Source organism: Trichoplusia ni, chromosome 20 (genome assembly GCF_003590095.1).
Source record: "Trichoplusia ni isolate ovarian cell line Hi5 chromosome 20, tn1, whole genome shotgun sequence".
NCBI classification, from domain to species: Eukaryota; Metazoa; Arthropoda; class Insecta; order Lepidoptera; family Noctuidae; genus Trichoplusia; species Trichoplusia ni.
In genome coordinates, this window is record NC_039497.1 from 294,217 (window position 1) to 366,305 (window position 72,089).

General features: G+C 35.2%; 5 protein-coding genes and 1 non-coding gene across 6 annotated transcripts; 2 read left to right on the forward strand and 4 right to left on the reverse strand.

Moving 5' to 3' along the window:
- Nucleotides 1-6,659: 6,659 nt before the first annotated feature.
- Trnap-agg lies at nt 6,660-6,731 on the reverse strand. Its single transcript has one exon. It is a non-coding gene; the product is annotated as a tRNA-Pro (tRNA).
- A 12,837-nt stretch (nt 6,732-19,568) lies between these two features.
- Nucleotides 19,569-22,170, forward strand: LOC113503797 (probable aldehyde oxidase 4). The gene is made up of 7 exons (XM_026885895.1): nt 19,569-19,673; nt 20,073-20,227; nt 20,567-20,727; nt 20,850-21,217; nt 21,311-21,531; nt 21,799-21,901; nt 21,984-22,170. The coding sequence occupies exons 1-7, from the start codon at nt 19,631-19,633 to the stop codon at nt 22,148-22,150; spliced, it is 1,218 nt and encodes a 405-aa protein (XP_026741696.1). The 5' UTR covers nt 19,569-19,630; the 3' UTR covers nt 22,151-22,170.
- Nucleotides 22,171-22,195: 25 nt separating this feature from the next.
- LOC113503796 (xanthine dehydrogenase-like) lies at nt 22,196-26,151 on the forward strand. The gene is made up of 10 exons (XM_026885894.1): nt 22,196-22,499; nt 22,658-22,819; nt 22,942-23,070; nt 23,146-23,630; nt 23,707-23,890; nt 23,969-24,164; nt 24,246-25,012; nt 25,205-25,394; nt 25,505-25,618; nt 25,867-26,151. The coding sequence occupies exons 1-10, from the start codon at nt 22,209-22,211 to the stop codon at nt 25,935-25,937; spliced, it is 2,589 nt and encodes an 862-aa protein (XP_026741695.1). The 5' UTR covers nt 22,196-22,208; the 3' UTR covers nt 25,938-26,151.
- A 4,377-nt stretch (nt 26,152-30,528) lies between these two features.
- Nucleotides 30,529-35,308, reverse strand: LOC113503921 (xanthine dehydrogenase/oxidase-like). Its single transcript, XM_026886065.1, has 10 exons — nt 35,072-35,308; nt 34,745-34,906; nt 34,532-34,660; nt 33,962-34,446; nt 33,494-33,677; nt 32,915-33,110; nt 32,038-32,804; nt 31,643-31,832; nt 31,349-31,462; nt 30,529-30,599 (listed from the first exon to the last, which is right to left on the reverse strand). Exons 1-10 carry the CDS (start codon nt 35,306-35,308, stop codon nt 30,529-30,531), a joined length of 2,535 nt encoding a protein of 844 aa, XP_026741866.1.
- An 873-nt stretch (nt 35,309-36,181) lies between these two features.
- On the reverse strand, nt 36,182-45,627 carry LOC113503871 (xanthine dehydrogenase 2-like). The gene is made up of 3 exons (XM_026886005.1): nt 44,965-45,627; nt 44,642-44,880; nt 36,182-36,536 (listed from the first exon to the last, which is right to left on the reverse strand). Exons 1-3 carry the CDS (start codon nt 45,120-45,122, stop codon nt 36,349-36,351), a joined length of 585 nt encoding a protein of 194 aa, XP_026741806.1. The 5' UTR covers nt 45,123-45,627; the 3' UTR covers nt 36,182-36,348.
- Nucleotides 40,161-41,079, reverse strand: LOC113503870 (aldehyde oxidase 1-like). Its single transcript, XM_026886004.1, has 2 exons — nt 40,552-41,079; nt 40,161-40,443 (listed from the first exon to the last, which is right to left on the reverse strand). The coding sequence occupies exons 1-2, from the start codon at nt 41,053-41,055 to the stop codon at nt 40,207-40,209; spliced, it is 741 nt and encodes a 246-aa protein (XP_026741805.1). The 5' UTR covers nt 41,056-41,079; the 3' UTR covers nt 40,161-40,206.
- Nucleotides 45,628-72,089: the final 26,462 nt, after the last annotated feature.

The window sequence follows — 72,089 nt, forward strand, 5'->3', positions numbered from 1 at the left end:
TTCATTGAAAGTTAGTGGAATAATAGCTTTAAGACTGTAAAGTTAAAGGGAATTTAATGTTCAAAAAAGACATATTCTCCATCAGTCCTTGGTCCGAAGAAATTTGGGAAGTTAAGGCGTGTGTTGTCGTGTTCTTGGATACGATACACCATTGTTAATAAGTTTCTTATCTATGTCCGATTGTACAAAAAGAAAAGAAGATCAAAGTAATAAAACACAATCGTCTCAGTCAAAACTGTAAACGGATTGAAATCCTGTCTGTAAGATTCCAGGCGCCTCCTCACATACCCAAGTCGCGTATACAAAGAAAACAATGCGGATCTTAGCCGACCCGACCCGCAACCGGATACACGACAATCCGGTTATGCATGTTCGGTAATCCTTACCCGGGTACTAAATTCGTAAGAAGGGATCAAAAGGGTATTTATGTTTTTATCCTTTTTGTCCTTTAGGTTAAATTTAATGAAATATTAATCGTATCCTTGTTAATCCAACGCTGTCTTTATATACCTAACAAGGGCACATTTTATAAGATGGTTGCGGTAATTTATTTTGTATTTGTTTGCAGTTTCGTTTAAGGAGCTCCTTCGTTTTGCTTTTCTTTTGTTCTTTGTTTTTTCGGTATCTTCAGCGAACGCTCTGACTTCTGGTTGCGACAACTTTTTTAATAAAGTTTACTAGAGACGTGTTGAGCTTAACTTAAAATTATACATTATTTTATTTGTGAATGGAAGAAAGAGAATGATAGCTGGAGAATTCGTTAGTAAGGACTTCCTTTTGAAGTTATCATATCAACCTACTTCAGGAAGTTATCTTTGCTTTGAAACAAAACCATCACATTATCAGACGCAGAATTCATTAAGCAATTTTAGAAAAACAAATAGACACCATTAATATTGTCATCCCAGTTGATTTTTTCGTAGATAAGTATTATTCCGAAAAATATATCAAAGTAACAACATTTCTTCGATATCCGCGCGTGATTACATTTTCCTCATGCTAACACAGAGTTATTTATCATTAAATAAAGAATTATCAAGAAAGCTGTTAGTGAGCCAGCCCGCGGGTCTTAAACCCACACTTATAATAAACGCTCGGCGCCTTCACTCATTAAACCAATTACCGTCACTACTAGGAACATTAAGAAAATAATTATTTTCATTAGTTTGCGCTCAATTAAAATGGATGTAAACTAATAAATTGTACTGTTATATATGCACTAGTACTACATATATTTTATGGATTTCATGGTCAGTTTTTATTTTAGAATTGGTGTTCTTATATATTTTTAATAGGTCTCATCGAAATGAGAGATTTATACGCGGATAATTAAAATTATATTTGAAAGACCTTGACTACGAGAACTGTAAGGTAGTATTTCTACATTTTTACACAACCAAATGTGTACTTTTTAAAGGCTTTTGATCAAGAAAAACAAATACCTTACTAAATAATCAAAAACTTCGAAAATATTCTTTAAAAGCAATAATCACAATGTTCTAGCCTCAAAGAGGTCAAAATACATAAGTCATACCATTTCTTAGCCCTGTTACTGATCTATTAGTTACAGTACCCAGTAAGGAGAGCTCCAGCACAGAACCGCACCGCCAGCCATTAGTATGCAAACAGCGCTTGTTGCTGCAACGTGCTGCAGCAACGGAGACTAGCTTGGCTGAAATTAGCTGGCATAATAGACACTGGACTGTAAATACACAATTTAAACTAAGATTCTGTATTTATGAAGTAAATATGCTGCAAATAATAGTGATTTACGTTAGTTAGAGATGCTAGTTAGAGACTTGATTGCTATTTCGCTATATGGTACGCAAAAAATCGACATACCATCGTAATTTTTGTTGATAAATTTCTATTATTGTACTACCTAAAACCTGATGATTTAGCGGCAACAGAAATACATTATGTGTAAAAATCCAACGTCCTAATTATCACAGTTAACATCATACTGCCTGATGACAGATGAATGTACGGACGGACGGACGGACAGCGGAGCGTCAGCAATAGGAATTCATTTTTAGCCTAAAAAAATATGTCGTTGACTTACCAAAATCTAAACTAAGATAATTGAAAAGGAATCATAGATTTGAAGTCCTTAATGAAATGTTCTCTCGTGGACCCTCATTTAATCCATTTATTCAAACATTGTAAAGTACAAACAGCGTGTTAGCAAGTGCAACACCTTACAAAACTTGTCCTGCAACAAGTTGCTGCAACCAAAGCGTTTAATTGAATGAAGTCTGTTTCAGTCGCGGATAAACTTACTGACTGCATATTTATAAGTGAAGTCGAATAGACAACTTTGTATTAAAGAGAATTGTTTAGCAGAAACGCCGGTGAGGGTATAGAGATGAACCTCATTAACTAGGGGTTAAAGGATAAGTAAACATTTGAGACTTTTCTGTGATGGTTATTCTGTTCTATAAAGTTATTAATTTGGTTGTGTGAGCGTGTACTATTAACCATTATAATCGCGTTAGTGTAAGCAAGCAAGACGCTGATATGACTATGTATTGCTCCGTCTGTCTCATTGACAAGAGTGAAGTTTTGGTATTTTCTACATCATGATTTCTTGTATAATATTATCAAGCCAAGTTTACCTTAATAAGGAAAAAAATGTTGATGTAAAGATTAATTCTACAGCACCTTTAACTCTGATTTTTGAATTTGTAGTTTACTTGGAAGCACTACCGGAATCCGTGAAGGTTATATTTAACTAAAGCAACTACAAATAACTTCCTAAATGGTATTCCTAAAATTCCCCAATAAAATGATGGAAGTAAAATATGCAGGAGACGGTTGTATTTTTTTAAAGAACCTGTAGGAAATACTCCACATAAACTACCAGTACATGCAGTGATGTCGCTTTACATAATGTAGCGCGCCGTCTAGCTTCCATAGTAACAACTCTCTTACTTGAAAGCGTATCCAAATTTAAGGATCCCTCTATAGCGGATAATTCAAAGGCATATTTTTAGGGAATATAGAGGAATTATGCCACATCTGTAGTTCGCACCGACTGTCCAATATTAGCGGAGCTCTGCGTCGTTACTTTTTATTCCAGCACTGTAGTGCACGCTGTATGGCCGTGTGGCCGATTGACACGCATTGGGACACATTCGACTTGTTTTAACTATCGAATAACAGACAAATGTGATTTGAACATTTTGCAATTTTTGTAAAAATTTTCTTTATACAGCATACTATACATATTGAACTAAACTTGTTGATAGGGCAGGTTCCGCTATCTGTCCTAAGGTCGCATCTCAAAAAAAGATTTATCTGGACGGTTACAATTTTGAGTGTCAAAAACAGAATTAAATGTACAGTTTAATTGAGCAACTGTTAGTACAGCCATATCTTTGATGTTTGTCAACTTCTTTTTTCCTATTATTTTTTCTCTAGGCGATTTTTACCTGTAGGGACTTGCACTGGATCAGTTTTTCAATTGTTTTATTCTGAAAATAAGTTGGATTGGTAGAAAACATGTTTTGATTCTGAAATCAACATGATTTGAACGTTTTTCTATAGCAGCTGGAACAAAGCTGGATCGGCAGAGTAAATATGAACAAATACCCGTTTATTTTGGATTGTAAAAGCGTGTTTTTATGGGAATCAATTGAAGCGATTACCGTAGTAAAAATAAACTTTATTTATTCTTGGATTTTATATATAAAAAATAGTAAAAAATATGCGTGAACTTTTTTATTAACCTTTTTATACTGTTTTGTTGCTCAAATTGTAGAGAAATATATCACGAAAATGTATTTTTGACGAGAAAGAATTATTATTAAAAAGAGTGACTTTTTAAAAATCTCTTTACACTTCACAAGTGAATATTGAGAAGAAAAAACAATGAGATTATTATAGTCTCCAGTAATGCTAAATTTATTCGATATTTACCACACAATGCGAGAACAATAGACTACAAAGTCTACAAAGTATCCACAAACAACTAATGTTGGTAAGAAAGTTGATTTTATATGAAATGTCCGACAACCGCACAATATTAGTAAAACATCACGCGCATTCACAAAGGCGTGTTGATATTTAGAATTAGCATTAAGAGACGAGGAATGTTGGGAATCTATTATTATTTACTAATTTTTCTGTGGTTATCTCGCGCTGTGATCCGATGTGTTTAGGAAAGAGGATTCATCACTTTTGTTTGTTAATGTTATGGTATTTAAAATGAAAAGACAGTGAGCTACTACAAAAAATGTATTTTTTTTCCACACTTGGGACAATGGCTGACTCAGAGTGCTGTAGACCTTACTTACTTAAAGTGAAGTATTCTTATAAAAAAACACACCAAGACATTTTGTGATCAAAGGTTTTTTATGTTAGATTTTAGCAAATTTTTTAATATCTTTTTTTGTTATAATTTATTTATGATTTGCAGCATGCGTTTACTGTTGGACACTGAAGGAGAAGTAAATGTATTGTTAATCAGTATTTGAACAATCTTCAAGTAAGAAATCGTCTGAATGTGTTTCTTTTAAATATTTACAGCGACTGTGTATTTGGGAAGTTGATTCTAGGAGTGTTAGTAAATTGTTCACATTTGTGCAATGCGGCATTGTTTAGTCGCCATCAGACATTGTCTTGAGAAATGTTTCTTGTTTAGACAATTTTTCTGAACTTCTTTTATTGCGCCTTCAAAATATAAATGTGTGAAATATAAAAAATAGTTTAACAAAATGAAGACAACAATGTTGAATCTAATCTATACTCTATATAGCAGGTGTTTTCTGGTGATTGTCAGGTAGAGATTGCTTCATTCATTAAGCATAAGAAGATCAAATATATACAATTTTTTTCAGAAAAAAATCGCAGCCATATTCTCCTTTACAAGTAAGTAAGTACCCAAGGCCTCTCATCCTTAATAGAGTACAATATAAATACACGTTGTTTGTTAGCTTTAATTAAACAAGTGTCCAACTTATTAGCGGCACGTGGCTTCATCACTAATTACGGTAAACGGTCAGCGGGAAGGAATTGTAATCAGACGGATAATTTCAGCTCACGTCTGTTATCTGGGGACCTACCATCACCTCTTCAAGTAAAACGCTAAGGTACTTTTGCTGAAGTAGGAGCAAGATAGCGCAATACACGCTGTAGAGCGGCGTCCCTTTTTCACATCTACAATATTAAGAAATGGTGATACATGGTAGGCTCCCTAGGCTAGGTAAGGACGTCTGGATCTGAAAGTTTTCGACTAGTTTCTTAATTATAAACTAGTTTTCGTTTAGGTAAACTACTCGTACTTACATAAGTGATACGTGCCTGTCTTATGTCTTGACAAATTGAAGGACGTATTTGATACTAGCTCGTTTCAGTGGTTCCACCGGCGTAGCATGTTGGAGCGAAAGTGGGTGTGGGGCTAACCTGCAGAAGAAATAACACAGGATTATTGATGTTACATAGATATGTCGGAAAAATTCTATATTGATTATTCCTTTTACGCGTCTTTGAGTTTAAGTGTTGTTCTGAGCCATCCCAAACGTAGGTACTAGGTTTTCTTTTGATTTCAGCAAAAATAATTAACATATCATGCGCTTGTTACCTCTACATATTAAATTAGAAGTTCCATCAGCATCCAAGTCAAATAGATTATCATCCCAATACCCCGAAGATCGCAGTAACGAAGCAAAGTTACCCAATTACCGTGACGTCACAAGTTCAACCTAAATTCGGTTACAGTTTGCCGTCTGTTTCATTAATTAGCGGCTAGTCGGCCGTAAGAATAGAAGCTGTCAATCAAGCTTAATTGTTAGGATTAGTACGAGGTTTTCTTGTTTCAGCGAACTACAGGAAAGGAATATAGACTGGTGGTGACTTCGAATACGTAACTTGATATTTTTGTATTAAGCTTTTGGGAAAGCCTGGATTTGGGAGGAAGTATGACTGGCAAAAGTGGCAAATAGTCCTGCCTACACCTGCAACGGATGATTTTGGGGTGATGAAAAACTGACTGGTCGCTCTGAGCGCTACATGTCGCAAGTTCGAACCTCTGTCCGAACACATGCATTTTTGTGATCCACGATGCTTGTTCTGAGTCTGGGTGTCTGTGACTTGAATGTTTTTGAAATCCACCGCGACACAAGAACACATTAAAAAAATAAAATAGCAATAAAAAGGTATGCATTTAAATAATAAAATACATTCTTTTTTCAACATCTTGATACTTTAATCAACATCCATGGTCTATCTCATCTTACTCGTTTTTAATGACTCCTCTATTTCACGTCCTATTCCCAGTGTACCAGTAGTAGTACCAGTAGTGCTTATTCTGTTTACACTATGAGCCCGTAGATACCAATGGTTCCGTCATTCTAGGTTACAGTAAAAAAACAACACAATACAACTTCTGACACCCACTTGCACAGGCTGTGCCCCCCCTCCCTCCGCCCCTCATGCGCCCCCTACGCCCTCTAGCACCCCTTCGTTTCCTGTTTGTTTGTAAGTGCGAATGTCAAGCGACGTTGTTATGAATGTTATGATGAACAAGCTTGCGCTTTTGAAACCATTATAATTTTCAGAACAAAAAATTATGCGAACTATATTTTCACACTAGTGTAAATGAAAAATAATAAAAAAATGTTGGTAAGTTGTTAATGAGACATTGTGTTACCAAAAATTTTGGGCTCGTCCGGGATTTGAACCCGGGACCTCTCGCACCCTAAGCGAAAATCATACCCCTAGACCAACGAGCCAGCTGTTAGCTAGGTCGAAATACTTGTTTAAGTGTCTTGATATAAGACTCACTTTCACTTTTGCATAATTGACCAAACTATAGTAAGTTCATTTATAAAATTAAATCCTTTCACACCGCTTGCCGCCGCCAGCTGTCACTAAAAATGTTCACTCACTACTCTCAGGTTCTGTTTAGATCGAATATATTATTTTCTGTTTCTATAGCTCTAATTACAACTTCTGACTCTTCTACATTTTGGTACAATGATGTCAAAAAAGCAGCAAATTTCGTATTCATAATTCTCTAATTGCCCCTCAAAGCAATAGCAATATCACTAGTCTTGTTTTAAAGATCTTAAGGAAGACTTAGCCATTGATTAGAACGATTAATTGACTCAAACTTATCACTCAATAATTCAGATATCAATAGTACAAATAATTGCTATCGAGATTAAACGGTGAAAGAAGAATATTATCTTATTATGTTACAGGATTTGTTGGTTTAAGGGATTAAGGTCTCACGTGAGTCACGTGTCTCAAGTGCGGTGGAACTATTTGATATAGAAATATAAAAAAAATACATAAAAAATATTATGTATTTATATGCGTTATATATAAACGGTCAAAAGCCGTGACCATATTTAATAAGGTATGTGGTCTTAAATCATTAGGGGCGTTATAGTCTAGGCTTGACCTGATTTTGTTTAATCTATAAAATTGCCAGTTCCTTGCTCTTAGTTTAGTTAAATTACTCGTATGATTTTGGTTTGTACTAATATATTCCGTGATAATTCGTGAGTAAGTAGTTACTTGCGTTTAGGCCGAATTTTACGTATCAATGAAAATGTGGCATTCATCTAAATCTGTCAACAAAATTAACGGTAAGGATATGGAAAACTTTTAATAACATTTTTCAATATTCTGCTTACAAAAATGCTATGCACTTAGGTCAAATAAATATTTTCCCCATTAAACTACTTACTGACTTACGTCTCGAAAAAGATTTGTAATGCCAGACAATATATGTCCCACTGCTGGGTACAGGACTATTTCCAGAAGGTTTTGAGCATTGATGATCACGCTAGCTCATTGCAGGTTGGCGATTTCCTCACGACATATTCCTCCACCGTTTGTCAGTGAGGCTTAGATAAGATAATAAGTACCTATTCTTTTACACATGAATCATTTATACTTTCGATATAAGTGAGCTGATTTCCAGCATTCGGCATAAAACGAATCATCAATATAAAACAAAGCCGCTAAATACAAGACAGTGTGTTGAGCCGCAGCACGTTCTGAGCGCAGTTAGTGGGTCAAACTGTGAGCGACCAGCCTTTGTCTAGAGATGCGATAGCTTGATACATTTCGTTCAGCTTTTGTTCAGCTATAGTTTCTAACTTATCAATAGAGTACCTTGGAGCTGAGTATCGGCATGGTGGTGCCTGTGACTGCAGGTTCTGAGAGAGTTGTCGAAAATTCGTTAATCAGCTGATTTTTCGTAGACATTGGCTTGGGAAAGTTATGCAAATGAACACCTATGTCTTTTTATCAAATAAAACCACATTAAGGAGACCTTTGTGACTATTATGAGTAAACACAATTATTTTATCACCACGAAAGTGTCTGTATTTGTGTTTCTTATTTCTCCATACTTAAAATCTCACACCAGTATTGATGTTGCAACTAAAAATAAACGAAACCGCCAGAAGCTAGAACACACACAATCTACACTTTAACACCCTGAGCGCTTGCTGCAGAAGTAAGTACAAATTACGCTCAACTTAGTCTGTTTAAGGCAAGAAACTTTATACATACAAATAGATATGTATAAATAATCAAGCTCAGGAACTATTTAAGTGCAGTTCACAAGTTTACAAGTGGGTTACACAGTCGACTTGCGGCGAATTCTTGAACATAGTTGAGCGAGTCATATGGTCAGCGGTCGGGCGTTATGATGCTGGGTAATGTGCCGTGACGGGCTTCTGACGGTAATGTTACATGTCTGTAATACATCATTATTTCTGAGGTAATAAACGTTACTGAGATGAGAAATCTTGGTGATGAGAATCGGTCCAGTAGTGTTGAAAAAATTGTTTGAAAAAAATGAAATCTTTTTTATTTTGAACGCATGTCGAGTATGTTTGGATTTATTATTAAGGTTGCTATGTAACCATAACGCTTTCTTTTTTCTATTGGTAAAAATATTTGGAAATCGGTTCAGTAGACTCTGAGTTTAGTTTTTGAAGTGAATTTGTATAGGAGATCCTATACAAATTCACTTCAAAAACTAAACGTCTTTAGCGTTTTTATTTTCTGCAACGATTAACCAGTTTATTTTTGTAAAGACTTTTATATTCATTGTGCAAATTGAATATTTCGGATAAATCCGTGTTACCGCTATTAAAGTCACTAGGGCAAAATGAAATAAAATTTAGTTGAATTTTAATTTTGACAGACATTGATTGAAAAGTTTCGAAACCCACCTTGTAAGTGTAATCTACATTTACTTTTTGTTTTAGCCGCAATCACGTTGTGTTATTGTTCAGTAATTTAATACACTTAAAACTATAACAGCATTTTATCAATAAAATATTTAAATAATATTTAAAGTTTCTGTTTAACTTTTATAAAAAAATGCGTTTTTAAACTATACATTCGTCATGGATATACCTACCTTATACCTACCATGAATTCAAAATAACAAAATACTTAACTCACAATAAAATTTTATTATTTTTAGATTAATAGAAAACAAAAATCCTTTAATTCAAATTAAGCAATGTACACTTATTGCAGGGCAGTACAAAAACAGCTGCTAGCTGTGCCCACTCACCACTGTTTCCTTCCTGTACTCTTGCTACAGAATAACCGGGTACGTCACCTAATATATTATTATCCAATTATAACTCGGTTTTATTATAAATTATTAGCGCCAAACAATATATTAATTAGCCACAGTTTCATGTTCCTTGTAATAACATGGTAACGTATCCGACACGCGATATCATCAAGTCGTTCGAATATTCGATTTAATTTTAAAGCAATTTGCACGTTGCATGTCAGTACGGTTAGAAGAAATATTAAGACATGGTTACAAATAGAGCTCTGATATTTTTTACAAAATACATACACGCCAGCATATTTTTTAAAGAGAATAGAATTATGTATAAATAAAAGGGTCTTATTGATAAAAATGCCAAGCACTAGAAAGCACGCGTCCAATAGAAGGCAGTTTCTAAACAAGCAAATTGCAAAAAAAGACTAACTAATCTAATTGAAGTTTCCTTAGAATCCAATCGTTTTGTTCAATACAAAAACTATAGAGCCAGGACTAAAAGCTCTTTTAATAAGATTGCTCTCAAAGTGCGAGCGAGATAACGATACACAAATTATAGAGCAGCATCTCACTTCAATAAGCGAGCATTTTGCTTTAGGAGTAAGGTATACTTGTGAATGGCTTTTTACTGGACATTTTCCGTTTGTCCCGGAACAGGTTCTGCATCGGAATGTATCGGAACTGTCAAAGTTAATTAGAGGAGCCTTCTCATTAGTTCGATTTTCATTTTAATCCGGCGACGCAGACGAAAATAACAGGCTGTTTGTTTGTAGTTCGGAAGATTATTTTTGTTTCAGACAGAATGCAAGTAAAACTATATTATTTTGTATCGTTCGTTAAAAGGGTTGCTGCCGATATACTTCTACAGCTACTTCTATACCAAAATACTGCCAGAATTTTGCCTCAGTTAAAACTCGGATAAAATCTCAGCAAAAGCTCAGTTTTAGAATGTGCTTTTCAATAATTAATAATTATTTTCTCTGAAAAAAATCTGTAGTTACTGCCTGGGGTCAGTGAGGTTGCATCTGGACAGCTTGATTTTCCTCTTATGGATTCTATCTATCGCATATTTTAGTATCGTGCAGAATTTTTAGTACAACGACCCTTACAATCATCAGTGCATCGTAATGGTGAAACGCAACATCTTCTGACTCCAAGCTAGATAAAAATATATTTTTTTAACTGAACAAAATTAAGATAACATTTACAAACCGCTTTCCTTACTATTTGACTATCGCTACCACATGCACATCGCTTCCCGTAGGCGCGGCCGCTGGAACTCGCGAGTCGCGGCTTGTGACGTCACACGCCATGATAAATGGCAGCCATGATGGATGCCCGTATTCTTCTCCCTGATAACGTCACTGCCATTTATTAAAATGCTGTGACGTATGTCAGGGGATTAACAGACGTAACTGGTTCATTGAAAGAGACAAGAATTAAATTCAGATTTTTGACCAAAACAATCAACACTTTTAATTTTATTCTGAATTTGTTGACAGTACCTTTTTTTAACACTCATTATTATTTAAGGAATACATAGGTAATGACGTAATCAACTCCCATTATTAAAAAAGGTGTGTCAAAAAGGAGAACAGAACTCTTTTTCTTAAAGAAAAAATAAAAATCAGAATCTAAGTCTCAATTAAATCCCGGAAAATAAATAAGCAACCGTGTCTCAAGCAGAATAATTAAAATAATTACTGAAGATTGTCGGGAAGATATAAAAGTTGAGATATACCCGCGATGTCTCTAACGACGTTTCCTCAGTGAAGACAGTTTTAAATGCAGTTAAACTAAGTTAAACTCAGTTCATGTTTTTTCGTTTCGCCAACTTGTGCTCGATACAATAAACAAGGCGTGTAGGGTTCCGCAACCGAAAGACATTTAACTAATTTCTTTAAATTATTTTTATCGAGATCAGATTACAATTTTGTGGATAGTAAAGAATCACAATACATGTCAATTCAAATTCTGTTCGCTTAAACTTGGCTAGTCTCGCTACCGTATGTCTGTTCTTGGAGAGATGTCCAGCCTTATCTCGGCAATAAGTCTATATTTGATTTTCTATCCGATAGTAGTTTAGTCAACTAACCACAAAAGGAATACTCTCCACTTTCACTTCGTCTTTAAACTTTTAATTATTTAAATTAACGATACTTTCCATGAGTTCAATGTCTTACTCAAGCAAAGCTGTCTAGAACTTATCATTGAAAAATAAAGCATTTCAAACAGATTTTCTTTTCCCGTCCGTTTCTTATTCAAAGCGTCTAGTGTTTAGCATCTTAACACGCCCATAGGGAACCCGTTCCCTGGCGACCTCACCACTCCTCCACTGGGTACATTAGCATAAATTAAACGAGAGGAAATTTCACTGTCGACACAAAAAATGTGTAACTTAAAAAATATGGCAATTTAGCTAAGCTTTAATTGCTTAGGGACCGAGTTAATTGTAGCCGAGCGATGCTTTCTTGTTTATACTTTTTCTTATTTTAGAATACGGCTATAAGGAGGATTATTTTAGAATAGAAACTCTTTCAAAGGATCGGTCTGTTTACCTTGGCCTTGGCTAAAATACGTTTCGCTCGCTTTGGTTTTGTTTTAAGTGAACTTATGCCTGGTGGGTAGGTCATTGATTCAGCTACAATGTTTTAAGGTGCATACCACAAAAATGGATGGAAAAAGCAATAGACTGCCCTGCAGTGGGACAGTAAAGGCTGAATAAATAAAAGAAAAGAGTAATGCTTGCTTAGTATGAGACCATGAATCCCAAAGACGCCTGCTGCGAAATTAACAGCAAAAACCATTTTTGTAGTAAATTTTTATTGCAGAACAAGTTGTACTTAATTTCATGTTAAAAGTTAAGAGCTAACTTATATCGCTTGTTACAATTTTTATTCAAAATTCTTTTCAAAAAAATTCGATGTATCTTGCGAAAATTAAATCATGTAACAACAAAACGAAGAGGACACTTGAGGTATTAATAAAATATTATTTCATCAAAATTGAACCGTCCCACGTTATGATAAGGTGCACATTGCAATAGTTATGGTAGCATACTGTTCGGTCGGAAGTTATGAATGGGGTATGTGGGGAACGGTTAGCGATTTGTAAGGACAATGGTAGATAAGGAATTCTGGAAATATAATGAAGAAAATAGAGATTTCTTGGTAAATGTGAAATATTTGTTTCTTAAACTAAAGAACAAAAAGAAAATAAAGTTTTAAGAGGTTTGAATAAAATGAACGATGAACGAACTGTCGGTGTGTCACTATCACTTACTGTAATGACGTTGCAATTGTATAAGAGGGACACCGCTATACAGAGTATTACGCTGTCACGCTTCCACGAGTGTAATTAAATATGTACCTACTTTAAAACGTGGCAGTAGGCTCTCAGTGCTTCGTTTTCGGGAATCATTATAATCTCAATAATTATTTTTAAATAGTTTTGATAATGCAACTAGTGCAGTGTATTTGGACGATAAGAAATAGTAATTATCTGAAAGGACCAGTTTTATTGCGACTAATAAAATATTAAGTACCTCGTTATCTATTATTTTTTTCGCATTTGTATTAAATACTAAAGAAATAAAGTAAAAATCCAGAGCAGCAAATTCGTTCGTTATCGCTGCATTTTGTCTTTGGTGCCACTCCAGCAACTAGCAATAGTGGACGCAATAAATAACAAGAGAAACAGTGGCCTCTAAATTAGCTTTGTGCGGGTCTCATCCAGACTGGTTTGTTTTAAGGCGCACTACAATCGCGGTTATACTTTTCTAACAGAACTTTTATCTCCGTAATGTGAATATTAATTTGCTTTGAGTCTAAGACGTTTGTTTCATCGTTCGTAGAATGCAATTTTCTTTAAGTGTTGTCATTTGTTTTACTGGACTCGTTATCTCGTTCCTAGTTTATTGCATCTGGGATTTATTTTAATTCTTGAGAATGTATAAAATTGTTACTTTGAATCTAATTACACAAGTGCCGATAATTATTGTCACAATTGTGTAAACGTCTGTCTTTAATTTGCTTTTTGGCTAAATAAGTTTATTCCTAATAAATTAAATTTAAAACTGTTTACTTCTCTGCTGTCATAACACTAAAGTAATGTCTATATTCTCTGTAATATTTCCATCATTAACATTAATTAGTTCATAACTTTTGACATTATTCTAAATAAAACTTTAAATTCCGAGGATAGTTTTCTGGTATTCTTCGTTCTTACACTTAAATCCCATTTCAACCAGATCAGCGATCCAACGCATTCCTGCAAATATCTCAGGACATTTTATTTTAAATTTACGTGCAATCCCGGATGGCTTTCCCGAAAAGGCAATTTATCGCAGCCTGCCTTTACCTTTAGACTTGCCGAATAGCTTCAAGAAGTGGTCAGTTCCAAACGACTGGCTTTAGTTAAAGGCTTCGATGGCTTGGCTGCAGACTGGAACGTAATTTCGCCTCGATTGCATCCATATGAAGTTGTTATTCACGACTGGGATCACGTTATGTCTCTCTCAAACCCATGGCAGGAAGTTTAATTCTTATTTACGAATCAAAATCGCTTTTAGGAATAAACAATCTCTGAATTAACGAACACAGTCCTCTAACCATTATTAAATTTTGCTTATTAAAGGTAAGTCTAGGTAAGTTTTAGATCAACAATACTCGCACCAGAATAACAACTCATCTCCATTTAGTACCAAAATGTTTGTACCAAGTATATAAAGACGACTACAGCAGAAGTACACAGATTTAAGCCTCAAGTACACACATAACGTTTTCGAGCTGTAATTCAATCTAAAACCACTCGATCGCTTCGATCGCTCCAAATGGGGACAAACACAAACAGATCCGGATACAAATTCTTAGCGACACAATCCCTGTTTGTACAGTCTGCGAGTACTTATCTACAATCATTTACTTCCATAGCCCCCGCTATTAGACTGTGCAGGCACTCCAGTGTTAGATAGGCATTTGGAAATCTGTTATTATTAGGTACCTATACAATATGAAGTCCAGTTAAGTGGCGAAAGCGTGAAAAATAGAATTAACTAGATTATAAACGTTTGGATTAACACCATATTATTCTGTGCTAGTAAGTTGTTAATTTTGTTGGGAATTTTACCACTGTCGGCAAATAGTAATTATACAAGATCTTTTAACATACTTGATCCAATGAGAGGATTTTATGTTATTTGCAAGAAGTAAAAAGTATTTTAACTTACCAATATTTGTTCAGATGCTTACATTTCGTCCCAATGATATGTCTAAAGAATTTCTGCAGAGTTTCCGCTCCACATTTTAACGATCCCGACCGTTCACAGATTAATACTACATTTTCGCAGATGCATCGTCATTACTAGCAGATTGACGTGCTGATTCTGCATAATGACAGTTTCCATTCGAAATGGTATCAATCCATTGAATTCAGATAAACCTCTTTTGACAGAGCTCGGAAATCACTGGGACACGATGCAAAATGTGCAGATTACAATGATAAATGCATGGCATCAGTAAGCGGGGTGATTGAAGGTATTTCTTTTTTCCTCTTTTATTAATTGGACAGTATAAACATTTTATTTATGAGTCCACACTTTCTGGAATGGCGCATCTTTGATTTTTAGAAATTTTCATAATCTTACATCTTCCAATGCGAAAAGTTGGCTAATTGAATTTTGTTACAACCCCAACATTTCCATTCTGTACTAATATGAAAATAATGTTCGAAAATGTTTCTGTTTGCGGAAGCGATAATAAAAGCAAAAGTAGATGCTTCCAGAATCTAAGTGCGGGATTGCGTTCAACTTGTTTCGTACGTTAGGCTACAATGCTAGTACGAGTGGGGCCACAAAACAATACAAAATATAGGTAATAGGTATCGTATGTAGCTAGGTGAGTCTCTTAACTGGGGGTATTTCATAATAAGTAAGAACTGTTGCGAAACAAAAAAAAATACTATTTACAACAGTAAAATATGCGCTAGATACAAACTACTCAACACATTATGGAAAATGGTAAATTTAGTAACTATGGAAAATTTGAAACATAAGAATTACACTGGAAATTGTGACCAGAAAGTGTGATCTTCTACTTTTGCTCGCCTGTCTAAGAACACCACAAGTACTGGCATCACATATTAACATGTGCGAAATATTTGACACCATCCACTGGAGGTTCACATTCGATACTCTATAGTTTAAGAGCTCGGGGCATACTATTTAAATCTTATTATTTATTTTTATTAGAAAAAATGGATTCTATTTATTGACTCATGTCAAGATAAATATTCTAAAATGAAATAAAATAAAATGCGCTGTAAGGACTAATTAAAAAAATCAGTTCACTAAGATAGCTGACTTCAAAAGAAAAGTAGAAGTTTTGTTTTGTTTTTTGTCCTAGTCGTCTAATCGGTGAGTAACTAGGATGCCTTCGGCGGATTTCTTTTAAGCGTATTTTTTCTATTCTTTTTAAGTTCAATTCTGACGTTAACTAGTGACACAGACGCATACTCAAATAACTTCTACGTTTGATGCTTCACAATATTGCCAGGGCTCTTGGACTATCCGAACACGACTAAATGCTCAGTTATTTTGGTACTGCGTTGCATATTGGGAAATTTTAGTTCGCGTCAATAAGTGTGAAATGAGAGAGGTAGCAGTGTTGCGTTTGGTTCGCTTTATTTTTGTCTGTCTGTGCTTATCCTGGTTATTATATCAAATAATTACAAGCTGTCTCTAAAAAAGGTAGATGACTCTTTTTTCAGTCTATATTCGGTATAAATAGTATTAATATTAACATTATTACTAATTTTTATCTGGCTGCTTCTTTTATTAAATATTACCCTCTGAAAAAATTCAGCTTGCTAATTATTATTTCTCCTGAAAGTCATTTCACTCTTCGTCATTTTGAATGGACAAAACGATTACAAAATTTGTAGTATATACTAGTCTTAAACCTACACACGTTAATGAAACGCTTCAAGCACGCCCAAGCACTATAAAACCTAAACCATCGACACTATCCGTACATAAACACCTCCATATTATAACTGTAAGTTGCTGAGCGAGCCATTAACCCGCCATACTCCACATACGTCTTGCGTGCGCTTTCACCCAGATATTTTTTAATTAAAATTTCATATGGTGTCATGTGGACTAAAAGGGTACTGTAGTTGGCAGGGGGAAGTCGCCTTGATGTATTGCGTCGGTCACTTTATGTAGCGAGTGCCCCTGTCTTACCTGGCTTAACATCGTGTAATCAATGTGGTTATGTTGTTACACACCTGGTGTATTACAGGGGAAGGCAGAGGTTCAGCTGTTTGGTTGTAACTCTAATAGCATGAATATGTAGAGATTTTTAGATACTGAAAATATTTTGAAGGTTAGGATAATTCTGAGGATTTTTCGTAGATTATACCTAAAACGACGACATGGGCACATGACAAAAAAGTTGCAAACGTGACTGGCAGGAAATCAAATTACTTTAAGTAAAGCCAATGCCTAGTTGTGGGTTAATAAGCTGATGATGATGTTACTTAATATGAAATGTACATTAACGAACAATAAAAATTTTAATGTGCTCTCCTTGAAAAGTTGGAATGATGACCATTGGTAAGACTGGAACTAATACTGAAATAAATTTGGAATGCAACAAATGTTTGAATAGGTGTTTAATTACATCAGCTGTGTAGTCAATGGAACTGGCGTATCATCGTTTGCTTAACTTATAGAATTATTTTTATCATTAAAGAAAATTTTATAATTGTTCAATTTAATTATCTTTGTCATGCTAATGAAGTGGAATTTTTGAAAAGCTGATATCAAATAGTTTTTGGTAAGAAAATTTTTAATTCTAGTTATTCCATACATACGAAGGTATATGGAAACAGACAGACAAACCTAATTTTAACACTGGTTTTCAACTATTAAGTAATTACTGCATTATTTTGATACTACACACAGACGTTTCTGTTTAATTCATTTGCATTGATAACAATAGGTAATAATTTTTTGGAATCATGTCAGTTGGTACGATATATTATCATCATGATATTTTTGGAAGTAAGTATTATTTTGTTCCCACGAATGTTGCAACGAATTCATTAATATATTAAATTATTAATTTATAAAACTTTAAAATATTATACTTCATGACCCTGATCTGGGGTCCACCAGCGACCCTGAAGAAATAACTATGGTCTGTACACCAGATGGTGCAGATTGCCATTTCTCCTACAAAACTTGCAGCTTTAAGAGCTAGTGGTACTGATCTTTTCTTGGTGTTCATTAAAATTAAATTTCTATTAATTATCCCAACTTTGAAGGATTTCTTTAGTCAATGTTTATCTTGCACGCATTCTTAGAATAGGTATGCATTCATTTGTTTTCAATATTAATAAGAATAATTAGTCGTGACCAATTTTTTTTATGCACCTGTGAATTTTTAAAGGGATCAAGCTTGATCTTAAGGCTGGCAAGAATCAAAGTAACTTTAGATAGACTACCTTCAGTAGTTTAATAAACCGTGAAGAAAAAATCACGAGAAAAAGTGGATCTAGATTTTAGAAACTGAAACCGCCAACCCGCAATGAGCTAGCATGATGGTTATTGATCAGACTTATGGGAAGAGGTCTAGGTCTCGTAGGAGGTCTTTAATAGGCTTGTATTACTATCCTATATACGTGCGGGTCGGTAGTGTCGTTGTAACTACGCATGAGAAATTGCATGAAACTGGTAGCGTAGCCGTCTCATGCTTTGAAGATGTCCCAAAAACAAGTCTCAATTTTAAATCATGTATCGCCACTACTTTTCCAGTGTTTACCATCAGTAGGAACATGTCGATTGACGTAATTTCATACCACTTTGTAAGTAAAATGCACCTTTAATTAAAGTATATGATTCATATTTAAATATGTTCCTTCTATTTTGGACAGATATGTTTTCAAGTCTTTTTGTGTATACAGTTTGTATCATAAAATTTGTTTTCAGACTCCTAATTTAAATTATTTATGAAGTATTCGTAGGTACAATTGAAGTGGTAAACACAATTTATCTTTGCGTTCTAAATAAATACTTTATAAAACTGTTAAAGTGTGATAAAAAGCAATTAGTTTGAACCCAATTAAAGATGTAATGCAAACCTACGGAAAATAAGGTTACCAGCTATAATATAAAAAAAAGCAATTTTGTATGACATGGAAAGCCAGTAACAAAAAATGAGAAGCGGAAAGTTTCGTAAAGATCAAAAAGAACACTTAGGATGAGAAAAAATCTAGTTGATAACACATTTTTCCAGCGATCAAGGCCTAGGTCATGATGGCGCCGATGGCAAAAGTTTACTGGACATTGGTTAGTCAGGCCAGTAACAGCTCCAGTACAGGGCATCGTGGTCATAAGCGCCAGGCCATTAACAGAAATAATACAGGGCACAATAAACATTGGCGCTAGGCTAGCAACAGGGTCAGTCCATGGCACAATGGTCGATGAAGAGAGCACCTGCGTCACTCAGATGTCAGTGCAGTCACGCAGAAGCAGTAGTTATTACAGCTTATTAAACAATTATAGAATTCGAATTTAATTTCCTTTGGTAAATACGAAGATAACACGAGAGAGGCCACGTGAAATTAGTAAAATAGTTTCAAGAGTATGAGTTATTGTGAAAACTGTTCAGTCCAACTTGGAAGTTTTCTGGGCAGATGTAGAACTAATTAGATAAAGCTATACAGCTCAGTCCTTGTTAAAAAAGGTAAACCGCCAAACCTTCTTCTACTGGTCTACTTTTGAAAGGGAATAAGGAAGATTTGGTAGATGATGAATATAGTTTGAGACTTGAAAAAAGGTCGAAAATAAAATACTACCAAAACCTTATGAAGAGCATCTCATACCTATCATTTTTATTTTAATGTTAATAATGTTAAATATATTATATGCAAATAACTAGTTTTTCAAACTGCTTGCAACATGACGTTTCGTAATAGTTGATTTCACTTACAGCTGTTTATATTTTTATGTAAATGGTTGTGACTCAGTTCACGTCGGTTGATAAGGAACCTCAAATTTTTGTAGTTGATCAATAGTGAACGATGGAGCGAGTCCACTTTACAGTTAATGGGATTAAACATAGTGGTATGAAAAAAAATTATTTACAATTTTAATTGTTTTTTTTAAGTGCCTAAAACAAGTTTTGGTTTGGTTGACTGTGACGTAGATACAAAATTTTGGAATAATTTGGTTTAGGGTCTCGTCCAGTATTGGGTACCATTGGTTACTGTGAAATACCTAATTCGCTAATGCAAAAAATGAAAATATCCGGATCAGAATATAAATACATAGCATTGGGATTCGGATGTTCTAGTCTTCTGTTGCATATTGCTTTCCCATTTCGGGCCAGTCCTCAGAATCTTGCGGCGCTTGCCTTCTGCTCGATAGTAACTAACAATTTGAGGAACATAAATCGATTTAAAAAATTGCTAATTATACTAGAATTAAGTAGTATTAGGATTTCATATTTTTCTCTTTGTGTAGTGGGATGCGAGGTGAGCTCGGACGTGACGCTGCTGGATTATGTCCGCGACAAGATCGGGCTGAAGGGTACCAAGTACATGTGCCGCGAGGCTGGCTGCGGCGCTTGCGTGCTCAGCGTGCGGCGCGGTGATACACCATCCTACGGAGTCAACTCGGTAACTATTTATCCAATTACAACCCGAAATAACGAAAAAAAGAAGCCACCGCAGACACAATTCAATGTCACAATCCGATATATTATCAACCAAACAAGGAATGGACCGAAGATCAGGGATGAAACTACTTTAATTAATTAGTATATTGCGTAATTTACTCTATACATTTGAAAGTTCAAGAACGTTCACACATTTGTTCAAATATTCCAAATTTTGATAGTTTGTTCAGATGTTTTTATAAAAAACTGACGTAATTTCACGAAGAACAAGAAAGGTGCCGCTATGAGTAAACCCGAAAAATATTTTGAAACGTACACTAATTAACTTTTTTTATTTAAGTGTATGATGTCCGTGACTTCATGCCATGGCTTGGATATCACCACTATCGAAGATTTGGGGAACAGGAAGAAAGGCTACCACGCGCTGCAGACAACCCTGGCGGAAGACAGTGGCTCCCAGTGTGGGTACTGCTCACCTGGCTGGGTCATGTCCATGTACAGGTAAATAAAGCTTGTTGGTACATATTAGTCCTACTTAAAAGGCCCAAGATCCATTTTAGTATTACGTTTCCATGGCAACATGTAGAGTTGTGTTTAAACATTTGTTTGCTTCTGCTTTGCAGTCTTTTGCAATCAAACCCAGATATCACAATGTTGGAAGTCGAAAGATCGCTTGGCAGCAACGTCTGTCGCTGCACAGGATACAGACCGATCCTTGACGCTTTCAAGAAATTTGCCAAAGATGCTCCGAGACAAATAACTCTCCCTGACATTGAAGATCTTCACATCTGCAAGAAGACAGGCGAAGAGTGTGATAAGAGTAACTGTGAGGAGAGTGAGTGGTGCTTTGTGGATAAAGAAGATATTATTGAAATTAAATTGAAAGATGGGAGACTTTGGGTGCGAGTGCTATCAGTAAAAGACATCTTTAAGATTCTGACCAGAGAAGGCGATAGTTCCTATATGCTTATTAATGGGAATACCGGAAAAGGTTAGCAGAACATTTCAGACTACTGGTTTACTGCCAGTGTGTGTGATATAGACGTATACATACATATATACATTATAATTTGTTTTTTTCCAGGTGTTTATCCAATTGATGAGTATCCTCGGCTTCTTATTGATATAAGTGGAGTCCAAGAACTGAAAGGCTACGTTTTAGATCAGAACCTAATAGTTAAAGCTGGAACAACACTCACTGAGTTTCTACAAATACTTAAGACGGTTGCTAAAAATGAATATTTTGAGTACTTGCTGAAAATATACGAACACGTTCAGAAGGTCGCACATATCCCTGTTAGAAATGTAAGTATTCATTAACATTATTTTTCCAAGTATTACTCAGACACGACTTACAACAAAATTTTATAGTTTTGTGCTTTAAACTCGGACATTTGCTGATCGTATATAGCTCGGGTAACTGGGTTAACTGTTTTACAGTAAGCGACTGATGATGGGCTCTATCACTATCGCTTATCTAATCCGGTTAGATCCGGAGACCGACTTCAGTTATTTTTCGTAAGTGGTGTGCAGTTTTAGAGGCTAATCACTATCCTATTATGTTTTTTTTAGTTGGGGTCCATCGCTGGCAATCTCATGTTGAAGAACAAAAATGCATGGTTCGTTTCAGATATTTTCGTACTTTTAGAAACAGTTGGGGCTCAAGTCACCATACGTAAGTATAAGGTGTTTTTTTAATTAGTTCCTATTGCATTCAAGAATAAATAAAAAAAACAAATAAGTAATTTGACTTTTAGAAATAAGCTCTTTGGTTACGAGGACCCTGACAATGCAACAGTTTCTGAAGACATCTATGAAGGGACGAGTTCTTTTGAACGTTATGCTCCCGCCGTTGAGTAAGGAGCACAAACTAGTTACCTTTAAGGTGAGCGCTTTACTCGTTTCTTCACCAATTCGAAACTAGATCGAGCTGCTCTTCTATTCCGTATTTTTAATAAATTTAAAACTACTTACTTCAGGTAATGCCTCGCTCAGACAGTGCCCGTGGAATGATAAATGCTGGCTTCTTATACAAAATGAAATCAACCTCTAGCAACATAGTCGATAGCGCTAGGATTGTGTTCGGCAACATTTCACCAACATTCGTCAGAGCCACTGCCACGGAAAAGTACCTGAAGGGAAAAAACTTGTTCACAAATGATACATTAACTACAGCATTAAAGACGTTGGATAAAGAGCTGGTGGTTGAAGAAAATCCGGGAGAACCACCCGTCGCGTATAGAAAGCAAGCTGCGCTGGGATTGTTTTACAAAGTAAGATGACCGAACAAAACAAAAAAAAAAACACTTAACGATTACATAAAGAAAAACAATAAATGTATTGACAGATATATATGCAACGTATGCACATGGCATAATGCAACATTTTTTTTTTCTAATTCTACATAATGAATCAAATGTCCATTTTACAGGGACTCTTGAAGTTGGCTCCGGAAAATACTGTGAATCCCCGCTATCGATCCGGAGCCATCAAACTTCATGACGAGCGGCCTTTGTCAAGAGGATATCAGTTGTTTGAAACGAACCCAGAAAAATGGCCCATTAATAAACCAGTTACCAAAGTTGATGGTTTGGTAGGTAACACTCCGTATCCAAATGCCTTAATGTCAACTAAGATTATTGCAGACTTGTAGATGTTGATTTCTAGAATACTAGAGAATAATACAAATATTTGTATCTGGTAATCTTTCAACAGATTCAAACAGCTGGTGAAGCTTTATACGTGGAAGACCTTCCAAGATTTCATCAAGAAGTATTCTGCGCATTTGCACTCAGTACTGTGGCTCTTGGAAATTTAGTATCAATTGACTCTAGCAAAGCTCTGGTAAATTATTTAATTTAAGAAATGTTTTTTTATTTATAAGTTACAATAGTTTTTAAATATCTTTCGTGTTTTCAGGCCTATCCCGGTGTAATAGCTTTCTATTCTGCTAAAGACATCCCAGGAGCAAATACTTTTACGATGCCCGATCAACTGTTGTTTGGTTCAACCGAAGAAATTTTATGCAGTGGTGAAGTAAAATACTATAACCAACCTATCGGAATCATTGTTGCCGAGTCTCGTCACATAGCTGATACAGCTGCTAAATTAGTTGTCGGTGAATATACTAACGTTAAAGAACCTTTGATTGATATTCGTGATGCCAAAGATGATCCAAACAGAACGACAGCAGCCATGACCATGGAGGCTACTGATAGAGGTGAAGATGTTGTTAAGGAAATAAAAGGACTAAATTCAATTTATGGACAGTACCATTTTACTATAGAGACCTTGGTTACGGTTGTTAACCCCTCGGATCAGGGATTCGATGTGTATAGCTCAACGCATTGGATTGAGGGAGTGCAGATGATGATATCGAAGGCATTGAACATAGACCAAAACAGGTAAATTAATGTTTTAATCATGAACAAAATTGTAAAACGTAAGTAATTTTATTAAAATCTGTTCAAAATTTACCAGGGTTGATGTACACACTCGTCGTGTTGGAGGCTCTTATGGACTCAAGCTGTCTCGTGCAAATCAGGGAGCAATTGCGGCGGCATTAGTTGTGCAGAAATTAAATAGACCTTGTAGGTTTATACAATCTTTGACAACCAACACCCGGGCCCATGGCAAGCGCTTACCATGTTGCTCAGAATTCAACGTAAGTTTACTACTTTTGCTTTAAAAATAGATATTTCAATAAATGAGGCTGTTTTTAATTTAATTTTTCTTGTTTTAGGCTGGCGTAAATAGCTCGGGTCAGATCCAGCATATAGACTACAATATCTACGAAGACAATGGATACACAGTGAATGAACGGTTCTCGTTAATTGGCCTTGAAGTGTTTAATAATGCCTACAATAAATCAAGGTGGAACTACAAAAGCTTTGACTCAACAACCGATACCGCATCAAACACTTGGGCAAGAGCTCCAGGTAAAGTATCTTACAAATGTTTCCTTGCTCTGGTAATTGCGAAATGAGTAAATATTTCTCATCACACTTTAAAAATTGCAGGTACGTTGGAAAGCATCGCTATGGCAGAGCTTGTCATGGAGCAAATTTCATATGAAATGAATTTAGACCCTATAGATGTAAGGCTCGCTAACTTAGACCAAGAATATGAAAGTTCTCTTAAAGAGATGCTCGACACCATTCTCGTAAAATCTGATTACAAGAATAGACGAAACTTAGTTACTAAGTTCAATTCGGAAAACAGATGGAAAAAAAGAGGTTTGAGGGTGGCTTTTCTCAGATGGTCTCCCACGGGTGGCTTAAACTTGTACATAAATATATCAGTTTACCGTGGTGATGGTACTGTTGCCATAACGCACGGGGGTATTGAGATGGGTCAAGGAATAAATACCAAAGCAGTGCAAGTTGCAGCCTATTTGTTGAATATTCCTATGGACAAAATTCAGATTAAAGAAAACAATACTATGATTGCTCCCAACTGTTATGTGTCGGGAGGAAGTCTTGTAAACTTCAATGTAGTTGTGGGGGTTAGACGTGCTTGTGAGGAACTCCTAGCTAAACTTCAACCTATAAGGGACCAGATGGATAATCCTACTTGGGAAGAGCTTATAACCGAAGCGTATGCACAAAATGTGGAATTGCAAGCTCGTGGATTTACTAAAAATACGGAAGAATATCCATTTCCAGCTTATGGAGTAACAGTATCTGAAGTAGAAATAGATGTGTTGACTGGAGAGTTGGAGATAGTGCGGGTTGATCTTATTGAAGATGTCGGTCTAAGTATTAGTCCTGAAGTAGACGTGGGACAGGTAAACAATATTTTATCCAAGTACGATAAACAGACTTTTGGTCTAATTTTAAGTAAAAATAATAAAAAAATTGTATAAGTGAAACTGGTATAGCTACTAAGCATAGTATGGTTTTCATGTCTTGGTTTTAAAACTATTTCTATTAAGTGCACTCCCATTCGGCTTTCCAATATTCGTGTCGTGTACTTTCAGGTAGAAGGTGCTTTTATGATGGGTCTAGGATACTGGACATGTGAGAACCTGATGTATGGGAAAAATGGAGAGCTCCTGACCGATAGAACCTGGAACTACCATGTACCTTTATGCAGAGATATTCCTCAGGACTTGAGGGTTTATTTCAGAAAGAACTCTTATACCGAAGATGCCATATTTGGTTCTAAATGTAAGTCTAATGAACTTTGAATATATATATACAGCTTAGTTGGTTACTTAAATATTGTGAGAAATAATTGTTTAGTTCGAAAAGCTATTTGCAGTTTAATTTGGTCACAGGTATCGGTGAACCACCGATATGCATGTCCATCGTCATAGCCTTCGCTATAAGAGAAGCCATCGTGGCTGCCAGGCAGGAGTCGGGCATTTCTCCACAAGAATGGTTCCAAGAAAGTAAGCATGGGTTGCTTTTTTTTCTTTTGAGTTTGATGATAGATAATTTTTTGGTGAAAAATAATTTATCTTTTCTAGAAACTTGCCGCACTCATTAAATCAAAATTAAAATAAAAATGAATCGTATTTATTAGGAAATCGGTTGATCTTCAAATAGCAGGATATTGCTTTTTGAGTCCTGCTTAATTTTCTATGAGACGAAATATCAGTAAGAATCAGAACATTAATCATTTTTATGATGCTTACAGATGGACCTTACACGGTCGCCAGGAACTGCCTGTTGGCGTCGACAAAAGTTGAGGATTTCAAATTTTATTAAATTGTTTTTGTTGTCACCTTTCAAATCAAGCCTTTTATTGGAATCTGTTAAAGAAATCTATTGATATCCTGTATTTAGAAATGCAAATAGATCAGTGACAAATAATTAAAATTAATGTAATTTACCTCTATGTTCAGGCGTAGTCATTTGCAGTGTGTATATTTTTGTCATAATTTAAAAGCGATTTATAATAAAAGGTCATATTTTTCTTGTACTTGATTTTTATTTTAGACCGTGCCTTAAAAAAAGGTTAAATAACATAGGTGAATGCCAACAAAATACACAAAAGAAAAAAATAAGAGATTATAATTTCATATCAATTCAGTAGTCAACTGTATTTATTTATTTATTTATTTATTTATCAGGAACAATATACATTGTGTTTGATACATTACATTACATACATCATCATTATTAATTAATATTAAAATAAATTCTCAAGTGAGCATGCAGCAATAATATTAAATGAAAAAAGATTAATATAAACAATAACAAAATAAAATAAAATAAAGCATTTTTTTTTTAAATAGAAAATTGGTGTGTTAATATTAAATTATATTTCATTCACTGAGTACAAGTTTTTACTTAACAGAAATGCTTTGAGCTTATCTTTAAAAGAGCTAGTATATAACGAAATCTTTAAATCCGCTGGCAGTCTATTAAATATTTGTACAGCTTGGTAATGAGGGCTATGCTTGATAATATTAAAATTAGGTACAACTTTATTTTTTAAGTCCTTTCTACGAGTGGTTTCCCTGGCTATTCTTTCTTCCTCAGACTCGTATTCATGGATATATTTTTTTAAATTAATTAACAACACAAGTATGTATAAGCTGGGCAATGTTAGAATATTTAAACGCTGAAAATGGGATCGACAGCTTTCTCTTTGTGTAATTTTTACAATCGTACGTATTGCTCTTTTTTGGAGAATGAAGGCTCGTTGAGAATTATAAATGTAGCTTTTCCCCCAGAACTGTATACTATATCGAAGTCTGGATTCGACGAGAGCATAATATACCATCTTTAACTGTTCCGTATTTAATTCGTCTCTCAAGGTCCTCAAAGCATAACACGCAGATGATATAGTGGAGTCTATGTGTGCTAGTTCTTTTTTCCAGTTTAGCAGGTCGTCTAAATGGATACCTAGAAATTTAACTTCTCTCACTAATTCTATCTTTTCATTGTTAAGGGTTATGTTCATAGTATCTTTATTGCCTGCAGTGGTTCGAAACAACATTATGTTCGTTTTTTTAATATTTATTATTAATCTGTTTGTACTGAACCAAAAACTAAATGCTTCCAGTGTAGTATTGACCTTGTCTGTTAGTTCACTAATACTTTTCGCCCCCACTACAGCGTTAGTGTCATCAGCAAAGACTGTGAGATTAGTGTCTGGGATGTTTATTTTAATATAATTTATCAAATCATTAGTGAAAATGATAAACAGAATGGGACCTAATATCGAACCCTGTGGTACACCAGTGGTAATATTAATCATGGATGATTGGTATGTTTTTCGTTGTCCATTCAGTTCTGTAGTACTGGTTTCTACATACATTTTCCTGTTTCTTAAATACGATGTAAATAATTGCAGGGCTCTGTCTCTGACACCATAATAATTCAATTTAGCAATAAGTAGATTGTGATCAATCGTATCAAATGCGGAAGATAAATCTAGGAAAATCCCTGCTACCTTTAATTTATGATTTATTTTGCTAATCACATCATCAGTAAGTTTATAAATGGCATCTCCAGTGCCAATTCCTTTCTGGTAACCGAACTGTCTGTCATGCAGAACTTTATTTAAATGAATATGAGTCAATAATCGAGATTTCAATACTTTTTCAAAAATTTTTGAAAGTGTAGATAGAAGCGAAATTGGTCTGTAATTTTTAGGGTCTGTTTTAGAACCCTTTTTATACACTGGCACAACCTTTGCAATTTTTAATTGTTCCGGAAAAATACCCTGCTCAAGACAGTTGTTAAAGAATATAGATAGTGGCCCCGCCAGTATTTTTATATGCTCTTTAAGAACAGCAATAGGGATTTCGTCATATCCACTGGAGTGCTTGTTAGTCATAGTTTTAATTATTTGTGATATTTCTTTGGGTGTAGTAGACGTTAGTGACATATCATTTATGACCCTTTCACAACTTTGTCGTAGAAGAAATAGAACTTCCTCCGTCTTAGTTTCAGCTGTATCACAATTATGATTGAACTGTTTTGCTAATATGTTTGCTACGGCAGTTTGCGAGTTTATGATTCGATCGTTGAGTTTTAGTAGAAGTGGTTCCTGATTCACTAATTTTAATCTGTTTGTGCGGTTATTAATTACTTTCCAAACTTCTTTACTTACATTTTTAGAGTTATCAATTTTCTCTGCAACTGCCATTTTTTTGGCTTTGGTCATGACTCTTCTATATATGCGAATATATTTATTTTTGTAATTGAGTACACTTTCATGAACGTAATTACCAGTATTTGTGCATAAAACTCTTTTCATTTTACTAGAAGTTTTTAGTCCTTTAGTTACCCACTTTAACTGTGATCCCCTTTTCAAATTGATTTTTATTTCTTGTTTTTTGAAACTTTTCCGAAAAGTATTATTAAAATTTCTTAAAAATGAATTAATCCCCATTGAACTCCAGTTTTGCTGCAATAGTCTGTCCTTAAAAGATAAACTATTTCTACAATTAAAGATTCTTTTATTAATTACTAAGAATTGATTATTTCTTTTTTCTATCATATTGTCTACTAAAAATTCACCCAATTGTGCTCCATGTCCATCTCCTAAACCATTGTGGTCAATTTCACTTACTAATACCTGTTCTTCGTGTAAATTCGTTATGATATTGTCTAAGCAGGAATACGAGTTGTTACGAATAAACGTGGGGGTATCAAAAAGACATCTAAAATTGTAACATGCCAGCAGACTCAAAAAATCAGCACGTTTTTTGTTTTCCAAAAGCAAGTTGACATTACAGTCTCCGCAAATAATGCATTTCTTATTGAATAAAAACTCTAGTAAGAGTTCCATTTTACTCGTAAAAATATCAAAATTCTTATCATTGGGATTACGATACACACAACATACATACACTCCAGTTGTGGTATCCTTTATGCAGCAAACCTCAAAACTCTCTACGGCGTACAATCTATCAACTGCTATTACATTCTCTACTTGCCTATCTGCTTGGGTTAAAATTAAGCTCCCCCCTCTCTTTTTCTTATTTCGTGTATTATAAGACGCTAATTTGTAACCATCTAAGTTAAAAGAAGTAACTGACATACTATTTAAGAAATGCTCAGTAAAGCATAGGTAGTCCAATTTTTTCCCAAGGGTTTGTATGTAGGCTTCTATTTCGATTATCTTGTTTGAAATACCACATATATTCTGGTGAAAAATTATTAAATTTGTACAATTCATTGGGAGATTAGTATAATTGTTGCTATATTTTACAGATATATCATTGTCATCTCTATTCACGAAAAAAATCTGATTTTAGAGTTAAGTCGTTTGTTTTTGTCGCCGCATCAATACAATCAGTCTGAACCCCGACAGTTTTGAAAATTTTTGTTTGTATTTTAGTATTCATTTTCCGACTAACTAGATTTTCAGTATAAGTTTGATAATTGTATTTATAATTTATGTGTAGAATCTGTCTATGTATTAATCTACATGCATGCAATTTATTTACGTAAGGCATGTAAACATCACTATGTAACGACAGAAAGGTAGAATTTGTACAATTACCGCACACAAATTTTAGTAGTTTATTTACACTATTTACATTCAGAGAGTGGTGCTTGTAAATTTGACCTACTAAAACATTAGTGGATTTTAATTGACATAATGTATAATGTAAATAAGTTTGAATATTCATGGGATTGTTGTCATTTGAGCCAGCTAATATAATAACAAAATCGGTTTTACTAAAGTCTTTACACATACTTGCACATGATTTCAAAACCTGCTCAGTAGTTGCATCTTGCTTAATAAATGACGTGACGATGAACTTTGACCCAAGATAGTACTGCAAGATTTTACGAACACCATATCCAACTTGATCAGCGAAGATCATGACTCTTTGAGTAGCTTCTTTTTGCGAATTAGTTTGTGAGATACTGGTCGACTGCTTGTTTTCAACAGGAGAACATTCAATGTTGGACTCTGTCTTCGATGTGGGAATAGACTCGTCAACATACTCATCATGGATTGAACTGACTGGTAGTGTGAATGAGTTACTGATGACATCTTTCGGAGACTTTGCCTCCAAGTTTCCCTCAGTTACACGTTCTGATAAAGCTGAATTAAAAGAATTATCGCAGCTATCTCTAGTATTCTGTGCCAGTTCAACAATATTAGGTGGATAATTTGTCAACTTAGGAGAGGAATTTGTCTTTGTAGGCGTCGAAAAACAGCTTGTCCTTATTAAATTTAACTGGCGTGAAGACTTCGGTGTCATGGTTTTTCTCTCCAATAAGTTTACTTTCTTATACGTTTCAATAACTTTTTGATACTGTCCAATATCCATTTTCAGTCGGAAATTTTCACTGTTTAAATGTACTGTCAGTAGGTACTGCATACTGCCTAGTTAAACTTAAAGTCAGCAGTTTTTGTGGAAGTAAGTAAACAACTCCTTTCAACAGTATATGGACCATCTGAAAAAGAGACAAATTAATGTGACAAAGTGTTAATATACACGGTGATTTTGTAGTCGTCTTACAAACGAAGCCCAGTTTATGTATCCGACGTAAAATACCCCTAGGCGCGATTATTATTTTTTACCATCAACTAAGATAATAGGTACGAAGAAAAATGAAACAAGATAAATCTGAAATATACTCTTAAAAATGATAAAAAAGCCGCCGCCCGCGCCCCTCACCATTGTTACAAGGCTCGGACCGCGCTCGCAACAGAGCTGTGGTTCTATAACTACGAATTGCATCATAATATTGAATAAAAATTGCATTTTAAATTTATTCAAATCTCACAAATACCTGTTTTTTTTATCATGAACGTGTTCTAGGCATTGGATACATGAACTGGGCTGCTTTTGTAAGACGACTAAAAATCACGGTGTATATATCAATTTAAAAAATTGTCATGTCACACGCCAGACCCAGAGTGAACCTATTTTTATTCATAAGATCTATTGCAAAAGTAGTGAATAAAACCAATGAAAGCTGGCATCATGATAGAATCAAATGTGATCGATTAAGCAGTATCAGTTGTTAATGAAATGTCTATAAGGCTGATTATCTCACGCTTAATTAGCTTGAAAACTTTTCAAGACCCATAAAAAGAATACTGTGAAAGATGATATAAGAAAATTAATGGCAAACGATTTTAAAATTGATATTTGCAAGAGATGATAAACAGGGAGCTTTAAACGCTCGTAGTAAAAAACCTTCTCTAAACCACTGTTTTGTTGGGATGCCAGACTCCAGCCTGGCAGAAACAATAGCTTCTCGAATAGCCAGAGCTATGACCACCGCCATACATATTGGAGGTTCACCAATACCTGTGGCGAAACGAATATTAAATTTTATATGCCCCTGAAAATTCTATGAAATTATAAATTGTACTTTAACATTTCAAAGCGTTTTTAGGTGTGCACTGTGAAACTAAAATACAAGCTTAAGTAAAGTGTTCACTTGTTCAATGTATCTAAGTACATAGTAGCTTTGTCAATTCTACTTACACTTGGATCCAAAAATCAGTTCCTCAGAGAAGGAATTCTTCCTGAAATAAACTCTCCAATCTTGCGGAATATCCCTGGCTAGCGGCACGTTGTAGTTCCATGTTCTATCAGTGAGGAGTTCTCCAGTTTTTGAGTAGACTAGGTTCTCGCACGTCCAATAACCCATACCCATAATGAAAGCTCCTTCTACCTGTTTGAAAGAAGAATATATTTAAGTTTATTTAACGTATCTTTAGAAAATTAGTTCACTTTTAAAAGCATAAGTAATTTTGCGAGTCAATATAACAAGGTACTATGTGTAAAGTACAGTACAGTAAATAAATCATTGGTTACACTAAGTTTAGTACAGAATGAGAATATCTATAACCTGTGTATATGAACAATGCCATACTTACTTGACCTACATCAATCTCAGGACTAACACTCAAACCTGCATCTTCACAAAGGTCTACTCTCAATATTTCTAACTCTCCAGTTAGAACATCAATTTCTACTTCAGCGAGAGTAACGCCATAAGCAGTATGAGTATATTCCTCGGTCATTTTCGTAAAACCATGAGTTTTTAAATCGACATTATTGTTGTATGCTTCAATTATTAATTCTTCCCAAGTAGGATTTTCCATTTGATCTCTCACAGGTTGAAGTCTCACCAAAAGTTGCTCACAAGCTCTTCTCACGCCCACTATGACATTTTGATTCACAACACTTCCACCAGATAAATTGCAGTTTGGAGCAATCACGGTATTATTTTCTTTAATTTTAATTTTCTCGATTGGAATATTAAGAATATAAGCTGCAACTTGCACTGCTTTGGTGTTTATTCCTTGTCCCATTTCTGCAGCCCCGTGAGTTATAATTACAGAACCATCACCACGGTATACTGATAGATTGACATATAAGTTTAATCCACCAATAGGAGTCCATCTTAGGAAACTAAATCTCAAGCCACGTTTTTTCCATCTGTTTTCAATGTTGAATTTCGTTACCATGTCTCGCCGATTCTTGTAATCAGATTTTATGATAATACTGTCAATCATTTCTTTAAGATCACGAGCATACTGTGAATCTAAGTTGGCAAGTCTCACATCTAGAGGGTCTAATTCCATTTCACAAGAGATTTGCTCCATTAAAAATTCAGCCATAGCTATATTTTCTAATGTACCTGCAAATTAAATTATTACTATGTCGCAGGATAGTACAATCTACTTATATTTACTTTAAGCAAAAGAGCCAAACTAAAGGGTGCACATGATAAGGAAAAGTTAAAAATACCTGGAGCTCGAGCCCAAGTGTTCGAAGCAGTATCAGTAGTGGAACTAAAAGTCCTGAAGTTCCATCGAGATTTATCATAAGCGTTGTTGTAAACTCCCAGACCGAGTAAATTAAACTGTTCGTTAACTATGGACCCGTGGTCTTCGTAGGAAGCCAAGGTTAAGTATTGGATTTTTCCAGAACGATCGACGCCTGTCTGAAAACATATAAAATAGAGAAGTTATACACGCTATTGTAGGTGTTCTTCATGTTCCCACTCTTGGTAGACATATATCCTAAATTCTAGAGTAACAATCTTTTTTCACAGGTTAGCACCATCCACTGCATTGTTGCTTGCCTTGAAATTTTAATCACGATTTATGAAATTAAACACGAATCTTTATAAATTAAAAAGGAAACCTTGCATTTGACAGTTGTATGTAACAGTGCAAAACAGTCTATTTTAATAAAAACGTATCTCACGGCTCCCTTCAATATCTGCGAAGGTCGCGTGAGGCGTTCTTATTCGTACAGTAACAATATTCGGGCGGCATAAACAATAAAATATCAATACTAAGACAAATATCTGTATAAACTCACTTCAAACTCAGAATGGCATGGTAATCTCTTTCCTAAAGCACGCATGTTGGTGGTCAAAGACTGTATAAATCGGCAAGGCCTGTTAAGTTTTGTCACTACCAGAGCTGCAGCAATTGATCCCTGAATTATGCGCGTCAGTTTGATGCCAAAAGAGCCTCCTACTCGACGCGTGTGGACGTCGATGCTATTAATCGTAAGAATTGAGACATTAAATAGAAAAAAAGAAAAACCATTTATTATCGAATTTGCAAACGACGCAAAAGCAATAAAACAAATAAAACTAATGACAGAACAAACAGACATTTAAATACGCTGCATTTGCGCCACCTTGTGAAAAAGGGACAGCGCTCAGCATAAATGCTGTGTCTCGCGCACGCAGGCACGATACAACAGCGCTGGTTTTCAGCGCTGATCCGTTAATCATCTTATGTATTAAGTACATATCATATAGGTATAGTATATTCTCACCGGTTTTGATCCATCTTCAACGCCTTTGCGATCATTATTTGAATACCTTCTGTCCAATGTGTTGAGGTATAAACATCCAAACCATGTTCAGAAGGTTTAATGACAGTGGTTAATGTTTCAGTAGAAAAATGGTACTGCCCATAAATTGTATTGGACCCTTTTATTACTTCTTCAACGTTTTCTCCTTCATCTGTTGCATTTAGTTCAGCAAAGAGTGTTGTTCTCTCAGGATTATCTTTGGCCTCTTTTATATCAACCACCGGATCTTTAATGTTTTTATATGTTGCTTGAACTAATTTGGCAGCTCTCTCAGCAATAGCCCGAGTTTCAGCTACAATGACTCCGATGGGTTGGTTATAATATTGAATGGAACCACTGGAGAATACCTCTTCAGACGAAATGAAAACAAAGTTAAGTGGAAGAATAAATGAATTGATTCCTGGAATGTCCTTAGCTGTGTAGAATGCAATAACCCCTGGGTATTCCTACAAAAAATAACGGTTATTCATAAATATTTTACACTACCTCTAGTTTTGTACTAACAAATAGACAGAGAAATATCAGTTATACCAGAGCCTTGCTTGCATCAATGGATACAATGTCGCCGACAGCTACAGTACTGAGAGCGAGAGCGCAAAATACTTCGTTAAGATATTTTGGAAGGTCATCTACAAAGAAAGCTTCACCAGAAGTTTTGAGCTGGAATAAACAAAGAATGATTAATCTTTTGATTTCTTTAAAATCTATGAATTCATTTTAATTTTCAATGACTTAAGTATTTACCAAAGCGTCGACTTGCATTATTGGTTGGTTGACAGGCCAGATTGTTTGATTGGTTTCAAATGTTTGAACGGCTCGAGACACAGGTCGAGAATCATGGAGGTTGATAGCTCCAGAGCGATAGCGACCATCCACAACATTAGCAGGTGCCAGTTGCAAAAGTCCCTACGACAACGGTACAAAGATTAGATTAGTATCTACTGAATTAGTGCGCAGGGGAATGCATGCATATGAATGCATCAAAATTATTCACACATACAAGAATTCACACACGCATGAACCTTTATGATAAAATTGTTTGCTAAGGTAACTTGCTCTTTCAGGAAATACCTTATAAAATAATCCAAGTGCAGTTTTCCTTCTGTATTCTACAGAAGGTTCTGGAGGATTTTCAACTACCACCAACTCTTTCTCCAATTTCTGTAGTGCTGATTTCAAAGTCTCATTGGTGAATAATTTTTTCCCGATTAAAAACTCTTCTGTGACTGTGGCTCGAACAAAAGACGGTGAAAGAGCGCCGAATACAATCCTTGCGGTGTGCACTACATTGCTGGTTGCAGATTTCATTTTATAGAGAAACCCTGCATTTATCAGTGCATGAGCACTTTGTGAGCGGGGCATAACCTGAAATAGTATTATTTTTATCGCAAAACCATAATTATTGTTTAATAATAAAAGTTATTTGTGCTGTCTTATTTTCGTTTCTTCACAGTTATTTTCATTGAGTTTTGTCTCAAGTGATTTCACAAAAAAAATATATCGAAATGTTTGCTCACCTTAAAAGTAACCAATCGACATTCCCTGCCTAAAGGAGGTAAGATTATGTTTAAAATCACTCGGCCTTTCATATTCATCTTCACAAACTCTTGCATCGTCAATGTCTTATTTGTCAAGCGATCTATTTCTAAAAGAACAAAATCATTATGCGTACTACATACGGTCAAATTGATCACCACACAAAACTCATGGGTTTTTATATTTACGTATGGTAACTTGAGCACCAACTGTCTCTAGAAGCAGGAAAACATCTGATGAGAACGAATTGTTTTGATTCTTCAGCATGAGGTTTCCAGCTATGGAGGCCACCTACAAAATAATACGTTTTAGGAGTACATTGCGCAACTTTACTAATGAAGCGGTGAAGGGTGAGCAATGTGGGGGGGTTTCAATTGAATTTGAAATTAAAAAAAAAATCTGTTCCTTTTTACATAGTTAAAATGAATGGCTTTGGTTTGTTGTAGATGATAAATAAGTGCCTTTTGTTTTGGTTTATTAAAAAGGGATAACTTACATTTCTGACCGGAATATGTGCCACTTTTAATATGTGAGCGTGAATTTTATCCAAATAACCAAAGAATTCGCTCTTAGCAACCGTTTTCAGTATCTCTAAAAACTCAGTGAGTGTTGTTCCAGCTTTTATTATTAGATTCTGATCTAAAACGTAGCCTTTCAGTTCTTGGACTCCACTTATATCAATAAGAAGGCGTGGATACTCATCAATTGGAAAGACACCTGAAAATGTTAAGGCATTGAAATTGGATTTTTTATTTTTTAAATACTCATAACATAGTTGCGCAAAATATGCGATATTGGAATCTGTAAGTTTACTAACCTTTTCCCGTATTACCATGAATAAGCATATAGGAACTATCGCCTTCTCTGTCCAAAATCTTGAAGATGTCTCTTACTTCTTGTACTCGGCCCCAAAGTCTGCCATCTTTCAATTTAATTTCAATAATATCTTCTTTATCCACAAAGCACCACTCACTCTCCTCACAGTTACTCTTATCACACTCTTCGCCAGTCTTCTTGCAGATGTGAAGATCTTCAATATCAGGGAGAGTTATTTGTCTCGGAGCATCTTTGGCAAATTTCTTGAAAGCGTCAAGGATCGGTCTGTATCCAGTGCAGCGGCAGATGTTGCTGCCAAGCGATTTTTCTACTTCTAGCATTGTGATATTCGGATTTGTTTGGACGAGACTACAGAACGTAATGATGTTTGAATAACATACAACTTATTATTTATGTACAAAATCATAGAAATTTGAAGTAAGGTTATTCTCTATTTGGTTTACCTGTACATAGACATGACCAAGCCAGGTGAGCAGTACCCACACTGGGAGCCGTGGTCTTCCGCCAGGGTCGTCTGCAGCGCGTGGTAGCCTTTCTTCCTGTTCCCCAACTCTTCGATAGTTGTTATCTCCAAACCATGGCATGACACTACGGGCATCATGCACTAAAGAACGTAATTTTATAGATCAAAAGATTTTTTTTAGGAATAGTTACATTTAAATTAATATCCAAAGATTTTGATATCCTTTAATGAGCACTGTGCTCTCTTAAACTTACCGAGTTGACGCTGTAGGATGGTATATCACCGCGCCGCACGCTGAGCACGCACGCGCCGCAGCCAGCCTCGCGACACATGTACTTGGTGCCCTTCAGCCCGATCTCGTCGCGGACGTAGTCCAGGAGTGTCACGTCCGAGCTCACCTCGCATCCCACTGCACAAGATATCAGTTATAATTTAATTGGATGTCGCAAAAAATCTAAAAAAAATCAACGTCTAACTGTCAGCCCATTTCGTTTGAGGCATCAAAAAAACAACTTGCCCCTAAATTCATGTTTGACTAAAAAAATAATTACCTGAATATGGAACACCGTTTACTTTAAACTGAACTCGGTTCATCGTAGACAAGCAATTAACTCGCTGACAGTTAATTAAAGGAAAATTGATCGAATAATGCATATAATTGTATGGAGTACCAACATAATCGTATCTATTTAACTAGAAAAAGTACAGGAATAATTTAAGTCAGTAAGTACTAATAAAATTTGCATACAGTCTACATTTACTATCACTAACAGATCGCAATTTCTATTACGCAGAAAGTACCTATTGAAGACAACAAACTCGTTTTTATATCTATGAACCTAACTACTATGCTGTAAGATAGGACTACCTACATGGTGATTACATTGAAGGTGTGAAAGAGATAGACTACGCTATGTAGCGTGCTGTCACACTTCCACAACTACAATTATAGTACTGTTAGAGCGGCAGGGTCTCGACCAACTTAACAAACGGCATCTAATAGTCCCTCACTAGCTGGCGGCTTAATGAAATGTCATATTAAAATATTCAAACATTTACGATAAATAATTCCTCAAAACATCGAAAATTCAAATTTACTTTAAACGTTCTTTTGTTTTGCGACAATTGAATTGAAAAGAAATCAATCAAGATAATTTTTCGTAATGGGTAATTAAATAGTATAGATAACAAAAATTTAGACATTTATTCGTGACATAAATGCGATATACACTGAGTTCAAATAGTCTTCTTGATGCGTCATCGTCGTGCCAAGCGGTGTACTTGCGGTGTGTTACCTATGGCACGGTGGTGTAAGTTCAGTCAATAGATGCTTCCTCTTCCGAGGGAGTAGAGTTCAGTTCAAAGTAAAGGAAACTTCCAACAAAGGTGTATTTTGCTAAGGTCGATGTTCAAAGATCGTCTGAATATTTTTATCTATGCATCTAATGATGGGACGCCAGTGCAATAGATATTTTAATTTGCTGCATTAATTCTATTCAATTTACTTATCATCACCTCTTTAGTCACGTGGGACCCTTAAATTATAAATCAAATTATAAGGTTTTATATCAATTAGGTCCATACACTTGCAAAGCGACCCATTGATGTCTGCTAGTTACGCTGTTAGAGTGTAGAGTAGAGTAGTTATAGTGAAAAACTGGCAACAAACTCGATAAAACACAAGGTTAACTATGAATAACTCATACAGGATATACCATGTAGGTACTATGTCGAAGTTATTTTCTTCAAATAAAATAAATCGTTTTGATTACAGTTTTTTTTAAATTATTATTTATTAATAAAGTAATTTCTCTTAAATTCTAATAAAACTTAAAATCAGCAACGTTAGTCGATGTGAGGAGGCATCTTCTTTCAACGGTGTATGGTCCATCTGCGGAAAGAGATCACGTTGTAAAATAAAACGAATGTATGCTATGATCAACGTAATTAACAATATTAGAATCCCGGATCCAGCGAACTTATTTTTGTCTTTTTGTGAATCTAAACGAAACATAGATAACAAAAAAAAAACTTTCAGTCTTGTCATCAAGCTGTGTAGAAAGAGTTCAGTGATAACACACACGAACAGTTAAATTTATAATAGATAGGTAAAAAGTTTGTAACAATTAAAAAGTGTAGCCTCGGAATATGTTTAAAGAACAAAATAAGTTATCAAATAGTCGTGAGTTTATTACTATTATTTTCAATATATTTTTTTTATATTATTTTTAAACGGAGTTCTAAAAATATTTTGGTGAATGATTTATTTATACCTTCTGGGAACCATTGCTTTGTAGGGATCCCCGACTCCTGCCTGGCAGCGACTATAGCTGCTCGTATTGCGAAGGCTATGACGATCGACATACATATCGGTGGTTCACCAATACCTAGTATGTGATAATATAAGAAACACATTAGAAGAAACAAAATATTAACTAACAGAGCAAAAAATGGGTTCAAAATTTAAGAAATACGAACGTTTACCTGACTGAATTTAATGTAGAAAGAAGAAAGATTATGAGTTTCAATAACTTTGAAATAATTTAAACATATACGCGTTACCACAAATAAGTATGACAGTAATTAGAAGATATTTTTTTAACCACTCAAACCGCCAACTTAAGAAGAACTAAGTGATTGAAGTTGAAACAATGACTATAATGAGATTTAATACTTACATTATAGGGAAACTATTATAAGAATATTACACACAAAAAAAATACGCGCGAAAAACATTCCCCTTTCCTTTACAGTCGGATAGAAAAGAAAGTTATGCGCTAATAATATCTACTTTTTAAAATTATTTCGAAGTGGTTGTTCTTAAGGTCCACCATAAATTTTCAAAGCCCCACACAATTGGAAAGATATAGTAAACACAACCAACAACAATGCAACGAAAGATTAAAATAATATTCAAAATGAACAACATAAATTTTAAGGGAATAATAGGATCATAATGGAGACCAATGATAAGAGTTTCCCAAGGAAATAAATTACAACGTTCCTTGTAGACAATGGCCACCAATTACCATGAATATACAATGTGATGTTATCCCTCAAAATGCTGTGTATTGGCCGAAGTAGCGATAATTATGAAGTCAGAAATTGCCCAATCGTTATTTATTGACTACCGCAGCAACTAAGGCTTTTGATTTATAAATCGACTACGAGGGTATTAAGTTTAGTTCGGCATATATTATGACTAGTTTGTCTTCGCAGCCTCGCCTGCCTAGATGTAGGTTATAGATGTAAAAGCACTTCCATTGAAAAACCGAAGTCTTTACCCTTCTAAACTTTCATGAAAATCGGTTCAAGCGTTAAAGCGTGAAGAGGTAACAAACATATTAAACATACATATATACAAACCCACTCAGATAATTTCAAACACCGGGAAATCATATAATTTATACTGCTTACACTTTGATCCAAAAAGGAGATCCTCAGAGTAGGAATTCTTCCTGAAATAGACCCTCCAATCTTGCGGAATATCCCTGGCTAGCGGCACGTTGTAGTTCCATGTTCTATCAGTGAGGAGTTCTCCAGTTTTTGAGTAGACTAGATTCTCGCACGTCCAATAACCCATACCCATAATAAATGCTCCTTCTACCTGTTTAAAAAATAATAGTTTCTATCAATTCCGCAATATAATCATTAATAAGGACCCTTAGATATTGTTGAATTAAATCGTTATTTTACAACATCTAAATTCACTCACCTGGCCTACATCAATCTCTGGACTGATACTCAAACCTACATCTTCACAAAGGTCAACCCTCAAAACTTCCATTTCTCCAGTTAACACATCAATTTCTACTTCAGCGAGAGTAACGCCATAAGCAGTATGAGTGTATTGTTCCGTCACCTTCGTAAAACCAGTAGTTTGTAAATCCACGTTATTATTATACGCCTCAGTTATCAGTTCTTTCCAAGTAGGATTATCCATCTGATCTCTTACAGGTTGAAGTCTTGCTAAGAGTTCCTCACAAGCTCGTCTCACACCAACTATAATATTCTGATTCAGAATACTACCGCCCGAGTAGTTGCAGTTAGGGCCAATCATTGTATTATTCTCTTTAATTTTAATCTTTTCCACAGGAATGTTTAGTAAATAAGCTGCTACCTGTACAGCCTTGGTATTTATACCTTGGCCCATTTCGATTCCTCCGTGAGTAATGACAACTGTGCCGTCACCTCGGTAGACAGACAGACTAATGTACATATTCAAACCACCAAAAGGAGTCCACCTGAGGAATGCAAATCTCAAGCCACGTTTTTTCCATCTGTTCTCAGAGTTAAATTTTGTTACCAAGTCTTTCCGATTCGTGTAATCAGATTTTATGACAATATTGTCAAGCATTTCTTTAAGGGAGCTAGCGTGCTCTGGGTCTAAGTTAGCAAGCCTCACGTCTAGATGGTCTAATTCCATCTGATATGCAATTTGTTCCATGACCATCTCTGCCATCGCTATGTTTTCAAAAGTACCTGCGTTAAATCAATAATACATAGCTAAAGAAAAAAAAATGTTTTTTGTATGTATGAGTCAATTATAATTACTTTTAGGTTACCTGGAGCTCGTGCCCAAGTATTTTTTGCAGTATCAGTCGTAGAGCTGAAAGTCCTAAAGTTCCATCGGGATTTCTCATAGGCGTTATTGTAAACTCCCAAACCTAGTAGGTTAAACTGCTCATTAATCTTGTACCCGTGATCTTCATAGTTATCCAAATTCAAGTATTGAATTTTGCCGAAACAGTCAACTCCAGCCTGAAAAAAAATCACGTATAAATATCATATGTTACGTGCAATGATGTCAAGCTGTGCTTTCAAAATGTATCGTATGTAGAAGAATAGCAAAACTGTGAAAATGTGAATATTTTTATTTATTAACAAACACATTCCTCGCTACGCCCAGACATCTCTGGTAGAAACGCAGCCTTAATATACTCTTTATTTTAGTTAACATTAAAATGATCTTACCTCAAACTCTGAAAAGCATGGCAACCGTTTACCTACAGCCCGCATGTTGGTGGTTAAAGACTGTATAAACCTGCAAGGCCTGTTGAGCTTTTTCGCCACTAAGGCGGCAGCTACAGATCCTTGAATTATGCGCGTTACTTTGATGCCAAAAGAGCCTCCGACTCGACGCGTATGTACGTCAATCCTAGTATAAGAAAAATGTGTAGTTATATAACTTGTAACGGTTCAAAATCAGTGGAACAAAAATGACAATTAAAATCTCACCGATTCTGTTCCATTTCCAAAGCCTTAGAGATCATTATTTGAACACCTTCTATCCAATGTGATGAGGTATGTACGTCTAGCCCTTGTTCAGAGGGTTTAATGACTGTAGTTAATGTTTCAATAGAGAAATGGTACTGTCCATAAATAGAATTGGCACCCTTCACAACGCTTGCAACGTTTCCTCCTCTATCGGTTGCATTCATTTCAGAAAATAGTACTGTTTTATCAGGGTTATCTTTATTCCTTTTTACATCCATGATAGGCTCTTTTACATTCTCATAAATGGCTTCGACCAATTTTGCAGCTCGGTCAGCAATAGCTCGAGTCTCAGCCACAACTGCTCCTATGGGTTGGTTAAAGTATTGCACGTGACCACTGCAAAACACTTCTTCGTCTGAAGAAAATATGATATTCAGTGGTAAAATGAATGCGTTTACTCCTGGAATATCTTTAGCGGAATAAAACGCAATGACGCCTGGGTATGCCTGAAAATAAAATTTCGAATTCACCTTATTAGGCAAAAACTCTTGTTATGATAAAAGTCAACAGTTGTCATTACCAGAGCCTTGCTTGCATCAATAGACACTATGTCACCGACAGCTACAGTACTAAGAGCAAGGGCGCAAAATACTTCGTTGGGATACTGTGGAAGATCTTCAACATAGAAAGCTTCTCCAGACGTTTTAAGCTGTTAAATTAAGCCAAAAATATATTTTTAGTCGAATTTAATTTTGTCAGGCCATTCAATTGTTACATTTGCTACTTATTATAGTTACCAAAGCATCGACTTGCATTATTGGCTGGTTAATGGGCCACATTTTTTGATCGGTTTCAAACATTTGGACAGCTCTGGACACAGGCCGTGTTTCATGGAGATTAATTGCTCCAGAGCGATAGCGAGCATTAAGGATATTGGTTGGAGCCAGCTGAAGCAGTCCCTGAAATAACAAGCAATATAAATAAACTACTAACAAACAACTTCAAAATATTTAAAATCACCCAGATTTCTGATAAGCATTTCTGTATCATTCAAATATTTGTCTATGTGAAAGTCTATATACATAATTCTAAGGTCAATTATCAGAAACTTTTAAGTACTTTGTAAAACAATCCGAGAGCAACTTTCTTCCTGTACTCCACTGAAGCTTCTGGTGGATTTTCAATTACAATTAGTTCTTTCTCCAAAATATTAAGTGCAGAACCTAAAGTTTGATTTGTAAACAATTTCTTCCCGATTAGGAACTTCTCCGTTTCAGAAGCGCGAACAAAAGATGGTGAGAGAGTTCCAAAAACAATTCTTGCGTTCTTGACTATGTTGTCAGAAGTAATTTTGTATAAAACTCCGGCGTTTATTAATGAATGTGCGCTTTGGGAGCGAGGCATTACCTGAAACAGATAGAGGTTCTTTATTTCACATCATTTCTTTTTTATTTTCATTTAGTTAAGAATAAGTAAACTCACCTTTAACGTTACTAATTTATGATCATTAGTTAGTGGTGGTAACATTATATTCAAAATAACTCGACCCCTCATATTTGTCTTCATAAACTGCTGCATTGTCAAAGTCCTCTTAATCAAGGAGCTTATTTCTAAAAGTTAAGAATTGCTCTATAAACCCGTAACATGTTTTTTAAACTGAAATATTATTAAACTTACGTATGGTAACTTGAGCCCCCACTGTTTCCAAAAGCAGAAAAATATCTGAGGAGAACCAGTTGTTTTTGTTCTTTAACATGAGGTTGCCAGCGATGGACGCCACCTAAAAAATATATTAAAAAAAAGATAACATTATTAAAATTTAACGATGCTCTTCCAAAAAAATTAGCAATATTTTTTTATTTGACGATAGTCACATTGATTTTAAAGGGCGAAAATATGTGTAGGTATCTACGGTTGTTACCTTATTACGCTTGAACGGATTCGTTATAAAATTTAGTATAAGGTCTATATATCTAACTCATAAAAAACACACGCTTGCCAGTCTTAGTTAGATTTTTTTACCTAACTTATCAACGTTAAGCCCAAACCTCTGGAGTTTGAATCTTGAATCCCATCATCACTATTAGTATCATGTTTAAAAGGCCTTGCGTTGCTACCAGATACTAGTACGTGTACATCATAAATTTTAAACCTACTTACATTTCTGACAGGGACATGTGCAACTTCCAGGATATGATCGTAGAATTTCTGCAAATACCTAAAGTTTTCTCTATCAGCAGACTTTTTTAATATCTCTAGAAACTCAGTTAGTGTTGTTCCAGCATTCACTATGAGATTCTTATCTAGAACGTAGCCTTTCAGATCTTTCACACCACTTATATCAATAAGGACTCGAGGATACTCATCTATTGGATAAACACCTTGAACATGGAAAAAAATATTGTATAAAGTTTCAAGACAAGTTATACATTTATGATTTTACTGTAGACCCCTTTTACCTTTTCCCGTATTACCGCTCATAAGCATGTAGGAATCCTTGCCTTCTTTTTGTAATATCTTAAAAATGTCCTTTACTTCTAGCACTCGGACCCAAAGTCTCCCATCTTTTAATTTAATTTCAATAATATCTTCTTTATCCACAAAGCACCACTCACTCTCCTCACAGTTACTCTTATCACACTCTTTGCCAGTCTTCTTGCAGATGTGAAGATCTTCAATGTCAGGAAGAGTTATTTGTTTCGGAGCATCTTTGGCAAACTTTCTGAAGGCTTCTAGGATCGGTCTGAATCCGGTGCAGCGACAGACGTTACTGCCGAGTGATTTCTCAATCTCTAGCATTGTGATATTTGGGTTTGTTTTGACGAGACTGCAAACAAAAAGAACGAATTTTTGTTTTTTATTATTCACAGGTGCCATCGAGGTCAGTCATTTGTGATTATGGTTAGTTTACCTGAACATAGACATGACCAAACCAGGTGAGCAGTACCCACACTGCGAACCGTGGTCTTCTGCCAGGGTCTTCTGCAGCGGGTGGTAGCCTTTCTTTCTGTTTCCCAACCCTTCAATAGTGGTGATCTCCAAGCCATGGCATGATGTCACGGGCATCATGCACTTAAAAATTATATAAAAATTTCATTACTTTCTATAATGTATAGCGAAACGATATTTTTTTTTAATAAATTTACGTATTAAAGAAGAGAAACTGTTTTGGGCTTTATTTACATTATTATATATGAAAAGGTACGTAAGCGCAATAAAAACACGTTTGGGTTGGTAAGCTATAGTTAAAAAAATCCACCAATACCAGAGCAGAGAGCAGGCTAGTTTTATTACCATGATTGCAGAATTAGACTGTCAATCAGGGAACGGAATTATTCTTACCGAGTTTACTCCGTAGGACGGTGTGTCACCGCGCCGCACGCTGAGCACGCACGCGCCGCAGCCAGCCTCGCGACACATGTACTTGGTGCCCTTCAGCCCGATCTTGTCGCGGACGTAGTCCAGCAACGTCACGTCCGAGCTCACCTCGCATCCCACTACACATATTGAATGAATTACTTGAAAATACTATTTCCACACTCACACAAAAAAATATCGATCGGAGTAAAACTATGACAAATAGGCTTATCCAATAATGACTGCGCGGGATAGCCAAGTGGTATAAGTCACCGCACTGATCCCATTGGCGCGACACGTCAAATTTTCCACTTGAACAGTCACTTATGTGATACCTGGTCTGGGTCAGGTCTCCTTTGATTTGCGAAATAATGAAAAAATATATTTCTTCAGGTAATTATTAAATTTATTTCATTTTGGTATTTACCTGAATGTTCGACGCCGTTGACTTTAAACCGAACACGCTCCGTTGTGGAAGATCGCTCCATGATAAGTTACTTAATACCAACTTTTATGACGATAGGCGCTTGAAGCAGCCTTCCGTAAGTCATGGAACTCTCTTAACTAAATAAAGAAAACTATTCATTTATATCGACCGGCTATAAAAACGGTTTTAAATAATCTTGCGTTTCCTTAATTAAATTACACCAATTTATTATTTGAAACTATTTGTTGCTTGCGAATTTGACTAATAGTTTATACAGATATTTTTTTTTCGATATTTTTTTCTAAAACAAAATTAAAATCAAATTTTTCGCTGGTGTTTTATCCCACATTTTTAAATGTAAATTGAAGATTACACTGGGTGCTAGAAAAATGTATTAAAAACTACTCCGACATATGTATATTCTGCAACAGAATGGCTAACCAAAACAATTTATTATTTGTTATTCATGATACTTCATAGAATAGTAATATGTGGGTTAAATGTTTTTTTTTTTTGTAAACGGAATTTATATAAAAGTCTAAAAATCTTTGGTTTCGCATACTGTGTCGATCAGGCAGCAAGTATTCTTGTAAATAGTTTTTATTAATAATTCACTTTTTACGATTTTATTGTATGTATATGTATGATCCTTGATAATAGGTAAACTAGTTTGTAGGCGGACGTAATAGCACTCAAACATACACAAATAACCTACGGCACTATTGCGTCAATTTAAAATGGATAAGTGTGTATAATTACGAATAGTTTAATTGATTAAATAATCATATATTAAGATTATTTACTGACTACCTAATTAAAATGTCATTTAAAAAAGTCTAATAAAATATTTTAGATTTTTTTTTGGTGTGGCACTAACTGGACATTTGCGGATGACTAAGTTTTTGACTCTAAGGGGACTGCAACGTCTCTTATGGCGACCTCATATTTTTTCGCTTTCCTCAAATAATGTTTTTCACCACCTGAATGAAGTTATTATATCACTGAATAAAATAAATAGATTTAAAATATCGAAATACCCACGTTGGTAAATGTGTCTTCATTAAAATTTTATCAAAATCGGGTCAGCCATTTTATAATTGTGGCTTACATTGTCATCGGGGTTGAAGCTACCCTGAAAATTTCAGCCTGCAAGCTTGTTGGGAAGTGTCTCAAAATTGAGTTGCAGAATCCAACCGGAACGATAAACAAGAAAAGTGAGTGTGTAAAAAGACGTGGGTAAATGAAGAGCAGGACTTCAGGAAAAGACAGATACGAAAACCTTTTAGAAAGTAAAAGAGATTGCAGAGGAGCAAGAGTCATGAAAAAGCTACACCGATAAGTGAACAGCACTTAAATTTGATGAAAGAACAATAACTGTCACCAAGTGCGGTGACAAAACACACCATCGCCAAGGCACCATCAGGCCGTTCATTGTAAACGGATTACCATAATCAAAATATCATCCAATCTGAAAACCAATACACGCAAATATAAAAAAATGTCTTTATCATTTGATGAATTGGATTTTGCAAAGGATCTGTCCAAAGAATTTATTTGATTTTCATTTCCATTGGAAGAACAGCGAAATGAGTCGATGGTTAGTCGAGGCACGTACGACCGACATCGCTGGGGACTACGACAAATTAATACTCCCATGTTATATACTTTCAGAGGTGTAGGCAGTTCGGGCATTGCTGATGATTTATTGCCTCAAATATATGGCAAAATATGTTATACTAGCTGTTGCCCGCGACTTCGTCAACGTGGGTAGAAGATTTAAGTTATGATTTATACCTGCCCTGTTTTTTTCACATTTTCCATTGTATCTTCGCTCCTGTTAGTCGTAGCGTAATGGTTTATAGCCTTCCTCGATAAATGGTTTATTCAACACAAAAAGAATTTTTCTATTTGGACCAGTAGTTCCTGAGATTAGCGCGTTCAAACAAACAAACAAACAAACTCTTCAGCTTTATATATTAGTATATAGAGTATAGATATAGATTTTAATGTCTTTAGAAGGACTTGAATTTTTATTTTAGAATATTTTATTTTATAATCAATTATGTGTAAATTTCATCGGTCCAGCTAATAGCTATTACGATTCCTGAAATAACACCTGATGACGGATGGACAATTATTGACGGATGGATTTTTACCTTTTTATGTTTTTACCTTTAGGGTATCAAACCCTAAAAAGTTACAAGTAACTTATAGAAGTACCACAGACTGTCACTGTTGAAATATTGTTTGTAAACAACGACAGCAGTAGTGACACTATTAGTGTTGCTAAACAGCTGTTGGCTAGTTTCCATGTAAATGTCGTAAGTTGGGTAGTGTCGGAGTGTCACTAAAAGTGCCGGGTCACTGGGACAACACATTTACTTTGAAGGATCTTTTATGTTTAACGTGTGTTAGGGTCGCTTGTGCTTTATGTGAAATGGATATGGCATGTTACGGGATTCTGTTTTGTGAATGTTAGATCTTGACTGAGTGTACTATTTTTGTTAAATCATTAATTATGTATCAAATAAACTAGTCAAATTGGAGTCGTACGTGCCATACTGCGCAAACTTCAATGTCTCTTTTCAACTATGTAGCTGACACGATTTATGAGATATATGGTGACTAACATGACACTGACATATTTTCTACATCATTTTTATGGACACTTTGTAAGTAATTTATAAAGCTTACCTACTTATTTGTAATCTAGCATTTCTAAGGTAAGTATTATTTGGAAAATAAAGCTTGTTTTGCAGTTAGATTGAAAGAAGTCTGATTTTTATCTCTGATCTCTGATCTCTCTTCGAATTCCCCTGCCGTACCAAATACTGGTCTTAGTATCATCGTGTAATCAAGTGATCGCGTAAAACAAATGCGGGCGTCACAAACTTTTATGTGTCACGTATTTGGCGGTGAGCTTTGACTACCTTTTTGTGGATAAAAGTAAAACTTTACTCGCGTTTACACTCGAATACCACGCGACTATAGCACTTACAATGGCGTAATAAAAGCTATTTTACTGTAAAAGCCACTTAGGCGATACTTGCAACTGAATTAGGACTTTGTTTTTAGAGTAGTAAGGTTGATTATAGTTGTTTAACACATTCTTAAGTAATGTTTGAAGTATTTTAATCCGCCGTGTTAGTTCTTACTTCGTTTTAATTCGGTAATCTGCTAAGATTTGATGATCGCACCTTTATTTCCTTTTATCTATAATCTCTTAATTATTTGATAGGCTCTCTTCCTTTTAATTAGAAACTGATAGTGTTCACTTAAAGTATTTGGTGCTTTAATTCTTCAACGCTTTTGTTTTTGAGTAGGATCGTTATATGGCTATTGAGTGCCACTTTTTTCAAGCAGCATCCGAATTTACCCACCCTTTGCTACTTTCCAAGTATCTTTGCTGTAAGATACAAAACGGCGCCAGAAGCACGCACTATGTTTGTTGGAGGTATAGTCAAAGTGTAAAACAGCTCTGAATAATATTTTTATAATAGGAAAAAAAAAACTTTTCTGCTATAGTTGGTGACACAAGTCATAATATGCAATTAAAAAATCTGTAAAAATACAATCGACATATTTATCCTGTTAGGACAGGGTGAGAACAAGGATTGACAATTATTAGTATTTACTCGCAAGTATCATACTTCTCCGTAACGGCATGACCGATCTTTATAATGGTTCAAAAAACAGCTACTACTTTTCGTACTCCTAAATAAAAACATTTTTTGTGGTATTCCCATATTAAGGTTTTATAAAAAATATCTGGAAATAGATCTGAAAAATAAACAACGTTTGGCTCAACTAGTAAAGTTATTACAGACTTGTGAGTACTAAAAAGAGAAGCACGGTAGCCTCTAACTATAATTTGCCTATTTTCTAACTAGATGTTGTTTAAAATATTTGAGATTTCCCGTTAATTCAGTAGCTATTAGCCGTCTAGCGTGGTCGCTGCATACCTTCAGCGGACGCTAGTCTCAACCAATATTTCAGCTATTCTCCCGTTATTTAACCTAATAGCAAGTCGTTAGCTAAATTATTCCGAGATTCTGGCAGCGAAAATACTTGGATAGGATTTAAAAAAATAATAGGTATAATAGCATTATCCCGATCGTAATCCGTACAGAGTAAGCTTATAGTCAACAAATACCGTTTGATACATACATAGAGAGTTGCTATAGATAAATTAATACCTTCCACGTGTAGAAATGTTTTATTTTTTGACCCTAAATTCTCATTACCTGGTCAAAATTTGTTTGACTAAATTTTCTGCTTATGGGACATGATGGATGCTTGTTGAGCGGAAATTTTATTCTTTTCTACAGTTAATTCCTTACTGACACGAACCTTTCACACTTTAGACTATACTTCAAAAGAAGATAGTACCTACAATCTTCCAACCTCATTAGCTTTAGCCGGAGCTGAATAAATATGAGAAGCGAGATCACTTAGCCCGCTCCCACCAGCGACGGGTTAGCGAAGACGGTTCATAATTAAACGTACCTCAGCTTATGACCGACTCGATGCAACTGGTTTTAGGATATTGCTTTGTTGAGTATTTTTGGTGAACATTATGTAGTATACATACCTACGTTATAATAGATATCGATATTTTGCGTGGTTAAGTAGGCTTGTGTACTGTTTGAACTCTTAAAGCACGTTTTATTTCGATAAAGCTGACACTGTTGAAACTATACGTAAGGTGACCTATGTTGAAGCTCAGCAGCGTCTCGCTTTAATACAGGCAAAAAATCTGTTTACTTATGAATCGAGAATCGAGAACTCCTAAAATGGTCTTATGTTTCTATGTATGGATTTATATGCAAAACTCATTCAAAGTAATATGTCTTTTCTTAATAATTCTAAGACACTACTGAAAAACGGAGTTTAAAAACAATGTGAGGAAAACTAGATTTCAAATATTGGAATCTGAAATAATCAACCCGCAGTAAGCTAGCATCGTGAAAAAGACATAAACTCAAAATCCTCTAGAAAGAGCTACCGTCAGCTCACGTAAATACTTCGGTGCAAGCCTTGATCGACCTTTCCCATAAACATTGTTACAAAAATAACTTCAAACCCACATTACACATTCATAAAACTAAACTTATCTCCTCATTTCCCATACATCTGGCTCAGACCTGCAACCTGAACCCTCGTCCTGAATATTTATACGAAAGCTAAACAAATTCGGAATATTAATGCAATGGCCACTCTCAGCTCGCGGCTTCATTAGCATTACTGTCAAATACTTTGCATTCACTTTAGCAATACCCATGTTATATTAATGTTAGAAAGGGTAGCCGTGACTACAGCCCCGTGACTTACGGATAGGAGAAGCAATGAGGTTCTATTAGTGAAGAATTAATTGTCGAGGGGAACTGATGCTTCCGATATTAGAGGAATGGCACACAGAGATCTTCTTTCACGGAAATATAGATTTCGGGGGATCTTTTTAAGGAGACAGATTAAGGAAGATGTCCTGTTGGTAACTTAAGTGTTGAGTTGAGAGGTGTGAGATGTAGGTAGAGAACATTGTCCATTAGCTATATAGCTATACAACGAAGTGAAAAGTAACGAAAACTTTGTATATGATTAGGTATACAACAAAAAGAGAGTTACGAAAACTATACGACATAAAAGCATACCAAAACATACATCAGTAAAACTGCACGTATCACATGTTACCAACAAACTTAATTCACTTAAAGTGTTGCCATCAGGAAAGTTATTTCAGAAATGAAATAAATACATTTATCAAAGTTGTCGCCATAAAATGGTGCCGGCGTTTCGTGGATATTACCGAAGCTTATCTTTTGATTTATTGTGTTTTAAAGTTTATTTTGATTTCAACTTAATATCCCGCGAGATTTACTAAAAGATATGAACGTGGATAATAAAATGTCTTTATACGAAACTAAAGTATTCGAGGGGTCGTAATTAAAGATGAAATCTTCAAACCAAAATTCTGGTAGTTAAGGAACACATTACAAACTTCCAGTACCGCTGAGATTATTTCAAACTACCCTCGGTCTTCAAATAACACACATAATGAACTACCCTCTGAAACAGTTCTCTCATTACGCCATATTTTCTCTACATTACGTCACCGTTATTTTTACGACACGCCCCAACTGTGAATATTATTTGTATTAATTATAACTGCTAATTAAGTTTGTAGTTCAACCGGGTTTAATTATGACAGAATTGGTAAACTTTGTGTATGATTCGGAAATGGCATTGTTTTATAGCTCATTGCCTCATTCACGTGGATGTCAATAAACATCAGCTTTTATTTCTGGTATTTGGGTATCGTAAGTATTTTTGGGCAAAAATTCAGTTTTAATAAGAAAAAATACTTCTACCTAAGCAAAAGTAAACTAGATAACATTTTCACTGTTTTCTGTCTGAATGAATACATTAAAATTTGGTCTTGGACCACGGTTCGCATTAAAAAATAATAAGTAGAAACGCTTTTCTACTATTTACATGTCAATAACCTGTAAAAAGGTATTCATATGCAATAGTCACCTTTTTATAATAACAATATTGAAACAAAAAGTTTTAAATACATATGCGACATATTTGCTCAGCCGTCACATCCTCCAGATGTCGTTTCGCTTTTAACAGGTTTTGTCAATTCCAAAGTGACTCATAACTTTCCCACGGATTAAAATAAGAATTTAGAATTTCTTGGTTATAAAATAAACAATGATACCTTAGGAATAATGATATTATTGCTTAGCAAACAACAGAGAACAGATTGATTGATTTTGATTTGTGAAAACATTATTTAATGACAGAGTTCGAAAATTATAAAAAAAAATGTTTAAAAAATATTTTAAACATTTGGGTTAGAATACAGATGCATCAAAAACTTCAATATTAAATCGCTATCAGCACCATTTCCCTAAAATAACAACTTCTAAAACAGCAGATTTTCGGAACAAATTTTGTTCTCGTTAGTAAAAACTTAACTTTAGCTTCTGGAAACGAATGTTTTATCTAGGGGCAGCATAGCATAGCACAGCAGAGGCTCTTTACCTGCTAAATGCTATAAAGACCCGTTTTCCGGTCCTCGGCTATGTTAATTCGTCTTTGTGTCACACGTCAGCTGACGTCAGGTGCTGCAGAGGCATGCAGTTTAGTGAATTTATTCTACAGTTGAGTTAATTTGAGCCAATTGTGAAAGAAACTTGTTTTTTTATAGCGCTTTAAAATTACTCCTTTGTTCACATTACACAGTTATTTTAACGGGTCCTTTTCCTGTGGCTTTGCCTGTGTGTCGGTTAGTGCTAAGTAGACTACGACTATGTTAAGTTACTCTAGTTGTCAGAGTACAATATTTTATTATTTTACAAAATTTGATTTCAGATTTGAGCATAAAGAATTAATTAAAATTCATGCACACTTACAATTTTTGCATAATTATTTATTTATCCTGAACATAAAAAAATACAAGCATACTATTTTCATAATAAATATCTACCTGCAGCCCTGCAAAGGGACAAGCACAATTACGTCATTCAAATCTTTTTGTCATCAAATTTAAAACACCTTAGCATTTAAAGCGAAGCCTAATTATCCACGTTGAAAACACAGGTTCCCGTAACGTATACTACGTGCACAGAATGTCCCTGTGCTTCAAAAATGCAGAACACAATCTGCATAACAGATCAGCCCCTGTACCAAGATCCCTGAAATTTAAACAATCGCTATTCCCGGACGAAGAAGCGAGACGGCACTATACAGTAATATAGCGGCATCTCGCTTCTTAAAATGGTTTAAGTCTTACTTTGAAAGTTCGGAGTGAGCTTTCAGATCAGTTTTGCTTTGTTACCGTCATTTTTGTAGGCTAATTGCCCGGTTCAAGTTGGTAATGCTATTAACTGTTAAACACATGAGCGAGCAGCTTTAAATGAAGTCTTTGTTTTAGTGAATATGGGTATATGAGATAATTTAATGTGATCGCGGTGGATATATGGCGAGAATGTTTTATAGATAGATAGTTTCTAATTTATTTTATAGGGGTTACCCTAAAACTACGGTATGAAATTTATTGCTGAGGTTGTTTATCTCCGTGTGTCCATCCGTTTGTCAAAAGCTGGTATCGCTTAAACCATAGGCATGGCAAAAAACTGTGTATATAGACAATTACAATTTTCACGATATAAGTATTTCTGTCACCGCTTTAAAACAAGATCGGGGTTAAGCAAGGGTTGGTACAGTTATTAATTTAAAATATGTTGTGTTGCGCCTCGCCAATTCTAATTTTTTTTTAAGTTATAAAATTAACGACTATTTGAAGTGAATATTTTTCTACGGATAACTACAGTATAAATAGTTATTTACATAGATAACGTGTCTGCTATACATATCTATGAAGTAAGCTATAAATAGTTGATTGCAATTAGTATTTCCTTTCATTAGAGTTCATAGCACTGAATTGCACAAATTAACAGTAATGTTAGGATGTACTTACTTTAGTAAAAAATAAAAAAGTTTTTTTTTTTATGTGCCGAGATTTGAACTTACGACACTTTCGATTGCAGTACAACGGTATTAGATATTCTGGACTAGAATTGTTATTCTCTGTAACCACAACAGAAAGTTTCTCAAAGACCTACAAATAATAAAAAATGCAGGAGTCACCGGCATTAACTCTGCTTTCTACACCACTTATGTGTTTAAAGTATAAATAAAACACAAGCAAGGTTTTTTAAGTGTCCACTTCACGGATATATTGATCGTCGTGGATTAACAGTGTTGGATGAGCGATCCTTCTTTCTTTACATGTCAAGAACTCTCCGCGCCCAGAGAGCACGCTACATCGATTTATCAAACAGTCGAGACCTTTTATATTGTCAGGAAACTAATGGAAGTCTACAACATGTTCTATTAGTTGGATTTGTATTTATTTAGCACTGATTTGAAGTTAATCCTATATTAAGTAAGCCAGGATGCAAAAAAAAAATTGACCTGGCTGTCTCTTCCATCATAGCTATCGAACAGATTAAGCGATTCAAATTCAGTATGTGAAGCTATAAAGGTGAATGATTTGCGAGTGTTCACAGACATGTTTAATAGAAATCGGTTGCCATTCTGCCAGATGATTTGTCATGTGGATTATTGCCAAGGATTATAACACTTTTAATTTTATATTGTTTTAATCAGGGACCGGACAACCCCACTTTAGAGTTAAGCCGTATGACAGGGTAACCCGTACACGGGGTAACTCATATCGCAGTGTTACCTTTTGTTCGAGTTACATCCTCGAAACCCAGCGAAATGGTTAACACCTTCATTATGGTAACCACGTGAAGGGGTTAACCCCTTCAATAACTTAACCCTTTGAAGTGGTTACCTTCACGAACGGCTTTTATTCGTGTTACCCTGAATTACCCACTAAACTTGAGCTGCATACTTGCACCCTAGCGGCCCCTCATTGCTTTACTAAGACTACAGCTGATTTTCTTCTATCGCCGACGCGTCGCGCCTCTCGGACAAACTACCTACGCGCGAAACGTCATATAGGTAACTAGCTGTTGCCCGCGACTTCGTCCGCGTGGTTAGAAGATATAAGTTAGGAATTTTTGAACGAAAGCCCTCGAAGATTAATATTTTTCCTCGTATTTGCCACATTTTCCATTAAGTCTTCGCTCCTATTAGTTGCAGCGTAATTTTATATACCTAGCCTAAAACCTTCCTCGATTATTGGTCTATTGAACACAAAATGAGATCAAATTTTTTAGATGAAATTATTTATAATAATTTAAAAAAAAATCGAATACAAGTTTTTTTTCATTTTTTGCATTTTCTGAGAAGATTTGACGGGTGAATTTTCGATTGAAAATTAGAGTGTTTTTTATATTAATTCAAAATAAGGTGAAAAAATAAATATTTTTAATTAAATAAATTACAGCGTATTTGGGACACAAAAAAGTAAGTTTTCACCAAATTTCGTTACAAAAATAATTTTTTGTAAAAGATAAAAATAAAAAACCACAATCTTGGTTTTTTAGATTTTTCACATAAATTTTGAGGTTATGTGAAAAAAATGTAAACACAAAAGTTTTAGATCTTTTTCTTTTAGAACTTTGCCATTTGACTTTTTTCGATACGAATTTTAGTTTTGCCGGAAATTGATAAAAAACCGTTTTTTACTCTTCAAACGTCACTCCCACCCCCTTCCCGACCTCAGATCACCCGTAAATTATTTTTCCTTTCATTTTTATAATATTCCCCTCCTTTTCTAATGGGTTTCATCCTACTATTTTTTAATTTGGTTTTAAAAATTATCGACCCTGGTCTACAAGTATAGACACGAAAAATATATATCACAACGTTTGGAAAGTGCGACAAGCAAAATTAAACTGTAAGATCATATCTACAATGATTTTTATTCCATGTTTACAAGTCGCTCGGTAAATGCAACAATGGCGCCGCTGGGCGGTAAGATGTCACGTGCGCTCGTGGTTATACTATTTTCAAACTAATGTCTATGGTAAAGAGTGCATATTGCATTGTCTTAGGTTGGAGTGGGCTACCCTGTTACAGTGTTACAGGGTAGTAAAGGGTAACCTGTTCAGAACAGGGTTCCAGTAATCCGTTCGAAGGTGTAACATATGTCATAGGGTTTTTTCTTGAAGCGCTTAAAAAAACCCCTTCAAAAACCCTTTCAATGAGTATCCGGCCGGTCCCTGGTTTTAATATAACCTAACTTGATTCAGAAAAATAATACATTCATTACGTATCTTTTGAAACAAAAAGTAGTTCGAACTGAAACGTTTCATAACTTGGACCATATAACAGGCATCCATTCGAAATATCATAACGGGCACATCCAGGTGTTCCAACCAGGGACCGGACAACCCCACTTTAGAGTTAAGCCGTTTGACAGGGTAACCCGTACACGGGGTAACTCATATCGCAGTGTTACCTTTTGTTCGAGTTACATCCTCGAAACCCAGCGAAATGGTTAACACCTTCATTATGGTAACCACGTGAAGGGGTTAACCCCTTCAATAACTTAACCCTTTGAAGTGGTTACCTTCACGAAAGGCTTTTATTCGTGTTACCCTGAATTACCCACTAAACTTGAGCTGCATACTTGCACCCTAGCGGCCCCTCATTGCTTTACTAAGACTAAAACTGATTTTCTTCTATCGCCGACGCGTCGCGCCGCGAGTCGCGCCTCTCGGACAAACTACCTACGCGCGAAACGTCGTGTTGCCCGCGACTTCGTCCGCGTGGTTAGAAGATATAAGTTAGGAATTTTTGAACGAAAGCCCTCGAAGATTAATATTGTTCCCCGTATTTGCCACATTTTCCATTAAATCTTCGCTCCTATTAGTTGCAGCGTAATTTTATATACCTAGCCTAAAACCTTCCTCGATTATTGGTCTATTGAACACAAAATGAGATCAAATTTTTTAGATGAAATTATTTATAATAATTTAAAAAAAATCGAAAACAAGTTTTTTTCCATTTTTTGCATTTTCTGAGAAGATTTGACGGGTGAATTTTCGATTGAAAATTAGAGTGTTTTTTATATTAATTCAAAATAAGGTGAAAAAATAAATATTTTTAATCTAATAAATTACAGCGTATTTGGGACACAAAAAAGTAAGAGTTCACCAAATTTCGTTACAAAAATAAATTTTTGTAAAAGATAAAAATAAAAAACCACAATCTTGGTTTTTTGGATTTTTCACATAAATTTTGAGGTTATGTGAAAAAAATGTAAACACAAAAGTTTTAGATCTTTTTATTACCTACAACTTTGCGATTTGACTTTTTTCGATACGAATTTTACTTTTGCCGGAAATTGACAAAAACCCTTTTTTTACTCTTCAAACGTCACTCCCACCCCCTTCCCGACCTCAGATCACCCGTAAATTATTTTTCCTATCATTTTTAATTTTTTATAATATTCCCCTTCTTTTCTAATGGGTTTCATCCTACTATTATTATTTTTTGGTTTTAAAAATTATCGACCCTGGTCTACAAGTATAGACACGAAAAATATATATCACAACAAAATTAAACTGTAAGATCATATCCACAATGATTTTTATTCCATGTTTGCAAGTCGCTCGGTAAATGCAACAATGGCGCGGCTGGGCGGTAAGAAGTCACGTGCGCTCGTGGTTATACTATTTTCAAACTAATGTCTATGATAAAGAGTGCATATTACATTGTCTTAGGTTGGAGTGGGTTACCCTGTTACAGTGTTACAGGGTAGTGAAAGGGTAACCTGTTCAGAACAGGGTTCCAGTAATCCGTTCGAAGGTGTAACATATGTCATAGGGTTTTTTCTTGAAGCGCTTAAAAAAACCCCTTCAAAAACCCTTTCAATGAGTATCCGGCCGGTCCCTGGTTCCAACCCCATTCGCTCGCTAAACAAACCTCCAGTAAAACGCACCTTTAGATATTAGCAAGCCATTATACCTGTAATCACTCCTCCGAGGGCCATCCTCTATCTTGTAAGGCAGGCATTTAAATAATAACCAAATTTCCCACCTACACAGGTTAAGCGCATTTTACATATTTGTGGGATTTTCCCTTTACCGGGTGGCGAGGAATTTCTATTCATAATAATATTATATAGAACATTCTGGATCGCCGGCACTTGGGAAGCGAATATCTTAGATAGTCCGCGGTTATTACCGGGTTCATATGGTATAGTGATACCGAATATACCTACTGCTTTTTGTGACGTAGGTAGATATTACTGGTTTTAATTTGGCTTTTTTACAATATTTTAACAAAGTATTGTTCTAAGTAAAGAAGAAGACAAGTAAAATAGGGTGAAATGTTAAAACAGCATGTCAATCAAACTCGTCTTTTAATACTTATCACTTTAATATTCACCTTTTAAAATTGGCCTTTTGACCACCCTCACTTTAAAATCGTGTCATTAATGACTCTTTAATTTACCTGATTTTCATCCCTTCTTCGTTCGAAGTAGAGACAATTCCAACATTTTCGCTTGTCCAGAAACATGTGCCGATCGCCATGCCTCGGTCGTCACCGCAATCACCATCCCCACTTTATTTGCCCGTCAAGTAACAAGCACGAACATATGCAAATACAATGAAAATATTATTCCTTTGCCATTCAGATTTTATATTTTGGATGTTGTGAGTCGGCTTAATTTTACACTATTTCCATATTTATATTTCGCACGTTTAAAGTTGATTTACTGTGGTTCCAACATTTTGCAATTTTTTGTACTTTATGATAAAAATTCGTTTCTTTTTTGCGTCGGCTCTATTTTTCGGACACGCTTGGACCTAATTGTCAACATAGTTTTAAGAGCTTATAAGGTTTTGCATTATCAAGTTTTTTTTTATAGTGTAACAGTCTCAGATAAATGATGTGCAAATTAACTTGCAACTTATAAAGTATCATACTGTAGTTTTCTACCAGGTTCTTTCAAATCCCTGTAATATCGTATTATTTTTTCTCAGTATCTCATTTCCTTTATTAATCCAGGGATAGTGGTAACATTAACATACTGCCAACAGCATATTTTTATTAGTGCAGACTTCACTTCCATTATTATTCAGTGAACAATTCATCTTAAACCGCAGGGTAAGCGAAAGGCGTATAATATTTATAGGAGCAACAAAATTTCCGTTCCCGGGACACGGGACGGACCGCTTCCGGGAATTTGTCCCGGACGGGCCGATTACAACACTTCACAAACTTTAATCTTTCGTAAATAATATGGGGATGTAAGTGTAATTACTGTTTACAAGTTTAACCCACGGAAATGAGGGGAGAGATTGAATAAGGAATATTTCACTGGTGTTTTATTTGGACCACAAACAATTGTTTAGTGACGGTGTTGTTCTATTTTCCCTTTCTTTAAGTTACACATAAACATCTTTTGTGTTTCGGCCAATATGCAGAACAACGAATTGGTTAAAACATCTCTAGCTTAGCTAAGCTGCTGCCATATTACTTAGTTTTTCAAATTCGGATGTGTTGAATTATTTTAATGCAAAAAATACGTGTTCAACTGCGATTACACGAATATCCGAGTATAGGTCATCACGCCAAACCCATTGACCGTAACGATTCAATCCCCACGTAAGTAAAGCTTACGTGTGAACTATGAATACTATTTCTGAGTGTGAGTGTCTTTTTGCAAATGACTTGAATGTCAGTGAAAACCCTTGCGACACATTTATTAAATTCGTTAGTGTCTTAGTTGTTCTTATTTAGAAAAAAAAAACAAGTTTTACATTTATCGTCCTTAAAAAATTAGGTCTTCATTTTGATTTTAAAAAACAACCTTAAATTTAGATAGTCAATCGAATATTTTATTGCGATACCGACATTTGATAAGTTGGGACATCGGTCACAATAAATTCACTTTCCCATAAAATCCCTTCCATCAATATTCCAAGGTCCAATCCCCTGCAACATAACAAAATAGGCATTGACACATTCCCATATTTCTCAGGCCCATAAACCCCATCCTTTATAAAAAAGAAATATTCAATCGTAAACGCCCTTTGCATGTAATATAGTGGGCGCCGAGGGTCACTCCGAGGTAATTTAGCGGCACTCTTGGGCAAACCTACTTGTTTGGCCCTCCCTGGAGGCTGAAAAACCTCTTCCCTTAGGCTCAGTAATTGATAATGAAATGGAAGGCTGTTGTGTTAACGTCTCGAGGGAGTTAAACCATTTCCTTCGCACGCGATTTTTGTGGGTTTAGTGTTTTGAGGAGTGTGTTTAAGAAGCTTTAAATGGAGGATTACTTACAGCTGGTAAGAACTTAACGTAAGGAAAATGGTTTTGTTCAATATACCTACGAGATATAGACATCTAGTTGCAATGAGTAACGGCATTCTTTTGTGTGATAAAGTATGTTATGTTAAGTGAGCCAACACAAAATACTAGCGAAGTATCTTTACAAACAAATCTGCAATTTAAACCTAACTTTAGCATCTAAAATAATTTCTCCAAACAAAGGGAACAGAATTTCTCATTCAAACGAATTTCCATCCGTCGCATTTGTGTAAGGTTCTTCCAAACTAAAACCGATTATATAAGCGTAGATCTCATAGCCCTGGCTCCTACTTACACTCTTCCCGGGGAAAATAAATTGTGCTCGAATGGTCGCAAGATGGCGCCCGCGTCACAGATCAGCTGTTAACTCAGATGCTCCGATCTTCAGATGTGGCATTATTTATGAACGTACGGCGTTGCTGAAATGTTCATTACTTATTTAATTATTTTTAATTGAACTCTCTTTATCTTTACGAATCTTTTAACTGAAGTGGTTTGGGGTTAATTGTTTATTTGATGCGAATAAGAGGTTAATTTAATATTGAACAAATAAAATGAGTCGCACGCTTTAGTTGAAATGTGGAGAGTTTATTTAATTAATGTTACATTGAATTACCACGTCTTTCACCCTCCTTTACTTATATTCACCTTATACTGTCCCAATGCCGATCAAACGCTTTCCGCCATACTTTCCTACAAAACTTGTCCTTTACTTAAAAGAATACACACTTACCATGTTGAAAGCTTGACTTCAGTAAGGAGCGCTTCCCAACTGTAAAATCGTCCACCATTATGGTCATTATAAAACGATTTTCCCTGAAATAGCGATATTAGAATAACCGAGTCCATCGTTTCAGTAGTCCAAAGTTCATAATCCAATAACATTTAAAATTGGCGTACCGTAAGAAGTACTTAAGTATTATATAACACTGAACAGTTCCATTTTCATAGATATTGTCAAAAATATTATAAACTAGCTTTTCGCCCGCGGTTTCGGCCGCGTCGAGGTCGGTTATATCGTGTTTCCAAGAGAACTGTTCAAAAGTCCGGGGTAAAAACCATCCTATGTTCTTTCTCAAGGACAACTCTATCTCTGTACCAAATTTCATTAAAATCAGTTCAATGGTTTAGACGTGAAAGCGTAACAGACAGACAGTACAGAGAAGTAGGGATGTGGATTAACAAAAATATCTAACTAAAAATTTCTAAGTACCTGACCTCCACTCGATAAAGGTGGTCTTACAAAGGTGTTCATAAATAATAAAAGCTCTCTAGTTGGAATTCATAATGAAAGTGAGTGGGCCCTTCCAAAATATTAACATTTACCTTTAGAAATAGCCGACGTGGTGCCTTTAAAGTATTGCGAGGAATTATTCCTTTCTGGTGTTCCTGCATGTATTAATCATAACGTTGCTGTAGAAAGTGCAATAACATGTAATATAATTAGTCTTGAAGTCTCATCGTCATTGTGTTATGAGGTACTACCGATGTCTTTTTGTTTTGCTGGCTGAGATTTTTTAATATCTTTAATATTTTTGGTATTAACTTGGCATTTTGTTTTCTATTTATTGTGCTAAAATGATACAGCGTACTACTTTGGAGTTTATTTTTTTATATAAACACCAAATGATTGATAATTTAAAAGCATGTTTCGGTGTGGTTTGACTTGTGGTCTGTGAAAATATATTCCTACATTTAGAAGTATTATACGAAGTTTTTCATTAAGCTCATGCAAAACTCTCATGTTTGCGAAAACCATGAGAGTTTAAATGAGCAGTACTCAGAACTCTTATAATAAGTACACGGAAAATGGAACGAAAATAGCAAATGTTACAAAATGATCCATCCCTTCTTCGAAATTAATAGTCACAATTAGTTCCCTATTAAAACATTTAAAACAGACGTCGTCCTAAAAGTTCCAAACGGACTTTATTATTTGACGAACGGTTCTGCTGTTTGGGTCATAATGGACCCGAAATAGATAATATGGGACCTCATTATTCATTTATTATGACATTTATTTGAGTTCTGCTAACATACTGTTTTGTAACCTCATCAATATTTTTAATACTTGCGGACAGTTAATCGTTATTGCCATAAATATTAAGGGGGCTATTCTCATGTCAGGTTTATTTAAAAGCAAACTTGCCCTTATTGAACTACATTGCTTCGTGAAATATTTACAATGCAGAATCTAACTTGTTTTAAAAAGTTACTTATAAGTTTGTAATATAAAAACCGGTTTATAAAAGCATGCATTTTCCAGCAACAATTTGATCCAATGAAGGGTCCAAAAACTCGAATCCCGTCACGTTTCCCGATACTAAGTAAAATAAAGAGTATAACAAAGATATAAGAAAAACTAAAGGCACGTACAACAACTTGGTCCGCGACGTAAACTTTCCTAAACTTGTATTGTTCGGCGGCGCTCGGGTGTGTTCGGCTGCGCTCGGCTCTGCTCGTGTCACTCTAATACTGTTACTACCCCAGATTGGATTGTAAAGGGCTGGGATAAGGGGAATGTATTCAGACTGGCTTAAGACTTAGTTTCTCACTGCGATCTCCTCCTTCAATTCATTTCGTTATGTTTTGGTTTGGTGCAATCTTCACCTACTTTATGGTCTTTTTGTGAAAAACTTTTTGTTTTTGCTTTTAAATGTGCCGCTTGAACTACCAACGGATGATGCCAATTCCGTATATCGTATCCTATATCTGTTGAAACTTAATAGTCCTAAGTCTTTAGAGACTTATGTCTGAGCCTGACTACAACTGGTTCCTAAATCCAGATTAGCGTTAATTTAACTAGACATAATGTTAACACAAACAAGTGTGACTAAGAGTCGAGTAAAATGCCAAAAAAATCTTGAAATAGAAAAGAACAATATAATATAACACGTTTCCCTTAAATTGAGGACTCCTCACCCCTTTACAAGCAAACAGCGTGAACGTCAATTACTTCAGAACCATTTCAAAGAAAAGGCACTCCTATTACTTTCCCCTACAATTCTTTCCTTTTGTCAATATGGCGACGACGACTGCAATCTTATTAAACCTAATGAATTTTTCACATAATGCTCAGTGCCACTGTCAGAGGATTCCATTCATCACAATTTACGACAGGTGACTGACTCTGCTAAGGGCTTCTCGCAGTAACGCTTATTATTCCATTTGTTATTCTGAAAACTTTGATGCTGCAAAATATGAATACAGAATGTTTTAATTTTATTATTCTTTTAACTCCTAAGTAGTTTAAACTTGTAAGATTGCAGTCTTGGTATTCATCTTGGATGCAACAATACGTCACAGCAGGCTAATATCGAGCTAAAAAATGAGATATACACGAATTTTCTCACAGTGTGATGTTTATAAGAATCAGTAGGTTTTTGAGTCCTAGACAGACGAGATAGTTCAAGTCGGTATTGGTCGAGGAAATACCAATTTCCACGAACTCACTGGATATGATTTTGATGCTCTTTTGGTTCATTCCTCAAAGCCGAATTTTGCGAGAGAGATTTCAGAAATTCCTTTTCGATATTTGCCTATTTTGGATGTACCTACAAATTTAAATTTAAGTATAATCATGATACCTACTACAATTTCCATGGAATTAAATTAGTTAAACAATGTTAACAATGTACTGATCACATTGTTTAAAAGCTTTCAAATATTTTACAAATTCTATCTCAATTAGGTTTTAAAAAGGGTTCATTTGAGTCTGAAAGTTTGTGCCTAATCGAATGTCTATGTAACATCGAATAATTTAATAAAACCTAAACTTTTTTGTCGGCCCTTAGGCACTCATTATTGAAAACAAAATGAAAATGGATCTCGGGTAAAAATTTTGAATGAAATGGCTGGTTTTTTACTAGAGTTAGGTTCAGAATTAGCAAGTATATTGTTTTTTAGTAATTACATTATGTAATAAATAATTCATTATTCAGTTTTAAACGTGCGAAAAGTGACACTGGCAGGTATTGGATATGTCAGCTCAATTCAACATTTTCACTGTAAGTATATATGAAAAATAAAAAACAAATCCTATTGAAAATTTCAGTTTCACATTATTTTAGAAGATATTGCGAACTCGTTGATCGAACATTTTCAAGTCAAAACAAAATACAAAAAAAAATTGTTTCTCAGCCAGTACATAAATAAAGCTGAGCCCAGCGTTAACCTTACACTACCGGCAATAAAGAGTCCTGTAAGAGAAAACTATTAGCTAACAGGCTCCGCAACTCATTAGTAGTAAATCATTGGCATCCCTGCGTCTGGGCGTGGGACAGCCTACACCGTTACAATGGCTTCCGATTAGGAATGGAGGATAGATACCTGACTAGATAAGTTATTCGTTACTATACTTGATCCTTCTTCGGAACCGTGTCCAAAGGGTAGAATGGAATTCCATTACTAAATCTTCACCGTATGTCTGTTTGGCATAGGTTAAGCACAGTTTGCTAAAGCCGAAAATTTGATGGCTGACTAATTCAAGCCTATTTGTAGGAACTCTTAGAGTTGTGATTCTGACTAAAGCTTGACCGGTCAATAAATATTATTCTAGTGACACAGTGAAACTCAAAATATTCTACATCATAATTATTAAAATGTATCACACAAACCGAAATTAATTTCAACGAAATCCGGGGACATATTTACATCGTGGGTAACAAAAGGTTTCCCCAATAATACCGTGATTGCCGTCCCCGTTACATTTGCCGAGGCCCATCCCAGATCATGGCTACAATGTACCATGTGTAATGTTTACTTGTTCCAAAGAAGATTTTCGGGTTTCATATCAACATGTAGAAGATCCCATGTCATATTATTTTTGTGTATGCCTTCACTATATTCCTTTCTTCTATTTACGTTGTCTGTTGTGTCCGAGCGGAGTGCTTAGTGTTAATAGATGTAGGATTGTTGCAATAGGCTAACTAGTAAGCGATTACAGTTCGTTTTTCCCTATTTTTAACACCCCTACACAATAAAAGGGACGTGTCTGCCTGTCTGTGGCATCATAGCTCCCGGAATGAGCGATTCCAATTTAGACAAAAATAGGTAATTTAAGAGGTGTAAAATTTGGGGTGATAGTTTTCAATGTCAGGGTTTTTTTGCCAGCAAAGATAAATTCTAATATTATTTGATCTACGAAAACTTGTTCTGAGTATGCATGCCTCTGTGCATGTGACTTGAATGTTTGTGAAACCCCAGTGAAACAAGGATTAAAATCCTTAGTGAGGGAGTTGAGTTAAAAAGCACTGTAAATTTCAGGCCAATTTTTTAAAACAATATTTTTATGATTTATTTAACAGTTATCGCCTACCATTCTGAATGTCGGGAACATCTGGTAAATTTCAGATATTTTTCCCGACTCTAAGGAGTATTTTTCCAAACCCCTTTGTATAATTGGTATTTGTGTCGGTACCTTACTTTTTATGTTTTAAACCATCAAATGAAAATAATTCAAACCTATTTGCACAATGATTTACTGAACTGTTCAAAGCAAATTAAATATTTATTGATGAGAATTATTATTATGTTCTTTCATTTTAAATTAACATTATTCTATTTGACTGCACTCGGAGTTACTCCCTTCAATAGGGAATTTGTAGGTGCCTATTATCGGCAATGACATCAAAGTATTTCAATTCGTTTAAAGAAGTGTGAAAACAAAGGCAAGACATTTCGAGTGTAATTTAGAAGGAAGAAATAAAAATCCATATATAATGCTATCGAAGACACAAGAATGGAACAAGCGACGTCGACAAGTGGTGCCTCTTGAATTATAGATGACTGAACACAAAAATAGCAAAGACACTTATAGATGAGGACGACAAAAACTCGATTAGGTACAGTTGATCGATTCTAGTGTTGTTTTCATGAAGGCTAGGAACTACTAGAAACTAAATGAATAACATCACAAATATATTATTTTCTTCTAAATTTTTATTAAGTCTTAGCCTACAGGCGTTCAATGCTCTGACAAGTTATCGTTTATGGAAATATAATTAAATCGCAAATTATAAGTTATTTTAAGTAATCGAATGTTTTCCATAGAGCAAATTGTAAAAAAAAACTTGTTTAAAAAAGATAAAAAAGCATAAAATCAATACTATTCTAAAATATCTTACATAATCAATCATTTTTGTTCCTTTTCACTGTTTAAATAAAGTTTCAAGTAAGCAACTAAGCACTCAAATAATTAAGAACCTTCACAAACCCGGAAGGAAAATCTCTTTGGGAAAGCGTTTTAAAATTCCTCAATCCATTTCTCTATAGATTATTATCTGCATGGAGAAGAAAAGGCTCAATTCAACGGCACCTCGGTTCAAATCAAGCGGGAAGATGCGCCTCTTTCATCGTCTTTGTTGGGCGCGCATTGTCGGGAGCAATGCCTAAAGAATTGGAGCTGGTGTTTGTGCCTATGCAGGTCAGCTTCTGGGAGAGAAAAGAGCTTAGGTTAATGCAAGGTTTCGTTTTGATAGAACTGTAATATAATCCCAAATAGGAAATAAATTCTTACTTTCTTACTTCAACTCAAGTATTTGGATTGAGGACTGGTCTAGATAAATACAATTGTCAAAACGCTATTAAAATTAAGCAAAGGTTTAGTTGAATGCATGTAAACAGTGTTTCCAAATATTAACAATCGCGAATAAACGTCAACCATTTGTTACGCAGCAAACAAATAAGAAAATATTTCGTCATTAGCACAAATGAGAAACAACAACAGCAAAAAATATTAATCAACAATTACACTTCAAGTGGAAGTGCACTGAAAATGAAACACAAAACATTAAGTTACCGCAAATCTAGATCTGTTCCCAGCAAAGCAAGCAAGTTAATCCACAATTTATTCACGACTATAACTTAATTTTATTCTTTGCCCACTTATTCTTAGGGTGATTTAACTCTGAGTTTATTCTGTGGCTCCTTCGTTTTATACCTACGTTCCGTGAAACTGGCACTTCTGTTCATTTAGCTCATATCGCGATTGAAGTCGGCGTAACAAAATCTATTGCGCGCTTAATAAGGAGCGCGGGGAGCAGTTCTCAAGTTGTGTCATCAATGGATGGGGATTTGTTGAGCGGTACCGTAGCATGCAGTGGTGGGAGTTGAAGAATAGTTGAAAGGAATTGTGCAGTACTTTAAATTGCATCTCTCGTTGAATAAGCGCGCTTTATTTCGCTCACTGAAAGTGGATGGAAGTTAAATTTGTGGAAAGTTGAGTCTGCTGTGACAATGCTGTATTTTTTTTATTTGCAGCGGGCAGATAGTTATGCTTGAATATTTTGACGAGCGCTTTCAAGGCTGTGTAACTCCAGATGAGTTTATTCGTGTGGACGGATGAGAGATTGTTTTATTAAGATATTTTGACAAAGCTATAAATATTTTGCAATTGAATAATTTTTAACTGTTATTTTATTCAAATGTGTTTGAAGGTGATTACCCTGGATCTTTTAAAACAAACGGGATGTCATGTATTTTCTAGACACACTTGAAATTTAAAGTTATGTGTTAAATCTGAACCTAATAAAATATCAATTGTATTCACATAAAAGCATGCGCTAGGTTTTTAAGAATACTCCGAACAGAAGCAGGCAGTAGCACTGCTCTGCTTCAGATTGTAAAGCATTAAGAAACCTAAACTATTAATATCAGCCAGTAAATCAGATATAGAATCCCATTGAACCTGCTATCAGCTGCAACTTCACTACACAGTTAAATAGAGCCACTTGAAGACATTTTCTAATAAAATTGTCTAAAAGTACATTTAGCGGCGTCTCAGGGGATCAGACCGGCCTTTTCTGTCCGGACAATATGCCGGGAATTGACTTCGGGATTCGAGACAACTCGCCCATTATCTGTGGTGTCCTGTGGTTTAAGTTGAAAGAAGAGCGGGATACAGATGAACTTGTACATACGAGGCAAATATCATACTTCAGTTTTTTTTCGTCACGGTTATAAAAGTAGTTGATTTGACATAGAAACCTCCTTTATCGATAAGAAAAAAATGTGCTACCAGGCCTCAGACAATGTTCAATGTTCATGACAAAATGTTTCGTTTTCAAAATAATTACAATAATAAAAGCTCCTGAAAGCATTTTGAGCAATATATTCCTAAATTTTTATAAGCACTTTTGAAGCCTCTCTGTTGCGTTGTAAAACAACATGCTATGACGCGCTATATGACTGTATAGCTTTGCTGACCGCAATCATCTGGTGTTTCTTCCTCATGTCTCTGCATCCATCTAACCCTCCTTGTCCATCCCTCAATTTAAACTGTAGTGTATTTTTTTGGCATATCCCATATCCCGCTGTCGCTTATATCTTAGACCTTCACAAAATATAAAAGTGTATTGGTAGTGTGAGCCGCTTTGTGTCGCCTACAATGCCAAGTATTAGCTTTGATAAGCCACATATAACACGAGCACAGTTACCTATCAGTTCATATTACACCTGTTTGTATGGTGGACAGTTGAAGGGTTGATATATCTTTTATTGTACCTAGATATTTAGGTTACTATTTGCTGTCGTCAGAAACAATATAAAGCAGTGAATAAACACTACTTCATTTTTTCCAAGGCTTTGTTATTCCTGTAAATGGTTTGTGATCTGGCTGGTGCAATTATGCATAATAATATACTCGTTATTATCACTGTGTTAAACTTTGATTTTGCCAAAGTAAATTGCGACAGAATCTACTACTCACTATTAAACCTGATTATATTTGCTCAGTTTGCTGACCATTTTCCGATGAAATAAGGTTCCATGTTCAATCTCACTTTAAAATAAAGCTTGGAACAATTATCAGTTATCTGATCGCAGCATTCAAATCCAAAATTAAACATAAAAAAATATCTTTCAGGACAATATTACCTAATAACCTATTTAGTTAATTACTCGTGATATTATCGTAAGAACTCATTTTGCCGGCAAATTAATCATGAGCTTACTTAATAGAGTCCATTTACTTTTAATATACTGTGACCTTCTTACAAGTCAATGTTTGAAGAAACTTCCTAATCGCAAATAAAAAAGTTTCCTCACAAAATTGTGTAATCCATCTATTAGATGAATGAGTAATCGATTTCTAATAATTACATTAGACCTCAAATAGGGTTATCAAATAAAAGAGAGTGGAAATCTGTAAATGGTTTTGTTTCTCGTTGTATCTCAGACTAGCTGTTGCCCGCGACTTCGTCCCCGTGGGTAGAAGAAATAAGTTATGATTTATACCTGCCCTATTTTTTTCACATTTTCCATTGTATCTTCGCTCCTATTAGTCGCAGCGTGACGGTTTATAGCCTAAAGCCTTCCTCGATGAATTGTCTATTCAACACAAAAAGAATTTTTGAATTTGGACCAGTAGTTCCTGAGATTAGCGCGTTCAAACAAACAAACTCTTCAGCTTTATATATTAGTATAGAGTATAGATATAGATAACTTAATTTTGAATTGAATTGATTTTCAAAATTTACTAACTTATGTAAATTCCATTGGGTGTGATTTCAGCAAGTTTTAGATTCTTCCGTAGCGCATTTAGAAAGTCAACTGTCACGTTAGTCTAGACATAGTACTTACTGAATCACGTATATATACTCAGTGTAGTTTGTAACCAGTAGGTACTGAAACTCCCGTGGCATGGAAATCATAGATGTATAAATTATAGCCAACAGTCATAATATAGCATGCCTTATCATAAGTTACGATTTTAGTAGTTTTACCTGTCTTCAATCAACTTGCGTTGTTGTGGCTTAGTTACAAGGCCTTCAAAATTATAATTAAGCATAAACCTAAACGAAGATTCTAGGCCTTTCTATTCAATTCCTGAACTCCATACACTAAAGACTTGTAAATCAGACCCTAGCATTAGGTATACCTACATATTTTCATACAATGCGACAATTTCGGGACGTAATCCCCAGAGGGTAGGGTGTAAATTGTAGCCTAAATCTCTATCTAATATGTATGTTAACTAAGTTGTTAATTTATAATTGTGCCCGTTGTATAACTGAAGGGATACATGAGGTATCTTTATTGAAATGCTAATAGATTGGATACCGTTTTGTTTGCTAATTGTTCCTATGCTACAAGTACACTGGAAAGTTGTATGGATATTATAATTATAATGGACAGACTTCGTTGCTACTGCCATAGCGTTGCGACTCAACTGAGAATAAAATTAACCTCCATTTTGTAAAAACTTAATGATATACAGGGTGTGGCGTAAATAATGGATAACCCCGAAAGTGTCGACTGGCCAGATAGTCATCTATCATTTCCCCAACTTATATCAGATTATGCCCATGGATGACCAAATTATTGATATTTTTGATATTTTCAATAAAACTCGTACTTGCTTATACAAAATCAGCTGCCATTTCTACTATTGCTGACTATTTTTCGTTCTGTTTTTTTTATATCACTCCTACATATCTGTATCATCAGAACAGCATCAAATTTTTTTAATACAATCTAAGATAACTTGGAAAAAAATATTTTTTCTCAATTTTTAATATTTTTTCTTAAGAATTATGGAATTTCGGGCCACTGTATCGAAAAAAAATGTTCTACTCTGTGGTAGCCCATTATCTTTAAAACTTGCCCATTTAATGCAGATTCTAAAATGGTATAATAATCACCAGTATCTTTACAAAGCACCAAGTTATTGCTGTTCGAATCTAAAAAGAGAATTGTCATACAAAATTGATTTTTAAATTAAATTTTTTAACACTGCTGTAACTAATTTTAAACTCAAAGGGAATGCAATTTTCCTTAAAATTTGATCGTTATGGGTTGGTTGACACAATAAAATACATTAATATTTGATAACATTTATTGTAAAAATTTACACAAGATGTTCAAAATGGGCTCCTTCAGCTGCTATGCAAGCTCTACATCTTCTTATAAACGACCGTTTTAATCGATTCGCAAATCTTGCTGACGATATTTCGTCAGCAGCCGAACGTATGCTTTGTCGTAGCTGTTCAATTGAAGTTATTTCTTTTTTGTAAATCTTCTCCTTCAAGCAGCCCCAGTAAAAGAAATCGAGTGGGTTTAAATCTGGCGACCTAGGTGGCCATAGTATTGGCCCTAGACGTCCTATCCACCTCTCTGGATAGGTCTCGTTTAAATATTGCCGTACTCTTACCGCATAATGTGCGGGGCAACCGTCGTTTTGAAACCACATGAAAATGGTACGGGTATAATTCGTGCCGTTTTAATATGCGATGTACCGTCCTGGTTGACATGCCAGCACGACGAGATAACACACGAACTGATATGCTGGGATCTTCATTCACTATGTTCAAAACTGCTTCATCGTTGCTGATACGCGGTCTTCCTTCACTCGCACCGCCCACACCGCTGCCAGGTATTCTGCCTTCAGAGTATGCATTGTGTACTCGAATAAAAACTCTGTAATCGGGGTGGCGATTGTTTGGATATCT

Bases quoted from the DNA above. Each gene is read 5' to 3' on its own strand.
- LOC113503796 (XM_026885894.1), top strand. From the start codon at position 22,209: ATGCCTCGCTCAGACAGTGCCCGTGGAATGATAAATGCTGGCTTCTTA. The intron at 22,500-22,657 runs GTAAGATGACCG...TCCATTTTACAG, and splicing joins CGCTGGGATTGTTTTACAAA to GGACTCTTGAAGTTGGCTCC. The intron at 25,395-25,504 runs GTAAGTCTAATG...ATTTGGTCACAG, and splicing joins TGCCATATTTGGTTCTAAAT to GTATCGGTGAACCACCGATA.
- LOC113503871 (XM_026886005.1), bottom strand. From the start codon at position 45,122: ATGATGCCCGTGACATCATGCCATGGCTTGGAGATCACCACTATTGAA. The intron at 44,881-44,964 runs GTAAACTAACCA...TTTTGTTTGCAG, and splicing joins TTGGTCATGTCTATGTTCAG to TCTCGTCAAAACAAACCCAA. The intron at 36,537-44,641 runs ATATTATTGAAA...AGACTGGCGAAG, and splicing joins GTGCTTTGTGGATAAAGAAG to AGTGTGATAAGAGTAACTGT.
- LOC113503870 (XM_026886004.1), bottom strand. From the start codon at position 41,055: ATGTACATTAGTCTGTCTGTCTACCGAGGTGACGGCACAGTTGTCATT. The intron at 40,444-40,551 runs GTGAGTGAATTT...TTTTTTAAACAG, and splicing joins CAGAGATTGATGTAGGCCAG to GTAGAAGGAGCATTTATTAT.
- LOC113503797 (XM_026885895.1), top strand. From the start codon at position 19,631: ATGGAGCGAGTCCACTTTACAGTTAATGGGATTAAACATAGTG. The intron at 21,532-21,798 runs GTAAGTATTCAT...TGTTTTTTTTAG, and splicing joins CACATATCCCTGTTAGAAAT to TTGGGGTCCATCGCTGGCAA. The intron at 21,902-21,983 runs GTAAGTATAAGG...TTTGACTTTTAG, and splicing joins TGGGGCTCAAGTCACCATAC to AAATAAGCTCTTTGGTTACG.
- LOC113503921 (XM_026886065.1), bottom strand. From the start codon at position 35,308: ATGAAATCTGCAACCAGCAATGTAGTGCACACCGCAAGGATTGTATTC. The intron at 31,833-32,037 runs GTAAGTATGGCA...TCTTTCAAACAG, and splicing joins CTGAGATTGATGTAGGTCAA to GTAGAAGGAGCTTTCATTAT. The intron at 30,600-31,348 runs GTTTTTTACTAC...TCTCTTTTTCAG, and splicing joins AAAACAGTGGTTTAGAGAAG to ATGGTCCATATACTGTTGAA.